General features: G+C 45.2%; 1 protein-coding gene across 3 annotated transcripts; it reads right to left on the bottom strand.

Moving 5' to 3' along the window:
- Window positions 1-10,685: 10,685 nt before the first annotated feature.
- LOC121550993 (phospholipid phosphatase-related protein type 5) lies at window positions 10,686-63,524 on the bottom strand. Of its 3 annotated transcripts, none has more exons than XM_041863485.2 (8): window positions 63,053-63,518; window positions 55,133-55,258; window positions 38,030-38,218; window positions 17,143-17,263; window positions 15,324-15,574; window positions 14,992-15,168; window positions 13,820-13,947; window positions 10,686-13,009 (listed from the first exon to the last, which is right to left on the bottom strand). In XM_041863485.2, exons 2-8 carry the CDS (start codon window positions 55,205-55,207, stop codon window positions 12,901-12,903), a joined length of 1,050 nt encoding a protein of 349 aa, XP_041719419.1. In that variant the 5' UTR covers window positions 55,208-55,258; window positions 63,053-63,518; the 3' UTR covers window positions 10,686-12,900. The 3 variants fall into 3 exon arrangements, with proteins under 3 accessions (XP_041719419.1, XP_041719421.1, XP_041719420.1); XM_041863487.2 differs by having other exon boundaries at window positions 12,885-13,009; window positions 13,804-13,947; window positions 63,053-63,519; XM_041863486.2 differs by lacking the exon at window positions 10,686-13,009 and adding an exon at window positions 13,072-13,245 and having other exon boundaries at window positions 13,804-13,947; window positions 63,053-63,524.
- Between the last annotated feature and the right edge of the window lie 624 nt (window positions 63,525-64,148).

Below are 64,148 nucleotides of genomic sequence, written 5' to 3'. Positions count from 1 at the left end.
AAAAAAATTACAGATGGTCCTGAATTTAAATTCAGGGCAGACTGATCGACATTTCTGTTATAAATTCATGCCCCACCTCGCCTTTGCACTACAACATGGTTATAAAACAGGGATCCCCAATTTCCCCCAGATTTTTCCTTGAGCTGATGATTGGGGTGCCTGAACATAGTTGTAAATTATTTCTACACTGGAAATTGACAGCAAGAATCCAAAACAGATATAGTATTTGACAAAAAATGAATAATTTCAAAACTTGATTACCTTGGGTGGGATAAGATCACAAATGCCTATCTATTTATGTGTGGAAATACTTGGGAACAGATTTTCTAAATTAAAATCACTTTGAGCTGATGTCCTGGTGATTTTACAGTATTTTATGTAAAAAACAAACAAACAAAAAACGACTAAATGCTTTATTTCTTGTCTTTTTGCTCAGAAAACTTGGGGGCCAAATAAAATGCAGGCTGACAGAACATTGTACCCAGATGCTGGGTAGGCTATACTTTAAAACATATACATCAAATTATAGGACTAATAAAGAATATCTAAATATATCTTAATAAATACCTAATAAAGGATAACATACAGAACATACGAGGCTATGATTGGTCTATTCTTGCAATTAGTGCATATGTCTTGCTAGTGCATGCATAGGCCTTGTGGCCTGAGGAACACAGTAGGCTATGTGGTGAGTGACAGTGACATTTCAGAGCTGGGTTGTATCCACTCTAATCTAATCTCACTGGATTTACGGGCATGGCATTTATACACAGACAGCTTCAATAATAGGATCTCTGCTTACCAAATCTTCCCAAACCATCCTCATCCTCTGGGGGATAACACAGGCCTGCACCCTGGATAGCCTGCTCTCTAAGCATCTGGCTATTTCACAGCTCCCCATTGGCCTGTAGATCTGCCATTAAAAAATATAGCAATGGATTTAGTCTGTCAATGAATTGTAATTGTGTATTTGGTCACAATTTATTAGAGATACAAATCAACACTTTAAAAAAAGTTTTGCTATAAAGTATTTCTGAAGTTGAACTGTCAGAGGCTCCAATAAAACTGCCTATACAATGGAAGAAGGCAAAAAGTAAAGGTTTGATTACAAATGTAGTACTGTTGTACCTCTTTTGTGAAGACAATTTCCACTTTTCTTATCTGCTACCCAAGAGACTAAATATGCATAGGCAATGGCATTGTGGTGTGTGCAGCTCCAAACGGCCGGGCGAGGACAGCTGAGTACTGAACAGGAGTCCTGTATGCCTCTAACCGCCCATCCTGTTCTGTTCTGTTCTGTCTCTCCCCCTCTCCCCTCTCTTTCCTCTTTTGCAGTCTCCTCAGATCCCTGTTGGAATGAGCACATTTCTCATTCCTTCTTTCCTTCTCTCCCGCTCCCTCGCTCCCTCCAGATTGCTGCTTTATTAAACAGACTCTCCCTATCTTTCATTTGTCAATCTGCTTTCCATTCCCTCCTCTCTCTCCTTCACTCTATTTTTCTCTTTACTCACGTCCATGCACACACACAGGGCTGGATACATTAGTACAACACATCAGTCATTGCTCCATGTAGTTTCTGCTCTCTCTTTCCTCCATATTCTAGTTCAGAGGGAGAAGAGAGAGAAAGAGAGATAGAGACAAAGAGAGAAAGAGAAAGAGAAAGAGAAAGAGAAAGAGAAAGAGAAAGAGAAAGAGAAAGAGAAAGAGAAAGAGAAAGAGAAAGAGAAAGCAACGAGCAGCAGCCCCACAGAGAGCTCTCTGTCTCTTCCTCTCCACTCCTCTCCTCCTCTCTTCCCTGTGCTCCATCTCTCCCAGAACCGGCCAGGGCAGCTATATTTAGAGCCAGGTTAACTGCTCCTGTCAAAGGTCTGATTTGTATTCCTTGCATGTCTGTCTGACTCGGGGCTGGGAGCAACACAAACAAAAGGGCTAGTTTGAATATGCACTGAGCCACTGGCTTAGAAATCAAAGCCCCTTTTGCCTCATTGCCAGTGGCGCCACCTGCTCTGGGGGGAACTCAAAGTCAAGCCCATTCACTCTGAACACAATCAGCAGAGAGGATTGTACTAAAATCAACACTTCAGTTTGCTCTATCACATAGTCAAATGTAGGATGGTTAGATTGAAGAGGGATAAGGCAGCCTATTGGCACTCTACCATTCCCCTGAAATGTCTTCAGAGAACCCCTACAGGAACATCTTACTTGGAGCATTTCTTGACATTCACCCCCAGCTGAAATGACAGAGGAAATCGAATTGAAAGACATACACACACACAGGGGCAAATACTTGTACTGTTCAGTTGAGAAGGAGGTGTGATGCTCGCTGCTGCTCTCCTCCTCCTCTCTTCCTCTCATTGGCTCTGACTACAACTGTTGAGCAGGCTTCCCCACAGGAGCCTCCTCACTACTCCCAGCCAGACTTGAGCTCCAGCCCCTGGGGAGACAGACCCACTCTGTGCCCACTGCAGGCCAGGCTTCCAACACCACTACTTGGTTCCAGGTGCCCAGAGACTCAAATGGGAGTGGATCCCATAGAGACCCTGACAGTCTGTCTGGTCCGTGATCGGCTGGAGGTACTGCATGAGGTATGCACTCACATTGCAAATCACTTGCTGTCTCTTGACATGGAAATATCAACCAATCCATGTTTATACCCATCCAACTGTATTGGATCAGTGATGACTTCAAGGAAGAGATAAAGGGAGGGAAGGAACTCAGGCCTCTGTCCTGAGTTCACTTCCTGACTGGCTGGTAGCCTGACAAGGGACGTTCCTATGCAGAGCCCCAGCTGGGTCTGTGGTTGGTTGGTTGATGCTTCCTCCTGCATTCAGAGTTCAGACAACAGACAGTGTTTTGTGGCAGAGTCACAAGAGCACCTTTGTTCCCACCTGTCATCCCTCCAAGCACTTTTGCTTTTCACCAAATACATAAGATTAAGGCAGTACCCTGTACTCATTTCTCTTTTCTGTTCTGTAACAGCATTGCATTGATAGTACCAATGTGGTGGGCTTTCACTTTAACAAACTCTAGTCCTTAGTGGATGCATGTGCAGTTTTAGGACATAACTACTCACACCCAGAAGATTCTTCTGACAGCATGTGCTCATGGGCCATTACCTTACTGTGACACTCTGGCTCCGGGACTTTTGTATTTGAGCCAGGGTGTATTCGTTTTGTTGGGTTTGGTTTGGTTATGTGGGGTATTTGGGTGTGCTTGGTTTTGGTTGTTCTTGTTAGTCATATGACTCCCAATCGGAGGTAACGAGTGTCAGCTGTCGGCTCGTTATCTCTGATTGGGAGCCATATTTAATCTGTATGTTTTCCTGTGGGAGTTGTGGGTTTTTGTTCCGTTTCAGTCATAGTCACTGTTGGACTTCACTATCGTCTTTTGTTTTGTATTTACGTGCTTTATCATTAAAGTCATCATGTTCACTCAACGCGCTGCGTATTGGTCTGCTCCTTCGTCAGACGATCGTGACAGAAAAACCCACCACAAAAGGACCAAGCAGCGTACACAGGAACACCCGCAGGAGAGAACGCTGGTGGATGTCCTCCTCGGCTGGGGACATATTACGCAGGAGGAGGCCGTCCGGTACCGGAGGGCGATGAAGGGGGAGAACCTGGGAGGAGAGGAGCAACGGCGTCAGCAGGGCCATCGTCGGATGGACGAGAGGCAACCCCAAAAAGTTTTTTGGGGGGGGCACATGGCTTGGGCGGCTGGGCAGCAGGAGGCTGCCACAGGGAGACGTGGAGAGAAGGCTATCGGATTACGGGAGCCATTGGCGAGTAGAGGAAGGGAAGTTGTTGCGGCACGGCGTGAGAGACTGATGTGTGTTACCAGTCCGGTCCGGCCCGTTCCTGATCCCCAGTTAAAGCCAGTGGTGTGTGTTCCCAGTACGGACCGGCCTGTTCCTACTCCACGCATCAAGCCCACGGTGTGCGTCGCCAGTCCAGCCCGGCCTGTTCCTGCTCCACGCACAGAACCTACGGTGTGCGTCGCCAGCCCAGCCCGGCCTGTTCCTGCTCCACGCACAGAACCTACGGTGTGCGTCGCCAGCCCAGCCCGGCCTGTTCCTGCTCCACGCACAGAACCTACGGGGTGCGTCGCCAGCCCAGCCCGGCCTGTTCCTGCTCCACGCACAGAACCTACGGTGTGCGTCGCCAGCCCAGCCCGGCCTGTTCCTGCCACTGCACCAAACCTACGGTGCGCGTCGCCAGCCCGACCCGGCCTGTTCCTGCCACTCGCACCAAACCTACGGTGCGCGTCGCCAGCCCGGTCCGGCCTGTTCCTGCCACCCGCACCAAGTCTACGGTGCGCGTCGCCAGCCCGACCCGGCCTGTTCCTGCCACTCGCACCAAACCTACGGTGCGCGTCGCCAGCTCGGTCCGGCCTGTTCCTTCTCCCCGCACTAGCCCTGAGATGCGTGTCCTCAGCCCGGTACCTCCAGTTCCGGCACCACGCACCAGGCCTACGGTGCGCCTCAGACGGCCAGAGTCTGCCGTCTGCCCAACGGCGCCTGAACTGCCCGTCTGCCCAACGGCGCTTGAACTGCCCGTCTGCCCAACGGCGCCTGAACTGCCTGTCTGCCCAACGCCGTCTGAACTGTCCGTCTGCCAAGCGCTGCATAAGCCGCCCGTCGGCCATGAGCCTTCAGAGCCGTCCGCCAGACCGGAGCCGCTAGAGCCTTCCGCCAGACAGGATCAGCCAGAGCCTTCCGCCAGACAGGATCAGCCAGAGCCTTCCGCCAGACAGGATCAGCCAGTGCCTTCAGCCAGCCATGAGCAGCCAGATCCGTCAGCCGGCCATGAGCAGCCAGATCCGTCAGCCAGCCATGAGCAGCCAGATCCGTCGGCCAGCCATGAGCAGCCAGATCCGTCGGCCAGCCATGAGCAGCCAGATCCGTCAGCCAGCCATGAGCAGCCAGATCCGTCAGCCAGCCATGAGCAGCCAGATCCTTCAGCCAGCCATGAGCCGTCCAGCCAGGATCCGCCAGAGCCAGCCAGCCAGGATCCGCCATTGAGTCCGGTGCTGTCCCTTAGCCCGGTGCTGCCCCTTATCCTGGTGCTGCCTCTTAGCCCGGTGCCGCCCCTTAATCCAGTGGGGTTTAGTTGGGGGGTGGTCATGTGGAGGAGGCTACGGAAGCGGATAGTGACTAAGGTGGGGTGGGGACCACGACCAGGGCCAGAACCGCCACCGTGGACAGACGCCCACCCAGACCCTCCCCTAGACTGTATGCTGGTGCGCCCGGAGTTCGCACCTTTAGGGGGGGGTACTGTGACACTCTGGCTCCGGGACTTTTGTATTTGAGCCAGGGTGTATTCGTTTTGTTGGGTTTGGTTTGGTTATGTGGGGTATTTGGGTGTGCTTGGTTTTGGTTGTTCTTGTTAGTCATATGACTCCCAATCGGAGGTAACGAGTGTCAGCTGTCGGCTCGTTATCTCTGATTGGGAGCCATATTTAATCTGTATGTTTTCCTGTGGGAGTTGTGGGTTTTTGTTCCGTTTCAGTCATAGTCACTGTTGGACTTCACTATCGTCTTTTGTTTTGTATTTACGTGCTTTATCATTAAAGTCATCATGTTCACTCAACGCGCTGCGTATTGGTCTGCTCCTTCGTCAGACGATCGTGACACTTACTGTGATCTCTCTCTCTCCCTCTGGCTCTCTGTGTGTGTGTGTGTGTGTGTGTGTGTGTGTGTGTGTGTGTGTGTTAAGTGGTGAGGTCCTGATCCTGCCATCAGTCAGATTAACAGCAGGCAGAGAGAGGCATCTCATTCCCTCAGGTCACTCTCTCCCACTGGCTCTGATGGTGGCTCACGCTGATGATGTCATGGTATAGATCAGCAGGGCGTCTGTTGTGGGGTTGGGTGTCAGCGCTGGCTGGAAGAGAGGAGGGAGGGAGAGATGGAGGAGTGGGGGTAGGGACAGCACAGTGCCTCACTGGCTAAGAGGGACTCAAGCCTTTTAGCCAACTTCCAGAGACACTGGGGAAATGTGAGGAGGATGAATCCGCACATTACTTCCAGCTACTGCTCATTCTCATCATGTGTGGGTCAATATGTTTTCAATTATGCTAAAGGTATTCATATTGCCATCTAAAGTGAATGCTCACTGTCGCTGAAGATTTCATTGAGAAACTTAGATTTTCTCCTGACTTTTCAGTGTTGTGTTGTGTTTCCATCACATAGACAGTGAGTGGATTGAAGTGAGTGCAGTATCATGCCCTCCAGGGTGGTGTGGGACACCACATTGACACTGTCTCTAAGGGCTGCTGGGCTCTTGAGTGTAGCTCTGCCTGCTACACAAAACTATTCATCCCTCCTCCTCCTCCTCCTCCTCCTCTTCCTCTTCGCAGTTTCAACTCCACTCTCTGTACCCACTTCCTGGAACCAGCCCATGCAATTGGATTTGGTCTCTGTCCGTCGGTGCGTCTGGCTTGTCTCAACATCCTCTTCACTTTCTATGGCTCTCCATTCCCCCTGCCCTGCCTTTTATCTCTCTCGTAATTGGCCAGTGGTCCATTGCGGTCTGTTACAACATGACTGTGCAACAACAACAGCAGAGATCCGTATGTACTTGTGCTGATGCTGTGTATGGAGCCGTGGCATGAGTGCTGCTGCCTCTAGGAGCCTTTGTGTGATGTTTGATGCATGCTCTGGTGTTACACTGGCTGTTTGTGTTTAGATAGCTAGGAAAGGGTTTGGGGGATGGAGAGATTGACAGTTCATTGTTTACATTTATCGATCGCCAGGGAGCCGCGTTTTCTCTCTCTCTCTCTCTCTCTCTCTCTCTCTCTCTCTCTCTCTCTCTCTCTCTCTCTCTCTCTCTCTCTCTCTCTCTCTCTCTCTCTCTCTCTCTCTCTCTCTCTCTCTCTCTCTCTCTCTCTCTCTCTCTCTCTCTCTCTCTCTCTCTCTCTCTCTCTCTACCAAAACCTCTTTATCAGTACACCCATTACCCTCAGCTTCTGCTCCCCATGTAGCTGCAGGCCAGGGGTTTGGTTAGATCAGGGTAATGGGTGTAGAAACAGGCTAATAACATTACTGACACTGTAAGGAAGGGAGGGGGGGTCAGAGTGGGCTGATGGGAGGAAGTGGTAGGGAGGGGTGCTGGGAAGGGGGGAGGGGAAGGTGCATCACTAATGGCTTTTTAAAAAGGTTACAGCATGTTGCTCCCTCTTTATAATGGGCCCTGGCTGTGCTGGAAATGCAATTTCCGGGAAAGATAATGCGCTAGTGAGAGGGGGGAAGTGTGTACCTTGTGCTTGAGAAGGGGAGGGAGAGAGAGAAAGACATATAGAAAACAATAGAGGGAGAGAGAGAAAGACATATAGAAAACAATAGAGGGAGAGAGAGAAAGACATATAGAAAACAATAGAGGGAGAGAGAGAAAGACACATAGAAAACAATAGAGGGAGAGAGAGAAAGACATATAGAAAACAATAGAGAGAGAGAGAGAAAGACACATAGAAAACAATAGAGGGAGAGAGAGAAAGACATATAGAAAACAATAGAGGGAGAGAGAGAAAGACATATAGAAAACAATAGAGGGAGAGAGAGAAAGACATAGAAAACAATAGAGGGAGAGAGAGAAAGACATATAGAAAACAATAGAGGGAGAGAGAGAAAGACATATAGAAAACAATAGAGGGAGAGAGAGAAAGACATATAGAAAACAATAGAGGGAGAGAGAGAAAGACACATAGAAAACAATAGAGGGAGAGAGAGCGCGTGAGAGATAGAAAGGCGGACGGTGAGTAGAGGTGTAGGGAGTGTATTCTATGTGTGCAGAAGGATCACTGCAGTGTAAAGGGTGGCAGTGTAAATGTAGAAATACTTAATGTGAGCATTATCTGTGGACACTATACTGTTATGTACCTAAACAAACATGATTCCTGAGCTTCCTGCATGGCTGATTCAGCCAAGTACACCAATTAACCTCGCGCCTCCACTGGATAGGAGTTTAAACATAGCCTGATTAAGTGTGCATGCTTTTCCAAGGGTAAATGTAATTGCTAGTCATGTTCTGGAGACAACTTCATTGCACACTGCCTATAATGTTCCTCTTCCAATTTCCTTCTCACTCTCTGCATTTTACATGTAGGTACAGAAATGATGAAGGTTATAATTTCTATTTCATTGTATCAAGAATGGAGAGTCAAAGGCTGTCGTTATGCCAAACTGAACAATTATAATCAATATTGACCATCAGTTGGCGCGTGTATGTGTAGAGAGAGAGAGAGAGAGCACCGAAGAACAAGTCACAGAACATTGCCTGGGTTTCTCTCATCAATCAGCTTCCCTCTATCTCTTTCTATACCTCTATCACCTAATCTATCAACCACGGACCATCCGGGACTGTCTGTCACTATCTCCCCCTTCCTCTCTGTAGAGTGTCATTCTCTCTCTCTCTCTCTCTCTCTCTCTCTCTCTCTCTCTCTCTCTCTCTCTCTCTCTCTCTCTCTCTCTCTCTCTCTCTCTCTCTCTCTCTCTCTCGTGACTCATCCTGCCTGCCTCGTATCCTTCAGTTAATGATGATGACACGTGTAACTTCCTCAATGGAGCGACTCAGCTGATTGCACATAACTCCCTCTTTGACAAGGGAATCTGTTGCTGCCTCAAGTCACTGCACCTGGAGAGACTTTAGGGTTGAGCAGTATGGGTCTGGGGTTGTATTCTGAATGTGTAACATTATGAAACGTAATAAATATTTATCTGACCTGTTTTACAACTTCTATGTATGTCAAGGGACACGAATTTAGAACTGTTTGGAAATAAGAAATATCAATAACAGAATATACACATAGAATGACGCTCTCAACTGATATTCAGAACATCGTTTACACTTTAGAGCACTCAGTTCAGGTTTAAATTATTCTGAATAAACCCCAGAGGAAGTGCAGATGGAGTCAGGCTGTGAGGGGAACATTGCTCCTCATAGGGTCTTTCAACCTCTCTGCATGGAGTCTTTGGTTCTTTATATTAATTTACCCAGGTTTAGAAATTGCAGATGCAATTCTCAAAGGTCTTAAAGCTTCTGCAATCATTGTGAGTCAAAGTTTTTTTTGCAAAGATTTCAATAAAAATCGCAATTTGTAGTAAATGAGGTGAGCCTAAGAGAGCCAATGGTACTGTCATTGGAATACCTTAAAATGTTCACAGCTGTGATATTGGAATGTCACCTAGAAGAAACAGGAATGACAACCTCGTAATCAGTGATGCACTCACTGAGAAGCGCTTACCTTGCATTAACACAGGTACTTTGCCTCCCTGAATGAGACAGTGATCGCGCCGGTGAAAATATTTGATATAGGTCGCCATCTTGTGGCCTTCTACTGTCACTGCATAGTCAATGGACGTAATCAATAAGGCCTAGTCCTGGCTATTACAATCTGTAGGGTCTTTGCTATTACTGTCACATGCTAGCTAGCACATATTACATATATTCTACATTTTCTCCCAACATTTTTATGAACATTTACCACTTGTGGAACCGTTAGGCTAAGAACATGAAATACAGTGGTTCAATGTTCAGTAACTTGCATGTCTGCTAGTTTTTAGACATTACTGGGAGTAATTAACAACATTGTACTGAGGTAATAAGGACATTTTAAACAACTTTTATATTCACAGAAGTTAGAGAGTTATCAGCTCAGATGTTGCAGCTCTGCATTGACTAATGAAAAAAATCATTTACATGTAATGCGTATCCCTCACCAGCAGGAAGCAGTAACCCTCATATTATGTTCTTCTCATGCATTTAGAGGTTGTTGTAAGGAAGAAGTGCATCATCTGTCCAATAGAGAAAAAAAAATATGACATTGATTAAAAAGTATAAGACATTCCTATTGGCTATTGTCGTATATGATGAATGGTGGCAATTATTTTTATTAAGATCACGAGTTTACAGCATAGGTACAGACTCGCGATGTCCGGAGAACGGCTCCCCAGATTGCTATGGCCGTTCTGCCGTCTTCCTCGCCTCACCCCCTTATTTATAAACAATGAAACTGACCTCTTCTGACCAATCCCCAGTCTCCAAGACACTTCCTGTCTGTCATATGTGACGTCACGCTAAAACCTTCCCTCTTAATACCAAAAATCAACATTCTTTCAGTTCCATTTAAAAACATTTAACACCATCATATTGTCAATACACTACACTATGATCAACACCCTGGGCCATGTTTGAGCAACAATCAGCATTGTGATTGGTCAAAGGATGAAATCAATGACAGTAAAACAGAATGTGTCCTGCCCTCATAAAAGGCAAGAGCTAACACTCAGCATCCTTTTTATTGCAATATCCATTTATTGTTCTCATCAGACAAATCTTTACAAAACAGAGGGTACGGTGTAACAAGATGAAATGAAGTGTTAAAACTCAGAACACCTCCAAAGAACACCTTTTTTCCCTTTTTTTTTTTTTTTACATGTTACTGCATTGTTCATCGTCTTATTTTTAAAAATCTTTTGGCCAATAAAATATAACTAAATCAAACTACAGATGTATTGTCTGTGTTCCAAGGAATACACATTCGGACCCAAACATAATCAAGCCATCTGTGTAGTTTTTTGTAGCTCCTGTTAGTTTTGGCCTAGCAGTTAAGAGCGTTGTGCCAGTAGCCGAAAGGTCGCTGGTTTGAATCCCCGAGACGACGAGGTGAAAAATCTGTCGATGTGCCCTAGAGCAAGACACTTAACCTTAATTGGTCCTGTAAGTCGCTCTGGATAAGAGCATCTGCTAAATGACTTAAATGTAAAAGCAACAGACCCCCTCAATACTGTGACAGACCCCCTCAATACTGTGATAGTATACAGTGCACTTCCTCCTAGTTTACTGACTGTGGTGTATACAGTATGGGCTGGCAGGTGAACTATTACAAGAGAAACTAAACCATGGGGGGATTCTAATGTTAGCATAACACCACGGGCCATCTTCTGTTGACTCCAACCTTGGTCCGGGAGGGCAGCTGGTTTGATGCAGAATGGCTGCCAGTTTGGGATGAGGACAGGTCCGATCCAGGCCTGATTTAGAGTGGACAAGGACCTTTACATACACTCTTGTCTTTAGTAATACAGTTGATACGACGAATGTTCCCATTTCTCCATAACAACTTAATGTAAGGAGTGCAGTGGGGTGTCTGTGTAAAAATCACGTTCTCATTACAAAAAATAACTATTTACAAAACCATACAAACAGGTTTAAGTGTAAGAAAGTGGAAAATATGGGAGGTATAGGATAGAGATTAGGAGAGGTAAGTGAGTGTGTATGTGTGTGTTTGTTTGGTTGGGTGAGTATGTGTATGTTGTATGCACGTCCAAAAGTGTGTGTATTTTGGTAAGTTTGTCAGTATTAAATGTGTGTTTTCGTATGAGCGTTTTCATGTGTGAGTATGTGTGTTGTCCAACAGAGGGAAACATTACACAGCCCAGTGACGGTATAGTCAGGATACAACACAAAGAAGACAACCAAACAGCAGTAGAAAAATATATGCCAGTGGGAGAGAGTGGAGAGTGGAGGGTGAGATATGAGAGGGCTGTGCAAATCAATATCAGCAAAACTGTTTTCTGTGGCAACCACACCATATATACACATATCAAATAAATACATCTATGAATAATCTCCTCATAAATAAATCACATAATCACATGAATAGGCAAAGTCCATTGTAAATAATATCTCTCTACAGCACAGAGACAGGGAATCTTGGTTTTCCAGTGTGGTGTTCCGTTCCATGCCGATGTGATCTGTTCCATTCCAGACAAAAGTGATGTGGGAGTAAACAAATGTTTTGGCGACATCACAATGACAAAGCTTTGGTAACCAAGGTTCCCTGTCCAGATACATTGAGTGCAAAATAAAATATTTTGTACTGTACAAAGCTCATGTCCTGTCACTTGTGATGTATTTCAAAATGCGTCTCATCCGGTCTTACCAAATCTGTATCTATTTCATGCTGACTTGCTGCAGCTGCAACCAGTCGAAAGCGGAGAAAAATAAACTGTCTGCACTTTCATCCTGTTTGTTGTTGTCTTGTCTTCTTCTTCTCAGCGATATGAACAGAATCCTTTGATCTGGGTAATGTCATGCAGAGCTGGAGGTCTGCCAGAGAGCTAATGCTGTGTATGTAGACCTACCAGGATCCTGATCTGTGTGTGTTGTCTCTGTGCTGTATTTTGAAGGTACAGTAGTTAAGTACCAAAGTTGCTACAGAAAGTGATTGGTCCGTAAACATTTGTTCACTTGAGTTTGTTGACTGGTGCAGTTATTTGATGATTGGCTCATTCTAGGATACTGAAAATGAGCCCTACAGCCAGCAGAGAGTGTTCATTGAGCGGTTGTTTAGATTCATCTTAAAAGTGCACAGAGACACAAATGACTGAAGTGTTTCAGGATGACTGGCTGCATTGCCTGGGAGGACATCTTCAACAGACAGTTGAAAACACAAAAGAACACAGTTCTCAAATGAATACAGCTTGATGGATTCTGACAGTTTCGCCTTACAAGCACGTAGAAGATGAAAGATCACCTTGTGATATCAGTGAAATGTGTACTTGTGTACACAATGAAGCACATTAAAAAAAGAAGCCTCTGGAAACAACAAAATGAAAGAGGCATTCCTGTACCTGACACTGTACTGAATGTTCAGCTGGATAGCTGTTAAGTCTTTGTGAGTCTCACTTTGAGAGCTCACCTCTCGGTTCCCCAGGGGTTTGGGCTTGGACAAGGTTAGGGGGAGGTTTGTAGAGGTCTGAGTATGCTGCGTGTGTTGTGTTTGTGTGCGTGTGTGTTTTGAAAGTCTAGACCTGTGTAGAGTAGGATCTGTAGAGGGTGGAGTAGTGGCCTGCCGGGTGGGCGGCGCAGTGGTGTTCGTGTGAGTGTTCATGTTCGTATGGCTGGTCTAGACTTCGCTGGAAATGGAGCGAGACGGAATGAGGACATCTGGGGTGGCGGGGAACCGATACGGCTGATGGTCATGTGATCTCTGTGAAAGGAGATCCCCTCGGAGTCTGCAGGGGAGAGAGAGGAGTGAAAAAGAGAGAGGGAGGGACAGAAGAGAAGAGAGGGAGGAAGAAGGAGAGAGAGAGGGAATGAAAGAGACAGAGAGAGAAAGATGGGGTGGAACGAGAGATGAAAAAAAGAAAAATGAGTGAGGAGCAAGGAGCGAGAGAAAACGATCAAAAGTTGGTCAGAATGGGTGGTGAACGTAGGGATTGTAGGGAGGGCAGGAGGAGAGTGCAGGATGCTGGTGACACAGATAGAAGGATAGAGATCAAGTGAGGGATAAGGGAAAAGAGCGAGGTGGGAGACAGGGGAGGGAGGAGGTCAGGTGAGGGTTAGTGTAGGTGACAGACAAGAGGAGACACAAGCCATCTCAAAGCTGCTCCCTTGAATCACACTTTCAACAGGTTGTCCTTCCCTAGTGCCCTCTGCTCTCCCTTATCTAAAGAGCTCACAGTGCATTTCTCATTCACTTCAAAGAGCTAAGAGGCCTTCAAAGCTTAAACCACTGAGGGATGGTGAATGAATACTGAGGAATAGACTACTGCAACCGGCTCTCTCTAAACTCTAAGAAGTCCACACATTTTCTGAGTAAAGGATTACTGGCTCAAAGACGAGGTTTGGATGTACTTGTGCTTTGGTCGGGGTTGAGGGTTAGGGGGTGGTGCTGGGGCTGGGGCATGCGCTGTGAGGGGACATCTACTTTTGGGATCGGGGGGACGACAGAAGGGGGAGAGAAGGGGTGCATGTCTGCCCCCCCCTGTGTGTGCAGCCCTGCCGCTCACCCACCCCCACCCCTTACCTGAGTTCCACTTAACTTTTCGAGTGGACTCTCCACACAGGGCAGAGCCACCATGGGCATGCCTAGCACTGACTCAGGGCGCTGGGGCCGCGGGGGAGGGTGAGGGGGCCTCGTCTGCTGGAAGTTGTTGATCACACACGTCACCTGGAGAGAGAGAAGTGAGAGTGAGAAAGAGAGAGAAAGGGAACGAGACGGGGAAGAACTGGGTGTATAAGAAAATAAAAGGCAATGACAGTACTGACACTACCAAAAGTATTGGGACAGTGACATTTTTTGTTGTTTTGGCTCTGTACTCCAGAACTTTGGATTTGAAATGATACAATGACTATGAGGGTAAGGTGCAGACTGTCAGCTTTTATTTGAGGGTATTTTCATCAATATCGGCTGAACCATTTAGAAATTACAGCACTTTATGTATATAGTCCCCCCATTTTAGGGGACCAAAAGTATTGGGACAAATTCATTTATCAAATAAAATCAAATTGTATTGGTCACATGTGCCGAATACAACAGGTGTAGACTTTACAGTGAAATGCTTACTTATGAGCCTATTCCCAACAGTGCAGAGTTAAAAAGTAAGACAAATATTTGCTAAAAGAAAATACAAAAAAAAGGAAATAAACAAAAATAATAACGAGGCTTTATACAAGGAGTACCAGTACTGAGTCAATGTGCAGGGTACCAGGTAGTTGAGGTAATTGATGTAATACAGTATGTACATGTAGGTAGGAGTAAAAGTGACTAGGCAATCAGGATATATAATAAACAGAGTAGCAGCAGCATATGTAAAGTGTGTCTATGTGTGAGTGTGTGGCGTCAATATGCATGTGTGTGTGTGTGTGCGTGTTGGAGTGTCAGTGTAGTATGTGTGTGGGTATAGTCCAGTGAGTAGCATTTTGGGGGGGGGGTTTGAAATGTATGCGTCTAAATTTCTCACTCCTCATTATTCACAATTCATTCAGGATTATACTTTTGGAGCTCACTGTAAGTGAAATGGGTGTAACATTTCTCATCCCATGGTGAGAAAATCCAGTGCGTCATCAATATACATCACTGTTACATTCTCTCACCCTCATCTCATCTCCCAGAATAATGACATCCCTAACCACCCTCTTCTCCCTCACCATTCCCTCAGCAGCTCCCTCCATCCATCCTTCCCTCCCCTCCCCTCCCCTCCCTCCCTCTCACTAGAAACACAGCGATGGCTCCTCCAGTGAAGAAGCCGGCCAGGACATCGGCCCAGTGGTTGCGGTACTCTGCCACCTTGACCACTCCCACCAGCATGGCCAGGCATAGCAGGGTCAGGCTGACCGTAGGCTTGGTCAGCCGAGTGCCTTTGGTCCGGAACACTAGCGTCACATACATCTGGGACAGACAGAGATAGGGGAGGAGACCAGGAGGACTGTCAGGCATTGTAATACTATAGGCTGGGTATCAACTCTATACTATAGGGTGGTATACCATAACATGTGTATCAAACCGTCCAAACTCCTACTCCTACTCCCCAAACCAGAACCTACCACAGTGTAGACTGCAGAGTAGACACTGAGGGCTGCGTCCTTGGAGGGGAAGGATTTGCGTGCGGACGCCACTACCAGGGGGTTGCCAGTGCAGGCGCGGGGCTGGGTGATGTACTGCATGTTGGATATGCACCCCAGGGCCGTGTAGTTAGGCCGGCAGGCAGATAGGAAGTGAGGCGTCTGGTTTCCTGTCACCACCTGACCCGCGTTTGCAAAGATGGTGGTGGTGAACAGGCCGAAGGAGAACACTCCTGAGGGAGAGAGAGAAAGAGAGAAAGAGCGAGAGAGAGCAATGACAGCCAACTAAAAGAGGAGGTGTTTAGTTATCCCCAGCCTACCTGGGAGCCGCTGTTATCAGCTGAGGTGTGAAATTGGAAAAGCCTTCATGATCACTTGAAGTGATGAACATGCTAATCGGTCTGAAATTCTTCACACCAGTTTTAGCCTCCATCATCACAAACCACTGAGGCATGTCTCTTGCTGTTTCATTGTTGTGTTACTTGCGTTCTCGTGTTTCTTCAAATGTAGTTTACGAAAGTTCAATCAGGAAGGCTGGTCTGAATGCTCGTTTAACTTAATCAAGCCGCATATCATAATTCACTCTGTTTCCTATTATACGGGCATAGTGGGAATGAATAAAAAACTTTTCATCATCAGCATAGCGTCTAGTTCTTCTCCTCTATCCTATTAGCCATGTGCAGAATGTCATTCACCTATTTACTTTAGCCTATAAGCACGGCACAATAATGCACATTTGCTGTTTAACCTATCACTTTCCTCTCTTTCAACCAATTGGTGTAAATCTTGGGATCTATTTACATGTCATCTTACCCATGTTCTCTCACTTGCTGTTTTTCAGCAGCAGTTTCAGCAGCAGTTTTTGACAACCATCCACCTCCCCACCACCAGCAGCTACAATAACCTTAAGGCCTGTCATTGGAACTCCATTCCGCTAGCGGGGGGGTTCGATGCCAGCTGCCCAGCAAAGGGTTACCTGTCATCAGCATCTGGCTCCGAGGAGCAGTCCTTGGAGACGAGGCCATAACCCAAATTATTTAATAAAATTCCATATTGCATTCGGTCTCTGTTGTTCATTCAGTTATGCCTGTACTCAAACTTATATCGTACTTCTTGTGTGTTTTTTTTCTCCATTTTCTATTATTATCTATGTTATTGTTATTATCACTGCATTGTTGGGAAAGAGCTCTCACTGTACTGTTCTATACCGGTTATATCCTGTGCACAGTGGCAAATACAATCAACATTGTCAAGACTTCCTCCGAAGCTGCCTCCTCTCCTTGTTCAGGCAGGCTTCGGTGTTTGTCGTCACCGGCCTTCTAGCCACTGCCGCTCCTCATCATTCCATTTGTTTTATCTTGTTTATTACACACACCTGGTTCATATCCCCTCATCAGTACCTATAAGAGTTCCTGCTGCCCCCTTGTCTTTGTGTGTGATTGTTTATTGTGGAGAGTAGTGAAGCTCGGTGGAGCTCCTTGTATTTTGTATCGCCGGGATATTTTCCTGTGTGCCTTGTATTTTCCAGTGGAGTGTTTTGACGCGTTCCTGCCTAACTCTGTGGGTGCGGAATAAAGCCTGTTATTCTGTGATTTACCCTCCTGCCCCTAACTCCTTCAACATCACCTCATCACAAACATCTACATTTTCCTCTAAAATACATCAAATTCAGGTACCCTTTTGTAGATATTTCCAATTCCAGGTGTGTTTATATAATCTTGTTAGATACACTAATCATTCAAGACTAGTTCAGGCAGGGCTGTGTGGTGTTGGTCTAGACTCTAGAGGCTGTAGTGGTTACCTAGGAAGCGGACGATGCGTCGCAGCAGGGGGTTGAAGTAGCAGCAGTCTGCTGTCACTATGGTCTTCTCTTGCGTCCCCTCAGCCTTCAGAAAGAATGCCACCAGCTCCCCTACCAGGATCTGTAGAGAGAGAGACATACAGAGAGAGACAGAGAGAGAGACAGAGAGAGAGACAGAGAGAGAGACAGAGAGAGACAGAGAGACAGAGAGACAGAGTGAGAGACAGAGAGAGTTTTGAAACTTCTGAGTGTAATGTTTACTGTTAATATTTATTGTTTATTTCACTTTTGTTTACTATCTACTTCACTTGCTTTGGCAATGTTAACACACGTTTCTCATGCCAATAAAGCCCTTAAATTGAAATTGAAATTGAGAGAGCGAGAGAGAGAGAGAGAGAGAGAGAGAGAGAGAGAGAGAGAGAGAGAGAGAGAGAGAGAGAGAGAGAGGGAGGCAGAGAGAGATCCAGTTAGCTTTATTGAGGGCCCCGAACTGAGCGAGAGAGCGCATGTCTTGAAAACGACAAGGTATTTTATTTCATTTAGGCTATGCACAAGTTCTCGGAAAGCCACTTGCGCACACAGACCTCAACTCTCTCACACAACACGCAGCCTAATGTCAGCGCGTGGCTAGAGATCTCCATGTTCACACCCACACAGTTTCATTTGAAACCCTCATCATCTACTTGACATTCGCAGGTGTCCAGCCATTCATTTGTGTTACAAAAAACCCCACCATTGGAGTGAGGAACGAGCCAGGCTTGTGACAGACACAGAAACCAGATAACTGTAGCTACATTTCACACCCACTGAGTGCATGTGCTGTCATGATTGCTTTATTGAGGGCCCTGAACTGTGAAACTCATCACTCTTTTATGCATGGTGCTCAGACTATTTCCTATTTCCCAAATGACTTGCCTCAAAACATTTGCTTGTCCTTCTGTATTAGAAAACCATGTGTTTATTATTCCAACAGCAAGGACTTAAGCTAATAGCCACCCAAACACTAAAGCATAACTGAATCCAACTTATGTTCTCATGAAATATAAATGTAAAATGCACTGGGGATCGATCCAAACAGTGCAAAGGACACAATACAGAGGAATAGCAGGGAATAACATATTACCTTCCCTTATTTATAGAAATGAGAGAGAAAGAAAAGTTTCAGGTCTAAGAATAATTAAGACTGGACAGTTTGAATGAGCTAACAGCCTCTGGAGCAGATACTCTGTGTTCCTATGTGCGTGCCCAATAGCACTCCCCCTCCATTAGGGAAACATACGTCATAGGGACTAATGGTTCCATAGCAACACTAAACTAATTCTAATATGAACCATGACATCAAATTGGAAGGAGATGATCAACATAAACTAGAGGTTGCCAAGGGCACCGTCATACTAGAGGCTGACTGACAAACATATGTCCACACAGTAAATCTGTTAGCATGTGTTGGGGAAGTGAGGTATTGGGCTTCATCCCATCCCACTCCTACATGGATCAGTACTCTGAAACACTGAGTCTCAGTCTGCTAAAAGCTGTTCAGCAGTGGGTGGTGATCCTGTTCGGAAGCATATCACATAGTCAATACTGTACAACCATCCCTCTTCATGCAATTCACCACTGTTAATAGCTACTTGCCTCCAGAATTGGAGCGTATGAATACACTTTGGAGATACAATCAGTACAGAGAGGGAGATAGAAGCGCGTGTTGAGATGGAGAAGGAGAGCGTGAAGGGAGAGGGATACAGAAAGAGAGGGAAGAGGGAAAGAGAGAGAGCAAACTGTAACAATGAATTATTCACAGATGCGCCTGGACCCTGTCTGCATGGTGAATCATGTTGCACATTATTTCAACTGACGTCTTTTAAATTATCCCCCTCCATCACGCTAGAGCTTGCTCTGCTACGTGGCTCTAGTCTTACTGCTCTCTTAAGGAGTCAAGGTAACATGGCTGCAGGTTTTGTGTTGTAGATAGGAAATTGGCTGTTGTACCTAACTTCCTTGACATTAAACACAATAATGTAACATTTCTGGTTCTATACAGCACAAGTTGACTGATATGAACCAGAAGGGTACTCTACAGTAAGTGTCCTGTTCCCAGTGCTATTAGACCCACACCACCACACCTCTGGGGAGGAAAGGAGAGAGAGAGTGGAAAACACAGGGGGTTGGGGTCAATTCCATTTAAATTCAGGAAACTTTCCTAATTGAAAAGATAATTGGAATTAGAATTTCAGTATACTTCCTGAATTGACTGGAATAAATTTTTTTTTACCCCAACCCTGGCAGACAGGCAGTAGCCCCTCAACAGACTAAGAATAGTATCTGACCAATCACGTGCCTGGGCCGTGACATCAGTCCAATCTGCGTTGCGTGGAGACAGAGAGCAGAAAGGAGAAGAGAAAAGAGAATGTCCTGCACTTCACCCTCGTCTGCCGCTGAATCAGAGAGCGGCTCTGACAACTGGGATGAACTGGACCCTGACCCTGTTGGGGTGTGTGTTGTATGTGTGTGTGCGTGTGTGTGTGTGTGTGTGTGTGTGTGTGTGTGTGTGTGTGTGTGTGTGTGTGTATGTGTGTGTGTATGTGTGTGCAAACATTCCTGTCAGTGAGAGCAAGTTGGAGGAGTCAGTTTGTGATCGTGTGTAAGCAACTGGATAAATATCTTAGAATCAGTTCTAATCACGTGGGAAAGAGGGGGAAGGAGATAGGAAGACAGGGAGAAGAGGCAGGGAGATAACAGCCCTAGATAATCATCTGAGGCTAATTCCAAGAAGCCTGTTAGAACCCCAGATAAACTCAGATAGGTCTTATTAACACACACTTGTAAAAACACACACACACACACACACACACACACACACACTGGGCTACGGATGCTCAGCGAACCGACACACACCGCTCTGGTCCAACAGCTGACTTTGTTAAGATGAGTGTCTGGGGAAATGGAAGGCTGATGATTCCAATCCCATAAACAGATGCATTATGGTCCATGGTATACCACCTCTACTGCTATTGTGTTTGTTTTGCTCCCATCCCTTACTGTTGTATAGATAATGATAAAACATCATCATCATTATCCAAAACATCCCATCTTATTAGTCCCAGTGATGTCCATAGGACATGATGGGATAATTTAGCCATGTGTAAAGTCATGGAAGCTGGACCTGTCACCAGCATCCCATTATCTGTCATCACCTACAGTGGAATCTGACCTGAATCACTTCAACATACTCTAAGCTAATGGATCTAGATAGGTCTACCATGTAGGGTAAACGTCACAGTGGATTGAGTTTATTATCCTCTGGTGGTGATAGAATAAGCTACAGCCTACAACACTATGAATGGTACATAAAGGAAGTCTTAAGGGCCTTGGCGACTTGGAGTTAGTGCCCATTTAGTACATACAGTATTGGCTGGGATTGTATAGTGTAGTATTTATGTTGCTCTCATCCAGTATCATGTTAATACGAAGAGGATCCATGTATATACCACATCTCCACAGAGGGTTTGAACAGCTGGCCAGGCTGGGGTTTGTTAAAACCATTTGTTCAACATGAACCGTTACAAGAGAGAACAAGCACTATCGCGGTTGAATCAAATCTGTAAACGCGCGCACGCACACACACACGCTAATTAACTAATGTATGAATGCACTTCATGGACATTGATAGCTCTATGATTTGAAGAGAAAATAACTGTTTTGAATGCACTTATTTCATTGTAAACAACTGAACATTTGCTGCTTCTATGGTTAACATGGTGTATCATTCTGGTTGTTTTCGGTTTACTATGCTTAATCTTGTGTTATATCACTCCTGTATTACCCCCTCCTTCCTCCCTCATGTCTTTTCTATGTCAATCAGCCTTTGTAGATTTTTCTCCCAGACCCCAACAGGGAAAGTAGGTTAGGATTTCTCTCTTTGTCCTTCCCCTCCATTCTTGTCCTCTTTCATTTCATGCTCTCTTTTCCCAAAATCTCTTTCTGTTAAATCCCTCTAAATTCCCTGTTGGCAGCCAAACAGCTAAGCCACAGCTGCAGGTGAGGAACAGAGCCTGTCTTTAGTGTGAAAAGCACAGAGAGGCAGGAAGAGAGGAGTGAAATGAAGAGGGAGGAACCGAGAGAGAAGGAGAGCAGAAGCTGAAGAGAGTGAGAATAACTGAGATCAAGAGTGAGTAAAATGTCCCTCTTTGAGGACCACTGAGGTGCCTCTGCTTTCTGCCTGAGCGTAAAGGGATCAGTCATCCGTGCTGTGGAGCTGTGACTGACGAGTTCACACTAATCACATTACACAAGCGGGTGTATGTCTTCAGCTGTCACATACAGTACAACTAGATACTGGAACATAGTCTAAATATATTATATGCATATGTACATTATACACACATACAGTATTACTTTACATGCAGGTATATGTAGGCTCAATGACCAATCAAGTCATTAAAGAAAACCAGGCTAATGCTACATGGAGCTGATAGAGGCACAGCTCAGGCATAAACTATACCATAAACTAAACCATAAACTATACTATAAACTATGGTATAAACTATACCCACTCTCAGAGAGAAAGCAACACAAATAAAGAGCTGAGAGAGAGAGAACCAGATCAGAATAGAGATAGAAAGAAGTGATAAAGGGATGGAGTGAATCATTTGATGGTGGGATCAGTGTATCGGCTCTGATTGAGTTCAGTAAAGTGATTATCATTGCGGTCAGTCAGATAATTGTTGTGATTGTGTTGAAGCTGAGCAGGACTGTGAAGCTGCCTGTAAATTGGTCTGCTGCAAGGATACCAAACAGATATAGCACCACTCTGAAAGCTGGGTATTACCATGGTAACCACTTCACAGTGGTTAAACTAGACACAGTCATTCTCCTTACAATAATAGGTGACAACCTCTCTTTTTCTTAATGTTGTGTACTATGTACCTTCACAGTTGTTTCAACCCCTCTCTACGAGATCTATTTTGTTTTTCTCTTAGGGCGGTAAAGGAAACTCCTACTCTCCCACCATCTCTTTCTGTGCCTCTACACTCAATCTTTCTCTATCCACTCCCTGTATTTCATCATCTGCTACTCTTCTCACCTTTCTCCATTTGTCGTTTCACCCTCGTCACTCCTCCCTTACCCCCTCCACCTCCCCCTCGTCACTCCTCCCTTACCCCCTCCACCTCCCCCTCGTCACTCCTCCCTTACCCCCTCCATCTCCCCCTCGTCACTCCTCCCTTACCCCCTCCACCTCCCCCTCGTCACTCCTCCCTTACCCCCTCCACCTCCCCCTTGGCACCCCTCCCTTGCCCCCTCCTCCTACTCCTCTGCACCCCTCCCTTACCTCCTCCTCCTCTTCCTCTGCACCCCTCCCTCAACCCCTCCTCCCCGTCGGCACCCCTCCTTCACCCCGTCCTTCCCTGAAGCAGTCCACAGCGGCCCAGCGACAACAGTGACTCTTTCTAGACACATATGGTCCCATGGCAGAGAAGAGACACAGCCAACATGTCCCCCTGGAGCCCACCCTGCCATCTGCATCTGTGTGTGTGTGTGTGTGGTGTGTGTGAGTGTGTGTGTGTGTGGTGTGTGTGTGTGTGTGTGTGTGTGTGTGCTCATTTGCACTCCTGCTGTCCTTCATCATATCCTTCCTTCCATCTTACTTCTGGACCCAAAATTCACATTTCAGTATGTATCACTATGATTAAAAGATAGTCATACAGACCATCATATAATTGGCATATACATTACTCTTATAGAATTTCCACGTGGGCGAGGATATTGGAAATGTAATCAAAGCCTATTGGGTGACACCTTGTTTTTAACCAGGACAGAAGAATATCTAACTGACTTTTTCCGACATAATATAGGTACAGCAGATCCCCTTATTGTATGGGACACTTTTAAATGTGCATTTAGAAGGCATGCAATTCAATACTCATCTTTAAAACAAAAGCGATTTAGGTCAAAATAACTCATATTAACAAAGGAAATAGAGGGACTAACAGTACAGATAGATAGCAATAAAACTGTACCAAAGAGGCACAGAATACGTTAGAGTAAAAACAAAAAGAAATGGAGGAACTTATTCAAGAAAGTGTACTATATTATAAAAATAAAGCGAACTGGATGGAATATGGTGAAAAATGCACCACATTATTTTTTAATCTTCAACACAGAAAAGCTACCAAAAATAATTTCTTGAAACTTGTTACGAATGACGGAGTCACCCATGATTCACCAAACATTATTTTGAAAGAGGGAGCAAAGTACTCGTTTCAGTCTCCTCCATCTCCACTAACCGAAGTTAATTGAAAGGATTTTTATTCCTATTAATAATATAAAATTAACAGCCGTACAGAAAGACTCATGTGAAGGCCAAATTACAGAGGAGGAACTTCCTGGTGCAATTAAAGCCTTTAAAAATCCAGGGCTGGATGGCATACCAGTCGAGGTATACCTCATCCTAATTTTGACATGGATAACACATTGGAGATAATATAAGACAAGTACTGGAAACAATAGAACACTATGAAAAATCTGGGAAACCAGGCCTGGTATTCATAGCTGACTTTGAAAAGGCTTTTGATAAAGTACGACTGGAATTTATATATAAATGCCTGGAATATTTACATTTTGGAGAATCTCTTATACAATGGGTTAAAGTTATGTATAGTAACCCTAGGTGTAAAATAGTCAATAATGGCTACTTTTCAGAAAGTATTAAACTGTCAATATGAGTAAAAAAAGGTTGTACACTATTGGCATATATATGTATTATGGCCATCGAAATGTTAGCCATTAAAATCAGATCCAACAATAATTTCAAGGGCCTAGAAAATCCAAGGCTTAAAAACCAAGGTGTCATTGTACGCTGATGATTCATGTTTTCTTTTAAATCCACAACTAGAATCCCTCCACAGCTTCATAGAGGATCTAGATAATGTTTCTAACCTCTCTGGATTACAACCAAATGATGATAAATGTACCATATTATGTATTGGATCACTAAAAAATGCAACTTTTACATTACCGTGTAGTTTACCAATAAAATGGTCTAAAAGTTGACATACTCTGTATTCATATCCCGACAAAAATAAATGATCTCACTCCAATACATTTTTATAGAAAGTTAGCAAAAATAGATAAGATCTTGCTACCATGGAAAGGAAAATACCTGTCTATTTGTGGAAAAATCACCCTGATCAACTCTTTAGTCATATCCCAGTTTACCTATTTGCTTATTGCCTTGCCTACACCTAGCCACTTGTTTTTCAATTATATGAGCAAAAAAGATTCCATTTTATTTGGAAGGGCAAGCCAGATAAAATTAAACAGGCCTATTTATATAATAAATATGAATTTGGCGGGCAGAAATGATTAAATATTAAAGCATTAGACCTCTCACTAAAGGCTTCAGTCATACAAAAGTTATACTTAAATCTGAACTGGTTCTCTAGCAGATTAGTAAGAATGTCTCACCTCATGTTCAAGAATGGCCTTTTTCCCTTCATTCAGATTACAACCTCTCACTTTCGGTTATTTGAAAATGAAATAATCTCCAAAATATCGCTATTTTTAAAACAAGCCATAGAAAGTTGGTTGCATTTTGAGTTTAATCCACCAGAACAGACAGAACAAATATTACAACAAATATTATGGTTAAACTCAAATATACTAACTGATAAAAAAACAAAAACATTATTGGATAAAAAAAAGAAAAAACAGTATAATTTTTGTAAATTATATCATAAATAGGACTGGTGGAGTTATGTCACACTTGTTGCTAACAAAAATATATGGAAATGTCTGCTCTACTCAAAATTACAACCAACTAATTGCAGCATTACAGCAAAAATAGAAGAGGTACAGTGAGGGAAAAAAGTATTTGATCCCCTGCTGATTTTATACGTTTGCCCACTGACAAAGAAATGATCAGTCTATAATTTTAATGGTAGGTTTATTTGAACAGTGAGAGACAGAATAACAACAACAAAATCCAGAAAAACGCATATCAAAAATGTTATGAATTGATTTGCATTTTAATGAGGGAAATAAGTATTTGACCCCTTCTCAATCAGAAAGATTTCTGGCTCCCATGTGTCTTTTATACAGGTAACGAGCTGAGATTAGGAGCACACTCTTAAAGGGAGTGCTCCTAATCTCAGCTTGTTACCTGTATAAAAGACACCTGTCCACAGAAGCAATCAATCAATCAGATTCCAAACTCTCCACCATGGCCAAGACCAAAGAGCTCTCCAAGGATGTCAAGGACAAGATTGTAGACCTACACAAGGCTGGAATGGGCTACAAGACCATCGCCAAGCAGCTTGGTGAGAAGGTGACAACAGTTGGTGTGATTATTCGCAAATGGAAGAAACACAAAAGAACTGTCAATCTCCCTCGGCCTGGGGCTGCATGCAAGATCTCACCTCATGGAGTTGCAATGATCATGAGAACGGTGAGGAATCAGCCCAGAACTACACGGGAGGATCTTGTCAATGATCTCAAGGCAGCTGGGACCATAGTCACCAAGAAAACAATTGGTAACACACTACGCCGTGAAGGACTGAAATCCTGCAGCGCCCGCAAGGTCCCCCTGCTCAAGAAAGCACATATACATGCCCGTCTGAAGTTTGCCAATGAACATCTGAATGATTCAGAGGAGAACTGGGTGAAAGTGTTGTGGTCAGATGAGACCAAAATGGAGCTCTTTGGCATCAACTCAACTCGCCGTGTTTGGAGGAGGAGGATTGCTGCCTATGACCCCAAGAACAACATCCCCACCGTCAAACATGGAGGTAGAAACATTATGCTTTGGGGGTGTTTTTCTGCTAAGGGGACAGGACAACTTCACCGCATCAAAGGGACAATGGACGGGGCCATGTACCGTCAAATCTTGGGTGAGAACCTTCCCTCAGCCAGGGCATTGAAAATGGGTCGTGGATGGGTATTCCAGGATGACAATGACCCAAAACACATGGCCAAGGCAACAAAAGAGTGGCTCAAGAAGAAGCACATTAAGGTCCTGGAGTGGCCTAGCCAGTCTCCAGACCTTAATCCCATAGAAAATCTGTGGAGGGAGCTGCAAACACGCCGAAACCTTAATGACTTGGAGAAGATCTGCAAAGGGGAGTGGAACAAAATCCCTCCTGAGATGTGTGCAAACCTGGTGAGCAACTACAAGAAACGTCTGACATCTGTGATTGCCAACAAGGGTTTTGCCACCAAGTACTAGGTCATGTTTTGCAGAGGGGTCAAATACTTATTTCCCTCATTAAAATGCAAATCAATTTATAACATTTTTGACATGCGTTTTCTGGATGTTTTTGTTGTTATTCTGTCTCTCACTGTTCAAATAAACCTACCATTAAAATTATAGACTGATCATGTCTTTGTCAGTGGGCAAACGTACAAAATCAGCAGGGGATCAAATACTTTTTTCCCTCACTGTAAGTGGAAGGAGGTCCCCTGTAGCTCAGTTGGTAGAGCATGGTGCTTGCAACGCCAGGGTTGTGGGTTCGTTTCCCACGGGGGGCCAGTATGAAAATGTATGCACTCACTAACTGTAAGTCGCTCTGGATAAGAGCGTCTGCTAAAATGACCAAAAAAAAGGAGAAAGTAAGGAACTTGTCTGTCGGCCCTGCATTAAAGACCAAAGTTGGTTAAAGAAAATTGTGATAAATAAAAAAGTTTTATTTAAGGACCAAAATTTTTACAGCTGTGCCATATAGATTGCAAAATAGTTGGGAAAAGATTTTTGATGTACCGATTCCATGGCACATGGTTTATGAACTGAGACACAAAACAACACTGGATTCAAAACTTAGAGTTTTTCCATTTAAATTATTATACAAAATTCTTGCAACCAATAGAATGTAACCATCCCAGCTCTGCAGATTTTGCTGCGAAGAGACAGAATCATTAGATCATTTGTTTTGGTACTGTGCATATGTAGCTTGTTTTTGGTCGCAGGCTCAGGAATGGCTGATGAATTGCAACATTTACCTGGAGCCAACTCTGCAAATAGCACTGCTGGGTGATTTAAAAAGTCATAGTCAATCGATCAATAATATAATAATACTCTTAGCAAATTTTTTTATCTTTAATTCCCTATCTGTAGAAACTATGAGAATAGAAAGTTTCAGAACTTTTGTGAAACATCACAGCACATTTATATATATATTATATATACAGTACCAGTCAAAAGTTCGGACACACCTACTCATTCAAGGGTTTTTCTTTATTTGTACTATTTTTTACATTGTAGAATAATAGTGAAGACATCAAAACTATGAAATAACACATATGGAATCATGTAGTAACCAAAAATCTATATATTTTATATTTGAGATTCTTCAAAGTAGCCACCCTTTGCCTTGATGACAGCTTTGCACACTCTTGGCATTCTCTCAACCAGCTTCACCTGGAATGCTTTGCCAACAGTCTTGAAGGAGTTCCCACATATGCTGAGCACTTGTTGGCTGCTTTTCCTTCACTCTGCGGTCCAACCCATCCCAAACCATCTCAATTGGGTTGAGGTTGGGGGATTGTGGAGGCCAGGTCATCTGATGCAGCACTCCATCACGCTCCTTCTTGGTCAAATAGCCCTTACAAAGCCTGGAGGTGTGTTGGGTCATTGTCCTGTTGAAAAACAAATGATAGCCCCACTAAGTCCCGTGTAGCTCAGTTGGTAGAGCATGGCGCTTGCAACGCCAGGGTTGTGGGTTCGATTCCCACGGGGGGCCAGTATGAAACAAATAAATAATGTAAGTCGCTCTGGATAAGAGCGTCTGCTAAATGACTAAAATGTAAGCGCAAGCCAGATGGGATGGCATATCGCTGCAGAATGCTGTGGTAGCCATGCTGGTTAAGTGTGCCTTGAATTCTTCACCAGCGAAGCACCATCACACCTCCTCCTCCATGCTTCCCGGTGGGAACCACACATGTGGAGATCATCCGTTCACCTACTCTGCGTCTCACGAAGACACGGTGATTGGAACCAAAAATCTCAAATTTGGACTCATCAGACCAAAGTACAGATTTCCACCGGTCTAATGTCCATTGCTCGTGTTTCTTGGCCCAAGCAAGTCTCTTCTTCTTATTGGTGTCCTTTAGTAGTGGTTTCTTTGATGCAATTCGACCATGAAGGCCTGATTCACGCAGTCTCCTCTGAACAGTTGATGTTGAGATGTGTCTGTGTCTTGAACTCTGTGAAGCATTTATTTGAGCTGCAATCTGAGGTGCAGTTAACTCTAATGAACTTATGGTCTCTGGGTCTTTCTTTCCTGTCTCTGGGTCTTCCTTTCCTGTGGCGGTCCTCATGAGAGCCAGTTTCATCATAGCGCTTGATAGTTTTTGCGACTGCACTTGAAGAAACTTTCAAAGTTCTTGACATTTTCCGTATTGACTGACCTTCATGTCTTAAAGTAATGATGGACTGTAATTTCTCTTTGCTTATTTGAGCTTTTCTTGCCATAATATGGACTTGGTCTTTTACCAAATAGGGCTATCTTCTGTATACCACCCCTACCTTGTCACAACACAACCGATTGGCTCAAACGCATTAAGAAGGAAAGAAATTCCACAAATTAACTTTTAACAAGGCACACCTGTTAATTGAAATGCATTCCAGATGACTACCTCATGAAGCTGGTTGAGAGAATGCCAAGAGTGTGCAAAGCTGTCATCAAGGCAAAGGGTGGCTACTTTGAAGAATCTCAAATATAAAATATATTTTGATTTGTTTAACACTTTTCTGGTTACTACGTGATTCCATATGTGTTATTTCATAGTTTTGATGTCTTCACTATTATTCTACAATGTAGAAAATAGTAAAACATTTAGAAAAAGCCTGGAATGAGTAGGTGTGTCCAAACTTTTAACTGGTACTGTATATTTACAAAAAATATATATGGGGGATTGGAAATGATGCAGACAAATACACTGATGGAAGCCACAATCTATCTGCAATATTAAAGCTGATCTACCCCCTATAAAACCAAAAAAAGTTGTCATATGAGTCTAAAGGACTAAAAGCTATTTTGGGTTGAACTAGACTTCCTCTGGCCCCTTGTGGGTAGGACACTCGAGTGTTTCCATGTCAACAAGCTGATCATGACGCTCACTGGATCTCTGTATAGATGTAATGTGTGTCCATATGAGAGGTTGCCACGTTGGCAAGATTCAAACTCCATTGAGATACTTCATGGTCCTCAGTGAGCAGAAATGGACACATCTGGTCTGGGTCAACTTTGACTGGGCTACATCTGGCACATCACCTTACATCTCATTAGATATCCGCTTGTTACTCTACATATGCAACCAAATCACGCCATGTGAACTAAGCCATGATGGAAAGGTTCATTATGGTGACTAATACATTAAAATCTGAAAGATAGTAAACAGTCGAACCTTTAGTTAGTTTCATACACCGTAGAGAGTTCAGACGACCCTTCCCTCAGATTCAGCACAGCCTCTGAGCAGCAGGGAGATTCAGGAGAGAAAACACCTTGTCTGGGTTTAATTCCCATCATCTGTGTGGTAATTAGAATACTAGCTAACGAGCAAAGACTCTCCGTCAGCTCTGAGACGAGAGGTGTTAATTGGTAGGCGAGACATAGAGGGTGAGGAGGGGTGAGGAAGGGTGAGGAGAGCAAAGTCATCTGACAGAGTATGGGACACCTCCTAAAAACTTGTCTGTCTGCCAGTTGGATCATGTGCATGAGATCTCACTTCGGCTTGGCCTGATGGAACTGTACTGAACAAGCAGTTCTAGAGCTCACCCATAGAGCTAGCATCCATCCCCATTTCTACAGGCTTATTGTTTAGAGACATTAATCTTAGATGACATCTTACTTTCTTAAGTAAGATCACTTATTACTTTTATGTCACTAAAGTAATGGAATAGATATGAAATTACATGGTAATGGTAACAGGTAACTCTAGTCCAGGGTTCCCCAATTGGCGGCCCATGGGTTGAATTTGGCCCGCTCTCCCTCGCCCTCCATTTATTTGGCCCCCAAAGTTTTCTGAGAAAGAAAAATATTTGTTATTTTAGTTGGACATAAAAGACTGTACAAACACCAGGAAATCAGCTCCAAGTGATTTTAATTTAGGAAATCTGTTCCAAGGATTCCCACTCATAATAGAGAGGCATGTGATCATATACAAATGTAAGCAATGTTTGAAATTATCATGTTTTAGTCAAATATTACATATGTTTGGGCTTTATGCAGTCAATTTGCAGTCTACAAATTATTTGTAATTATGTTCCGGCCCCCCGACCATCCACTCAAGAAAAAAAAGCGGCCCGCGGCTGAATCTAGTTGACGAGTCCCAAAACTCTTGTGTTTCTCTTCCATCAGGGCTACCTGTCATCCCATTACCCTTTCCTGATATGAACAGACTGGACGGGCAGGCGTGCTATGGTATGAGCCTATTTGCTAGTAAAACATAGGACTGTTAGTGTGAATTCCTCAGGTTCCTGTTAGATTCAGCCTCTCCACAATGAGACACACAAATGGGCTCTAACCAGACTCTTTCCATCTGTCCTGTCCTCTCAGATCACTGAGGATGGAGGAGAGGTGGATGATTTGCCACGGTAGAGTATTGTGATTCACCCCTGCTTCAGTATTTCTCTCATAGGCCTATAATAAAGTATATGCCAGAAAAGTTTTCTCTGGTGAGCAGGTTTGGTAGGGTACTGTCCATTAAGACTGAAGAGAGAGCACAGGTTAAGCAGAGGATCCATCTCTTTATCCAGGCAGAGATTTTGATGGGGGGAATTAATAAAGGACTCTTGGGGATGATGCATCAGATCTCACTATTTCTCTGCATGACAATGTAGTCACACACACACATCCCAATAATGGCGCCGGAAGGGATGGCTGCCGTTTTACGGGCTCCTAACCAACTGTGCTATTTTGTTAGTTTTTTTCGCATTGTTTGTAACTTATTTCGTACATAATGTTGCTGCTACCGTCTCTTATGACCGAAAAGAGCTTCTGGACAGCGATTACTCACCTCAAACTGGACAAAGATGTTTTCTTTAATGAGTCCGACGCAAAGGATATACTGCTTTCCCGAGACCAGGCCCAAATCCCCGTAATTCGCGTGAAGAAAAGACGGAAATACAGGGGGCGGAGGTCGGGGTGCCTTGTGAGAATTCGTTGGCGAGTGGGTAAACTGTCACTACAATCCGTCCTATTGGCCAACGTACAATCATTGGAAAATAAACTGGATGATCTACGATCAACACTATCCTACCAACGGGACATTAAAAACGGTAATATCTTATGTTTCACTGAGTCGTGGCTGAACGACGACACGGATAATATAGAGCTGGCTGGGTTTTCCGTGTATCGGCAGGACAGAGCAGCTACGTCTGGGGGTGTGTGTCTATTTGTCAATAACAGCTGGTGCTCGATGTCTAATATTAAAGAAGTGTCGAGGTATTGCTCGCCTGAGTTAGAGTACCTCATGATAAGCTGTAGACCACACTATCTACCAAGAGAGTTCTCATCTATATTATTCGTAGCCGTCTATTTACCACCACAAACCGATGCTGGCACTAAGACCGCACTCAACGAGCTGTATAAGGCCATAAGCAAACAAGAAAATGCTCATCCAGAAGCGGCGCTCCTAGTGGCCGGGGACTTTAATGCAGGCAAACTAAAATCTGTTTTACCTCATTTCTACCAGCATGTCACATATGCAACCAGAGGAAATAAAACTCTAGACCACCTTTACTCCACACACAGAGACGCATACAAAGCTCTCCCTCGCCCTCCATTTGGTAAATCTGACCATAATTCTATCCTCCTGATTCCTGCTTACAAGCAAAAACTAAAGCAGGGAGTACCAGTGACTCGCTCAATACGGAAGTGGTCAGATGACGCGAATGCTATGCTACAGGACTGTTTTGCTAGCACAGACTGGAATATGTTCCGGGATTCATCCAATGGCATTGAGAAGTATACCACCTCAGTCACCGGCTTCATCAATAAGTGCATCGACGACGTCGTCCCCACAGTGACCGTACGTACATTTCCCAACCAGAAGCCATGGATTACAGGCAACATCCGTACCGAGCTAAAGGGTAGAGCTGCCGCTTTCAAGGAGCTGGACACTAATCCGGACGCTTATAAGAAATCCCGCTTTGCCCTCAGACGAACCATCAAAGAGGCAAAGCGTCAATACAGGACTAAGATTCCTACTAATCATACTACACCGGCTCTGACGCTCCTTCGGATGTGCCAGGGCTTGCAAACTATTACGGACTACAAAGGGAAACCCAGTCACGAGCTGCCCAGTGACGCAAGCCTACCAGATGAGCTAAATGCCTTTTATGCTCGCTTCGAGGCAAGCAACAGCTAAGCATGCATGAGAGCACCAGCTGTTCTGGACGACTGTGTGATCACGCTTATAAGAAATCCCGCTTTGCCCTCAGACGAACCATCAAAGAGGCAAAGCGTCAATACAGGACTAAGATTGAATCCTACTACACCGGCTCTGATGCTCGTCGGATGTGCCAGGGCTCGCAAACCATTACGGACTACAAAGGGAAACCCAGTCACGAGCTGCCCAGTGACGCAAGCCTACCAGATGAGCTAAATGCCATTTATGCTCGTTTCGAGGCAAGCAACAGCGAAGCATGCATGAGAGCACCAGCTGTTCCGGACAACTGTGTAATCACACTCTCCGTAGCCGATGTGAGCAAGACCTTTAAACAGGTCAACATTCACAAGGCTGTGGGGCCAGACGGATTACCCGGACGTGTACTCAGAGCATGCACAGACAAACTGGCAAGTGTCTTCACTGACATTTTCAACCTCTCCCTGACCGAGTCTGTAATACCTACATGTTTCAAGCAGACCACCATAGTCCCTGTGCCCAAGAAAGTGAAGGTAACCTGCCTAAATGACTACCGCCCCGTAGCACTCACGTCGGTAGCCATGAAGTGCTTTGAAAGGCTAGTCATGGCTCACATCAACACCATCATCCCGGAAACCCTAGACCCACTCCAATTCGCATACCACCCCAACAGATCCACAGATGATGCAATCTCTATTGCTCTCCACACTGCCCTTTCCCACCTGGACAAAAGGTACACCTATGTGAGAATGCTGTTCATTGACTACAGCTCAGCGTTCAACACCATAGTGCCCACAAAGCTCATCACTAAGCTAAGGACCCTGAGACTAAACACCTCCCTCTGCAACTGGATCCTGGACTTCCTGACGGGCCACCCCCAGGTGGTAAGGGTAGGCAACAACACATCTGCCACGCTGATCCTCAACACTGGAGCCCCTCAGGGGTGCGTGCTTAGTCCCCTCCTGTACTCTTTGTTCACCCACGACTGCGTGGCCAAGCACGACTCCAACACCATCATTAAGTTTGCTGACGACACAACAGTCATAGGCCTGATCACCGACAACGATGAGACAGCCAATAGGGAGGAGGTCAGAGACCTGGCAGTGTGGTGCCAGGACAACAACCTCTCCCTCAATGTAAGCAAGATAAAGGAGCTGATCGTGGACTACAGGAAAAGGAGGGCCGAACAGGCCCCCATTAACATCGACGGGGCTGTAGTGGAGCGGGTCGAGAGTTTCAAGTTCCTTGGTGTCCACATCACAAACGAACTATCATGGTCCAAACACACCAAGACAGTTGTGAAGAGGGCACGACAACACCTTTCTCCCTCAGGAGATTGAAAAGATTTGACATGGGTCCCCAGATCCTCAAAAGGTTCTACAGCTGCACCATCGAGAGCATCCTGACCGGTTGCATCACCGCCTGGTATGGCAACTGCTCAGCATCCGACCGTAAGGTGCTACAGAGGGTAGTGCGTACCGCCCAGTACATCACTGGGGCCAAGCTTCCTGCCATCCAGGACCTATATACTAGGCGGTGTCAGAGGAAGGCCCAAAAAATTGTCAAAGACTCCAGTCACCCAAGTCATAGACTGTTCTCTCTGCTACCGCACAGCAAGTGGTACTGGAGTGCCAAGTATAGGTCCAAATGGCTCCTTAACAGCTTCTACCCCCAAGCCATAAGACTGCTGAACAATTAATCAAATGGCCACCTGGACTATTTACATTGATCCCCCCCCCCCCCTTGTTCTTACACTGCTGCTACTCGCGGTTTATTATCCACGCATAGTCACTTTACCCCTACCTACATGTACAAATTACCTCGACTAACCTGTGTCCCCCACACATTGACTCAGTACAGGTGCCCCTGTATATAGCCTCGTTATTGTTATTTTATTGTGTTGCTTTTTATTTTATTCTTTACTTTAGTTTATTTAGTAAATATTTTCTTAACTCTATTTCTTGAACTGCATTGTTGGTTAAGGGCTTGTAAGTAAGCATTTCACGGTAAGGTCTACACCTGTTGTATTCGGCGCATGTGACAAATACAATTTGATTTGATTTGATTTACTAATCAACTGTCAGATAGAATCTACTCTAAGACAAGTTCTCTCAGGTCACCCCGCTCCTCCGCACACTCCACTGGCTTCCAGTCGAAGCTCACATCCACTACAAGACCATGGTGCTTACCTACGGAACAGCAAGAGGATCTGCCCCTCCCTACCTTCAGGCTATGCTCAAACCCTACACCCCAACCCGAGCACTCCGTTCTGCCACCTCAGGTCTCTTGGCCCTCCCACCCTTACGGGAGGGCAGCTCCTGCTCAGCCCAGTCCAATCTCTTCTCTGTCCTGGCACAGCAGAGTCCCTGCCCATCTTCCGAAAACATCGGAAACCCTACCTCTTCAAAAAGTATCTTAAATAATCCTCCTCCTCACCTCGACCCCCCAAAATGTTTTAATAAATTAATACAAAACTTAACCAGTATTTGCACTTGACCCTGCCTTCTAGCTCTGACTCTACTGATAGCTACGTTATTGAGGAAAAATGTACCTTCTATGCCTGTGATGTGGTTGTCCCACCTAGCTATCTTAAGATGAATGCACTAACTGTAAGTCGCTCTGGATAGGAGTGTCTGCTAAATGACTAAAATGTTAAATGTAATTAACCATCAGACCTACTTCTAAGATGCCCTACAAATGAACCAAACTCAAGTGTGTGCACATGCTTGCTAGCATGTGTGACAATCTGCGTGTGGAGCGGGGGCCACAGTAACTGCAAATGCAGCAACAGCCTTGGGGTAAAAGCCCACAGTATCCTACTGGATGGAATGCATAAATATATAAATAAATGCAGCTGGCTTTTTAAAGTTCACTTGTTTTTCTGGAATAATTCAGTTGACACACACACACACACAACAAAAGCAGTGTTTTTGAGATAACATTGAATCAAAAGCCAGCGTCAGAATAACGTCACTCCAGCTGAATGTAAACTCCATGGGGTCTGGCTCCCTGCAGGGATTCAGCTCTGCTTCCGTGTAAAGCAGAGTTTCCCAACCCTGGTCCTCCAGTACCCCCTACAGTACATTTTATTGTAACCCTGGACAAGCACACCTGATTCAACTTGTCAACTAATCATCAGGCCCTCAATGAGTTGAATGAGGTTTGTTTTTACAGGGCTACAGCAAAAATGTGTCCTGTTGGAGTTGGGAAACCCTGGTGAAGAGGATCCTGTCATTACCTCAGCATGACAACAACTACAGCCCATTCATCATCCACCCTCACACTTCTTTTTCACACTTTTTCCTAGATCACTCACAACACCTTTCCAGTGGAGCCCACTGGATGCTGACACTACATCTTCACAAAGTGTCCTGTTTTAATGTATTAATTATTTTTTTCGCCTCAATTTCGATCTTGTCTCATCGCTGCAACTCCCCAAAGGGCTCGGGAGGCGAAGGTCGAGTCGTGCGTCCTCCAAAACGTGACCCGCCTAACCGCGCTTCTTAACATCCGCCCGCTTAACCTGGAAGCCAGCCGCACCAATGTGTCAGAGGTCAGCCTGCAGGCGCCCTGCCCACCACAAGGAGTCGCTAGAGCTCAATGAGCCAAGTAAAGCCCCCCCGACCAAACCCTCCCCTAACATGGACGATGCTGGGCCAATTGTGCACCGCTCTATGGGACTCCAGATCCCGGCCGGTTGTGATACAGCCCGGGATCGAACACGGGTCTGTAGTGACGCCTCAAGCACTGCAATGTAGTGCCTTAGACCGCTACGCCACTCGGGAGGCCCTACAATGTGTCATTTCTACATATACTAGGTCTAACCACTGGACTGGTGACCACCACAGACACTTGGGACAAAGTTCCAACACTTGACCTCAAAGCGTTGTACATAAAACAGCCATGAGATCTGTGACCTTATCACTGTACTGTCCCTAAATGCTGCTACCACAGCAGAGACCCACAGGACTATCACACAGTACATCATACATAATGCAGCATTCTGGGAAAAGGGGTCAATTATCAACAAGCACCAACTGAAAATTCACGAGGCGTGAGTGGCCAAACAAAGTTCCCTATTTGGTCTGTGTTGATACTGTTGGCCTCTAAGCGGGGGATCGGTAGCTAATGCAGAGCTGAGACTTCAAGGGATGACTGACTACTTTAATTAGGAAAGAGGGGACCCCTGGGGGGACGAGTGAGGAGGATAGTGCCATCTACTGGCCCTGGAGGACTGGCACTGACCCAAATACACTGGCCAACAAGCAAAGCTAAAGGACTGACTGGTGCACTCTAGCTGTTGGGAAAAGGGATCAAATGCCTCTAGACTAGAGTCAACAACAAAATCACAGAGGTACCATAGGTGGGAGGTGTCATGAATATGCTTGCCCACTGGTTATGTGTTTGGCCCCTGTCAGTTAAGGTTAGGTCAGGTTTTGGCTGTGCTCTGATGCAGTGTAATGAGGCTTGACCCAGTTCAAATCTTGATTAAAGTACATTACAGCTGTTTTATTGTGTAGACTGAGATGGTTTTCAGCTAAGTCCGGTATTATCTGTTGTCTGAAACAAGGAAGCAGGTTTGGCCTGTGTTGTTCAGTGCCAGGTGCTCCATGTTTTACGCTCACTGAATCTCTCACACTGACAGCTCCACAACATTGCTACCCTTCCATCCACATTACCATCTCTTTTCTATCTACCATCTCTGTGGTTCTTTGTCTCTCTTTATTGTCTCTCATCTTCCCCCATCTCCATTCAATGGACCTTTCTGTCTATTTCTCTGTCTCTTTCAAATAAAACCCACTGACCTTATAACCCTCACAGCCTCTAAAACTTTTCTGTTTCCATGTTCTGTTTTATCACTCTCTCGCTGTCGTTCCCCCGACTCTGTCTGTTTCCATTACATCTTTACATGGTGTGACTATCTTCACTCAATCTCTATTTATGTCTGTCCATACACAGCTCTCTCCACAGGCCTGAGCTCTCCTCCCTGGCTTACCACACACACACACACTTTTCTGGGAAAGGCTCTGAAATGGAGGGAGGGGGCTCCACGCGGCTCACCAATCTGTTCACCCTGTCTGTCATAAAGCAGAGACACACTGGAGATGCTTTGACTCACCAAATGACAGACAGGATCCAACATTCAGACAAATGACAAATGGTAATATACAGAACCATAGCCCCTCCCCTCTGAGACACAAACAAACAAATAGGATTGGGTAAACATACAAAACACATCCAGCTACTCAAACACAGCCCCTTGGAATACCACACATACAAAACACATCCAGCTACTCAAACACAGCCCCTTGGAATACCACACATACAAAACACATCCAGCTACTCAAACACAGCCCCTTGGAACACCACACATACAAAACACATCCAGCTACTCAAACACACCCCCTTGGAACACCACACATGCATGCACCCATGCTCTCACGCCCACACTGACAAGTTGTCTTCATCGACCAAAGCCCCCCCCACCCCCCCACCCCCCACCCCCACAGGATTAACCACATGGTCTTACCGTGAAGCAGGGGATGCCTGTAACCAGGGAGTAGACCAGCAGTGGGGGTATCTTGCTGGTTTCATCCGGGCCGGGGTAGGGCTTGGAGAACGTCTTGTCGTAGCAGAAGAAGCCCTGGATGTGAACGGGGAACGTGTCTGTGTACTCAAAGTAGTACGCCAGGAGAACCGTCCCTGCCATGATCACCAGCTGGAAATAGAACATGATCCCCGCGTTAGGCAAGAAGAGGAGGAGGATGTGGAGGAGGAGAGGAAGGAGGGAGAGTCAAGTCCCGGTTCCCCTCATCCACGGAGAGAGGCATAGGAGTGATGGGAGCGAGAGAGAGGTCCGGTGAAGAGATCAATAGAGGGAGAGAGCACCTACTGAAGCCTGACCAGTGCAGCATGAGACAGAGAGAGAGTGGAGTGAGAGAGCGAGAGAGTGAGAGAGCGAGAGAGCGAGAGAGCGAGAGAGCGAGAGAGAGAGAGAGAGAGAGAGAGAGAGAGAGAGAGAGAGAGAGAGAGAGAGAGAGAAAGCTGGAGGAAGAGAGCGAGAGAAGGGAGCATCTACAGGAGAGAGGAGAAAGATGGAATAAAGACAGAAAAAAATAGATTTCTACTGCAACATGAAGAGAGAAAACAAAGAATGTCAGAGAGCGAAAGAGAGACGGAGTGAGGAGGGTGAAAAGAGTGTGAGATAGAGGGAGAGGGGGAACTGCTTGCATTGGTATCGGTGCAAGCGCGCCTGAGTCTACTACGGAGGAGCAGTGGGTGTATTTTTGGATGCTGTGTGTGAAGAGTAGTGTGAATGTGATCATAAGCATCCTCCAAACCAGTTATATGAGCTGACATCCCTTGTGACATGTTCAAAGTCTGATTCCAGGGTTTTTCTTATCTAGGCAGATCCATGGATCAGAGATAATAATATACTACTGAGATATCAACTCAATTGCGAATCGTCCTACAGTAAAAAATAAATAATGAAAATGGTGTCTACATGTAATATTTTCCCCCATCTTGAATAGACCAAAATATAATTTTCCATGACTTTTTGTATCACATGGAATATACATTGTACAGTAGTATGGTGGAATGGATCTGCATCTGACTTTGTAACTCAAATCCACACAACAAATCCTAGCTGTATGGCCTTGTTAATCAGGGAAGTGAAGGGTTATTAATAACCCCTTCCCTTCCACATCCCCTGAGAGGGAGACTTAGCTAGGGACATGGTGCTGGGTTAGAGGACATGTTTCAGCTTCACTCTCCCTTAGGATGTTATCTGTGCTCCAACTCCCTCTGACCATAGACACTGCAGACATCTGCGATACACACACACACACACACACAGCTACAGCTAACCTTGTGGGGACACACAATTCAGTCCCATTCAAAATCCTATTTTCCCTAACCCTAACCCGTACTCTTACCCTTACCCTAACCTTAACCCCAACCCAAAAACCTAACCTTAACCCTAACCCTAAACCTAAACCTAACCCTAGCTCCTAACCCTAAAACTAACCCTAGCTCCTAACCCTAACCCTTAGCGTAATTCTAACCCTAACACTAATTCTAACCTTAACCCTAAACCCCCTAGAAATAGCATTTGACCTCGTGGGGACTAAGAAAATGTCCCCAGTTGGTCAAATGTTTGTTTGGTAAACACGTCCACACACACACAAACACACACACACACAGACACACACACACACACACACACCAGGGTACTCAGATATTTATAAACACAATGCCCGTTTTTTTTTTTTCAGAATCGTCTCTACCCTCCCTTGAGAGAGAGACATGTTATGCCATGTGCGGTTGTCATGGTGAAGAATATAACGGTAGAGATGAGTTCACAATATTGTGCAATTTATTTCCTCTCAGCAGGATTTATGATTGCATAAAGTATGGAGGTATAGTATATTTAGGTTAGCGTGACCTTGTCCTCATTCAGAATGATTAAAGGGAGACCATTGTAAGAGTATTGAAGAACTAATGATGACCAGCAGCAACACTGAAAGATACATAATAGCTAAACATAACCTCATATACTTTATAATTGGCGTTATATTAACTTATACTGTTAATTAACTGTATGTTATATCCTGACAATGAGTATGTAGAGTAGGCTTTTGTTTAAGTAACACATCTGCAATAATGTAGGCTATTCCAGATACATCATTATCTTATCAACAATAATTCCCAAAGCCCCCGACTTATCACTTTCCAAGCCAATGTTATTCCCTCACTGTGTATCTTTATCCCCAACAGCCTGGAGAGAAACAGAGATATTTTGAAGTAGGAGTGAGTCATGTCATTTTCCCGTACCATTATATTACATATGATCTGGAAGGGATCTGGGTTGGATTTGAATCATTACATTCTGAGAACCGTCCGTCTCACAGTAATACATTTTAAAGGCATATGAGAAAATGTATGGCATTGTGTCATTAGCAGTACACAGCTCAATAAGACACAGTACAGTGCAGTAGTGAGGACATTTTGCACATTCAGGTGCCCTCTTGTCCAAATCCAGTTGTGGGTTTGTTGTTTTTTGTGGCAGTCTCAATTTCATCTGACTCGATGGACCGGTGATGTTCAGACACATTATTTACACCCTGACACCTCTGCTGCTCTCTCTCTCTTCCTCTTTATCTGTCTCTCTCTTCCTCCCTCTCTCACACTCAATCACTGTCTACAGTATCTCTCTCTCACACACACCAATGTGCTTGTATCTGACTGGTGCAGCTGTGCTGCTGTCAGAACTCCTGTCAACCAATCCCTGGTCAGTCATAATTCCTCACCTGTGATTGGATGGTCACAATGTGAAACATGGCAGTACTGTTTACAATGTGGACAGGTCCCTTTTACTATCAGCCAGTATGAAGAGAAACCTTTGAAAGGGCAGTACAGTTAAAAAACTCAATTTTCCAGTTTTTTAAATGATATTTCCACACTATGAGGTTGAAATAACAATCTGAAATTGTGAAAATGATGATAATGCACTTATTGTGTAAGAGCTGTTTGAAAACAAAAAATGCTTGGAATTTCAGCCTGTTCAGGTGGGATGGAGTTTTTTAGAAGAAGAACTTGCCCACTGCAGAGTGACAGGCGCCTCTTCTCCTCTATTCTAAGCTCATTAAGTGTTAATTGATGTGGAGCTAGCTGAGGACCACCCACAGAGCGCAGCGCCCAACACCTACCCAACAAGAAAGCTCTTCCTCTATTCTTAGTCACACACTTCTGGGTGATGATGAATGTTAAAATGGTGTCCTCTTCCTTTATTAAGCATGTTTCATAAGGCTGAATAGTTTAAAAGCTCTACATTTGAAACTATTCTGTTTCCTGAGTCTGAGCAAGTGGACATTTGCTCAGGTATCTTGACTGTGGTTATCCAGTTATAGAACTATGTTTTTCCTGATCAGGTGTTTTGCAGGGAGCTATTGTGCTAGCTAGTCCCACTTTGGTGTTGTTCTAGCACTGTTATGTGTCATATGTGGTGGAATCGTTTCAAAATTACCTGCATCCCTCGCAGAGGGATACTTTTCTTGCTTGGGATCTTGCTTTGTTAGGACTCAAACACAGGGGGACATGATCCCCATTACCTTCAATGACCACAGTTTGAGTAGCAGTTACCCTGCCGTTCACCTTTGCAACAAAGGCTGGCATGTCATACACATCCTCACAGCACCAGTATTCAAGAAGACACAGACAGGAAGCTATTCTGCCCTTTTCTGAAATTACTGTTCCACCTCCTTGCTTATGTATGAAGTTAGGAATTTCACATTGTGTGTATATATTTTCCTTTCAACATGTCCCTTTTAATGTCCTGTCTTTCTTCATCATCCTCAAATCTTAACCTTTACTTTCCCCTCTCTCAACCCCCTGGTTCCCTCCTAAAACGCTCTTTCTCCCCTCAGTCTCCCCTCAGGGTTTATTGTTCTCTCATCCTCTCGTATTTTCCCAGCTGTTCTCTAACATAGAATGTTTTAACTCTGGTGAATATTTCATAGCTGTACATCTGTGTTTACAAGTTCAGGACAGACCAGAAAGACATAAAGTACTTGAAGAAACCATTTAGACTACGCCACTAAACTCAGGGAATACTCTATCAGTCTCACACTAAGCTTCCAGATAAAAACATTGATCATAATCCTAACTCCACATCCTAATCCTAATCCTTGGGTGTAATCCTATGTTCATTTTTTTTTCTTTTTTTTTCTTTCCTTAAATGTTTGAAATCCATGTTCCCTATAACAATGATACAAGAACTCTGAGATCTCAGATCAAGACGTTTAATGGGTTGGTAAGGGTGCACTGTTGACACTGAGTGTACAAACATTAGGAACAACTTCCTAATACTGAGTTGCACCTCCTTTTTCCCTCAGAACAGCCTTGATTCGTCGGGGCATGGACTCTACAAGGTGGTGGACCATTCTTGATACACACGGGAAACTGTTGAGCATGAAAAACCCAGCAGCGTTGCAGTTCTTGACACACTCAAACGGGTGCGACTCCGGGTGCGACTCCGTTCAAAGGCCCTTAAATATTTTATTTTGCCCCTTCAACATCTGAATGGCACACATACACAATCCATGTCTCAACTGTCTCAAGGCTTAAAAAAGCCTGTGCATAATCACTTTAATAACTTTACCTACATGTACATATTACCTCAATTACCTCGACTAACCGGTGCCCCCGCACATTGACTCGGTACCGGTACCCCCTGTACATAGCCTCGCTATTGTTATTTTTACTGCTGCTCTTTAATTATTTTTTACTTTTATTTCATATGGTGTTATATTGTATTTTTTTGTGATTTTTTAGGGTATTGTTTCTTAAAACTGCATTGTTGGTTAAGGGCTTGTAAGTAAGCATTTCACTGTAAGGTCTACACCTGTTGTATTCGGCGCATGTGACAAACACAATTTGATTTTATTTGATTTGATTTCCTGCTGTGCAGGAACATTCTCAGCAACAAAAGAGTGATGAAATTAAGATCCTACATCTGTAGAGATTCAGGTTGCTTTTCAGAGTGCTTTTCTCTGCCTCCATGTATCATGCATTCTCTCCCTCCATCTTACAGTACATGGTCTAACCTTGCTCCATCACTCCAAGCTCTGCTGACAGACCTCACCCCCCACTGAGAGGACAACTTTGCAGATGGACTCCCATGCTGAGTGGACAAGATGGCAGGGGAAATCCTCATACTGTGTAGTATGATGCTCTACCACTGACCACCACACTCTAACACAGGGTCCTCCTCACTCCAATATACAAGGCAGGCAAATGAAAGTCAGCTGAAATATTTGTACATAGTTTTGTCTCAACGTACAGTATGTTATTCTCAGGAGGAACAGCCATGTCCCTTGGTGCTGCCAAAGCAGTGTACTCTGAAAGAGCAGTTTTGTGTTTTGCTGGGAGGGGTGGGCGGGTTCAGATGGAGAGCTGGGCACAGGGGCCCACGTCAAACACATGCTGTCCATTAGGAGCCCCCAACAGCCTTCCACTCTACTGCCATCACACACGCTACGTTGAACCGCCCAGACATGACAGGAGACCTGGGGAGAGAGGAGGGGGAATGCAGGGAACAGGTGCAGGGCTGGGGGTGGTGGTGGTAGCAGCAGAAGCCCCCTCTCTCACCCTCTCCACCCTCCACAGTCACAAAAATAATATTCACTGAGACCAGCTCCAACAGTGTGGGTACAGGGCACAATAACAGATGAGGGCAAAATACAATTTTATTTTCTGATTCACTTAGAGTGTAGATGAAAGAAAATTCACTTCAACTTGCTTACCTTACCCTACGCATACAAGTGTGTGTTGTGTGTGTGTTTGTGTATGTGGTGTGTGTGTGTGTGTGTGTGTGTGTGTGTGTGTGTGTGTGTGTGTGTGTGTGTGTGTGTGTGTGTGTGTGTGTGTGTGTGTGTGTGTGTGTGTGTGCGCGCTGAATCGCATGCTGGGCTGGGAGGCTCCTCTGTAACTGACTGTAAAGTGGGCTGGGAGGGGGGCTCAAATGGATGTTGTGTAACCTTTAAAAACACACACCCCTCTCCAGGGTACTGACCAATGCATGTGGAGAAGAGAGATCACTCCTGCCCTCCACACTATAAGACATGATGCAACAACACACAGACTGTTGTCTCTGGCATCCTCAGGTCTAAGGAGTTGGTGTTGCCCTCATCATATACAACTTGCTATACTCTTATTGTGTGTCAACAACCAAATCTCTCCTAGGTAGATGTTGCCATCCATGTAGCTGACAGCAGGTCAGTGTTAATTATAGCTCAGTCTACAGACTACAGTTGGAGTTGGCAGGGCTGTGGTCTAATCCTGATATCAGGCCTGTGCCAGTCAAACATGTGAGCTGAATGGGAGTTTAGTGAAGCTGGAAATATGGAGATAGATTGATTAGAGAAAATTATTCCATCCTTCTCTCTCTTTCTCTTCATTTCTTTCACAAGCTCCATCTCAACATCTATCAGACTCACATGATGAATAGCTAGCTACATTAGAGATAATATTTGTTGTTCATTCTGTCAGCCAGAAGCTGATCATGTGAGTAATTGACAGAGCAGAAAACAGTCAATAGAAACGTGTGTGTGTGTGTTTGTGAGTGAGAGAGAGAGACAGAGAGACAGAGAGAGAGAGAGACAGAGACAGCGAGAGAGACAGAGAGACAAAGAGACAGAGAGAGAGACAGAGACAGAGAGACAGAGACAGAGACAGAGAGAGAGAGAGACAGCGAGAGAGACAGAGACAGAGACAGAGCGAGAGAGAGAGAGAGAGAGAGAGAGAGAGCATGAAAGCATGAGATAGTAAAATAACGGAGACGGAGGAAGAAAAATACATGGATGAGGAGAGATGGGAGATTAAATGAACAAGAAGTATGTCTCACTGTGCATTGTTGGGGCTGTACAGATCCCAGTGGTGGGAGGAAGAAAGGAAAGCAGAGGAAGAGGAGGTGTACAAGGATGGAGGGAGGAAAGAGGACGGGATGGCGGGGGAGTGGAGGGGACAGGAAAAGAGAAAGGTTGAGAGGAGGTGAGGGAAGAGAGATGGAGGAGAGTGAAACTGGCATACGAGAGGTACTGTAGCATGGAGAGGTTGGTAGTTTGGCATGCTTTCAGGGCTGTGTGTGTGTGAGACAAAGAGAGAGGGAGAGAAAGATATAGAGGGAGAGAGAGTAAGATGGAGAGAGAGGAAGAGAGAGAAAGAGGAAGAGAGCGAAAGAGAGTGATGACCGATCTGTGTGAGAGAGTAGAGGGGCAGAGTAGAATGGGTACAAGAGAGAGAGATGTGAGCTGAGCTTTGATCGTCCTCCAGAAAACATCTCTAGGGCTCCTTCTTTAAATATCTCTTTCTCTCTGTTTCTGCTTTTCAATCTTCACTTGCTCTCCCAACCACTCTTTCTTTTCCATGTAACTCTTATCTTAGCCTCTGATTTCCCCCTCTCGTCATCAAATCCCTCTCGCCCTATTTCAGTATAGTTCCTCCATTGTCCCAGTGATGTCTCTGTCTTACACTAAGTGAGGATGGGTGGGGCTGTAAACTGGGTTATAATGGCTGGTAAACAGACCCATAGACCAACACACAGGGGGGTCTGGATCACTGGGTGTAAATGTGCAGTCAGATCCACACCCCTGCGGACCAGGGAGGAGACCCTGTACCCACATTACACAGATTACACTGTAAAAACACATACACTATCAGTCAAAAGTTTGGATACACCTACTCATTCAAGGGTTTTTCTTTATTTGTACTATTTCTTACATTGTAGAATATTAGTGAAGACATCAAAACTATGAAATAACACATATGGAATCATGTAGTAACCAAAAAAGTGTTAAACAAATCAAAATATATTTTATATTTGAGATTCTACAAATAGCCACCCTTTGCTTTGATGACAGCTTTGCACACTCTTGGCATTCTCCCAACCAGCTTCATGAGATAGTCACCTGGAATGCATTTAAATTAACAGGTGTGCATTCTTAAAAGTTAATTTGTGGAATTTCTTTCCTTCTTAATGCGTTTGAGATGATCAGTTGTGCTGTGACAAGGTAGGGGTGGTATACTGAAGATAGCCCTATTTGGTAAAAGACCAAGTCCATATTATGGCAAGAACAGCTCAAATAAGCAAAGATAAATGACAGTCCATAATTACTTTAAGACATGAAGGTCAGTCAATATGGAATATTTCAAGAACGTTGAAAGTTTCTTCTAGTGCAGTCACTAAAACCATCAAGCGCTATGATAAAACTGGCTCTCATGAGGACCTCCACAAGAATGTGAGACCCAGAGTTACCTCTGCTGCTGTCACGATCGTTGAGAGACGGGTCAGACCAAGGTGCAGCGTGATATGCGTACATATTTATTAAGACGAGTAAACACAAAATAACAAAACAGGTCAGGGCGTGACAGTACTCCCCCCCAAAGGTGCGTACTCCGGCCGCACCAACCTGATTCATTAGGGGAGGGTCCGGGTGGGCATTCAGCCTCGGAGGCGGCTCCGGCTCCGGGCGTGACGACCTCTCCCTCTCTGCCTCCCCGTTGCGCCCCTGGTCTGGTCTGGACCTCGGCGCGATGCTTCCCCTCTCCTTCCTCCCACGATGCACCAAGCCCTGTCTGGACCCTGGTGTGGGAGACCCCGAACCTGGAGAGGGTCTGACGTCTGGGCCTGGATCGGCAATCCTCCCGCGATGCACCAAGCCCTGTCTGGACCCTGGTGTGGGAGGCCCCGACCCTGGAGAGGGGCTGACTTCTGGGTCTGGAGTGGAGCCACTGACCGGAGCTGGACTGGGCACCGGTGGAGCGGACTGCTCTGGCTCCGGAGTGGATCCGCTGACCGGAGCTGGACTGGGCACCGGTGGAGCGGACTGCTCTGGCTCTGGAGTGGATCCGCTGACCAGAGCTGGACTAGGCACCGGTGGAGCGGACTGCTCTGGCTCCGGAGTAGATCCGCTGACCGGAGCTAGACTGGGCACCGGTAGAGCGGACTACTCTGGCTCCGGAGTGGAACCGCTGACCGGAGCTGGACTTGGCACCGGTGGAGCTGACTGCACGACCCGTGCCGGACTGGAGACACGCACCGCTGGTCTGGTGCGAGTTGCAGGCACGGGCCGTGCCGGACTGGATACACGCACCACTGGTTTGGTGTGGGGAGCAGGTATGGGCCATACTGGACTGGATACGCGCACCACTGGTTTGGTGCGGGGAGCAGGTACGGGGCGTCCCGGGCTGGCGACACGCACCACTGGTTTGGTGCGGAGAGCAGGTACGGGGCTTACCGGGCTGGCGACAGGCACCACTGGTTTGGTGCGAGGAGCTGGCACAGGCCGTACCGGGCTGTGGAGGCGCACTGGAGGTCTGGAGCTTAGAGCTGGCACAACCTGTCCTGGCTGGATGCCCACTTTCGCACGGCACGTGCGGGGCGCTGGCACAGGACGCACTGGGCTGTGAATGCGCACTGGCGACACAGTGCGTAGGACTGGCGCAGGATATACTGGACCGTGGAGGCACACTGGAGACCAGGAGCGTTGAGCCGGCACAACCCGTCCTGGCTGGATGCCCACTTTCGCATGGCACATGCGGGGCGCTGGCACAGGACGCACTGGGCTGTGAATGGCGACACAGTGCGTATCTCCGCATACCTAGGTTCCTCAATGAACACACGCTCCTTTTGTTGCCTGACCAGATCCTCTCTCCGTGCCTCCACTACTTCCTTCTCCCTACGGGCCTCCTGCAGCGCCCTGTGTGCCCCCCCACTACATTTTCTTGGGGCTGCTTCTCGGGCTTTCTTCGTGACCGAGTCCTTTTAAGTCGCCGTTTCTCTTCTCCTACCCGGACTTCCTCCTTCGCCCAGGATCCTTTATCGGCTACACTCTCCTTCATCGCCTCCCGATAACGGACGGCCTCCTCCTCAGTAATCCTCCCCCAACCGAGGAGGACATCTACTAAGGTTACCTTCTGTTGAGTCCCAGGCGTTTGCTCCTTCTGGGCACGCTACTTGGTCTTTTTATGGTGGGATCTTCTGTCACGATCATTGAGAGACAGGTCAGACCAAGGTGCAGCGTGATATGCGTACATATTTATTAAGACGAGTAAACACTTGACAAAATAACAAAACTGTGACGTCCTATGGGCTATACACACAACAAGCCTAACAGGAACACAAACAAGATCCCACAACTAAGGTAGGCAACCAGGCTACTTAAGTATGATCCCCAATCAGAGACAACGAGCGACAGCTGCCTCTGATTGGGAATCACACCCGGCCAAACATAGAAATACAAATACTAGATCCAACATAGAAATACAATAACATAGATCTCAAACTGAACTCACACCCTGACCCAACCAACAATAGTTCTCTAGGTCAGGGCGTGACAGCTGCAGAGGATAAGTTCATTAGAGTTAACAGCCTCAGAAATTGCATCCCAAATAAATGCTTCACAGAGTTCAAGTCATAGACACATCTCAACATCAACTGTTCAGAGGGGACTGTGTGAATCAGACCTTCATGGTCGAATTGCTGCAAAGAAACCACTACTAAAGGACACCAATGAGAAGAAGAGACCTGCTTGGGCCAAGAAACACGAGCAATGGACATTAGACTGGTGGAAATTTGTCCTTTGGTCTGGAGTCCAAATTTGAGATTTTTGGTTCCAACCGCCGTGGCTTTGTGAGACGCGGTGTGGGTGAACGGATGATCTCCGCATGTGTAGTTCCCACCGTAAAACATGGAGGAAGAGGTATTATTGTGTGGAGGTGCTTTGCTGGTGACACTGTCTTTGATTTATTTATAATTCAAGGCACACTTAACCAGTATGGCTACCACAGCATTCTGCAGCGATCCGCCATCCCATCTGGTTTGGGCTTAGTGAGACTATCATTTGTTTTTCAACAGGATAATGACCCAACACACCTCCAGGCTGTGTAAGGGCTATTTTACCAAGAAGGAGAGTGATGGAGTGCTGCATCAGATGACCTGGCCTCCACAATCCCCCGACATCAACCCAATTGAGATGGTTTGGGATGAGTCGGACCAAAGAGTGAAGGAAAAGCAGCCAACAAGTGCTCAGCATATGTGGGAACTCCTACAAGACTTGTTGGAAAAGCATTCCAGGTGAAGCTGGTTGAGAGAATGCCAATAGTGTGTAAATCTGTCATCAAGGCAAAGGGTGGCTATTTGAAGAATCTCAAATATTAAATGATCTCATGTATCCTATGGAGAGAGGTAAAGAGCTATTACTGTAGGACAACACTTATGCATTCAGCTGCTTAAGGTGTTTCCATATATTCTATGTTTTGAAACACATTTAATCACAAATGAGGTATTATAAATGAAAGCCTAAAAGGATGGGGAACTTTGACGAAGTGATACTAAGAGACCACATTCACAGAATATTGATTGACAGCTGGCTACAGAGACAGCAATCACCCACTTCCTGAATGCAAAATGGTAGAATGCTCCAATCAGGAATGGCTTAGAGCCTCTTTGATGACACAAACTAGGTCCAGGAGAGATACTTTTGTAGGGTAAAGAGACGGATCTAGATTCTAATCAAATACAATTTCATTCGTCACATACTTCGTAAACAACAGGTGCAGACTAACAGTGAAATGCTTACTTACGGGCCCTTACCAACAACGCAGAGAGAAATAAAATAGAGAAATAATAGAAAAGTAAAACACGTAATAATAAAAGTAATAGTAAATTCACAATGAGTAACAATAACTTGGCTACATACAGTTGAAGTCGGATGTTTACATACACCTTAGCCAAATACATTTAAACTTAGTTTTTCACAATTCCTGACATTTAATCCTAGTAAAAAATCCCTGTTTTTGGTCAGTTAGAATCACCACTTTATTTTAAGAATGTGAAAGTAATAGTAGAGAGAATGTTTTATTTCAGCTTTTATTTCTTTCATCACATTCCCAGTGGGTCAGAAGTTTACATACACTCAATTAGTATTTGGTAGCATTGCCTTTAAACTGTTTAACTTGGGTCAAACGTTTTGGGTAGCCTTCCACAAGCTTCCCACAATAGGTTGGGTGAATTTTGGCCCATTCCTCCTGACAGAGCTGGTGTAATTGAGTCAGGTTTGTAGGCTTCCTTGCTCGTACACGCTCTTTCAGTTCTGCCCACACATTTTCTATAGGATTGAGGTCAGGGCTTTGTGATGGCCACTCCAATACCTTGACTTTGTTGTCCTTAAGCCATTTTGCCACAGCTTTGGAAGTATGCTTGGGGTCATTGTCCATTTGGAAGACCCATTTGCGACCAAGCTTTAACTTCCTGACTGATGTCTTGAGATGTTGCTTCAATATATCCACATCATTTTCCTTCCTCATGATGCCATCTATTTTGTGAAGTGCACCAGTCCCTCCTGCAGCAAAGCACCCCCACAGCATGATGCTGCCACCCCCGTGCTTCACGGTTGAGATGGTGTTCTTCGGCTCGCAAGCCGCCTCTTTTTTCCTCCAAACATAATGATGGTCATTATGGCCAAACAGTTCTATTTTTGTTTCATCAGACCAGAGGACATTTCTCCAAAAAGTACGATCTTTGTCCCCACGTGCAGTTGCAAACTGTTTTTTATGGCGGTTTTGGAGCAGTGGCTTCTTCCTTGCTGAGCGGCCTTTCAGGTTATGTCGATATAGGACTTGTTTTACTGTAGATATAGATACTTTTGTACCTGTTTCATCCAGCATCTTCACAAGGTCTTTTGCTGTTGTTCTGGGATTGATTTGCACTTTTCGCACCAAAGTACGTTCATCTCTAGGAGACAGAACGCGTCTCCTTCCTGAGCGGTATGATGGCTGCGTGGTCCCATGGTGTTTATAATTGCGTACTATTGTTTGTACAGATGAACGTGGTACCTTCAGGCGTTTGGAAATTGCTCCCAAGGATGAACCAGACTTGTGTAGGTTTACAATGTTTTTTCTGAGGTCTTGGCTGATTTCTTTTAATTTTCCCATGATGTCAAGAAAAGAGGCACTGAGTTTGAAGGTAGGCCTTAAAATACATCCACAGGTACACCTCCAATTGACTCAAATGATGTCAATTAGCCTATCAGAAGCTTCTAAAGCCATGACATCATTTACTGGAATTTTCCAAGCTGTTTAAAGGCACATTCAACTAGATTCTAATCAAATACAATTTTACTCGTCACATACTTCGTAAACAACAGGTGCAAACTAAAAGTGAAATGCTTACGTATTTATTAATATTTATTTGGACAGTGAAGCTAGAACGTTTAATTTGGCTCTATGCTCCAGCATTTTGGATTTTAAATAAAATGTTTAATACGAGGCGACAGTACAGAATGTCACTTTTTTTGGGGGGTATTTCCATACATATATGTTTTACCGTTTAGAAATAAAAGCACTTTATGTATCTAGTCCCCCCATTTGAAGGTGTCATAAGTATCTGGACAATTCACTTATAGTGTATTAAAGTAGTCAAAAGTTGAGTATTTGGTCCCATATTCCTAACAAGCAATGATTACAACAAGCTTGTGACTATACATTTGTTGGATGCATTTGCTGTTAGTTTTGGTTGTGTTTCAAATTATTTTGTGCACAATAGAAATTAATGGTAAATAATGTATTGTGTCATTTTGGAATCACTTTTATTGTAAATAAGAATATAATATGTTTCTGAACACTTCTACATTAATGTGGATGCTACCATGATTACGGATAATCATAAATGAATCGTGAATAATGATAAGTGATAAAGTTACAGAGGCACAAAGATCACACCCCCAAGACATACTATTTGGAGGGTATGATATTTATGCCTCTGTACCTTTCTCACTCATCATTATTCATAATTAATTCCATGAACCATTCATTTCTATTGGGCACAACATAATCTAAAACAAAAGCAAAACAAATAATTCACCAGTCATTCATGCTTCTCTCATTATTTTACTTGAACAACTACTTTCCCTTCCACAGTGCAGAGCTGCTGAAAACACTGTGCTGTAGCTACCTCAAGCTGGGCTGGCTGGCTGGCGGAGTGCTGAGTGCATTCTCCCTGGAACCAAAGGAAAAGTCCGTTTTTCTTTGTGTCTTAGCGCTCCAGCTGATCACAGCACTCTCAAGAAATGTGTGTGTGTGTGTTTGTGTGCTCTTAGTGCACTTCACTTAAAAGACTCTCTCCGACAGGTGTGATCACACAAGTGTTACCCACCATCACACACTGGGGTTATTTTTAGAGACGGAGGAAGCAAAAGAAAAGGAAAGGTGTTCTTTCTCCTATTTCAAGTGTTAATGAGGCTGTGTGTGTGTGTGTGTGTGTGTGTGTGTGTGTGTGTGTGTGTGTGTGTGTGTGTGTGTGTGTGTGTGTGTGTGCGCGCGTGTGCGTTCTTCTGAACATGAATTTAAATTATATGAAAATCAAGGCAACTCCTTTTCAAATTGACAGATGTGAAATGTTCATTACAGTAAATTGTCATCATTACCATTCCTTCTCCTTACTGTGAATAAATAAACACAACAAAACTAAGCTTCATTGGCTAAATACAACATTAGCAGAATATAAAGACAAATGGACTCTGGTCAGACACCCAAAACCGCAGCAAACAGTGTAACTGAGCTTCCAAAAGCAGCTCTGAAAGCCTTAACAGTACATCAACAGTGCCCTCTGGTGGGTATAGAGTCCTTGCATGGAACGCCGAGGGGAATGATCCATCACACCGCATGTGGTGAGAGATAGATGATGCCCACACACTAACACAATTATGAGTACTGCTCATGCCAAAGACATAAACACCTCTGCAGTCACAGAAATCTCCAACGTCACAATGATTCTGACTCATAACCATTCAGTCCATAACTGTGGCTGTGAAAAGTGGGACATTATCGATAAGAGGGGAAAGAACATAATGTATAACAGAATGGGTCATTTTCACATGTCAGAATAAAACATTTGAAACATTGAGAGTAAATCAGTTATCGTTGCTTTTAGATGTTAAAATAGAGTGTGTGTAGAGCACATTATTTCACAATTTTTTTATGGTTAAAGTTTTTGTTCATTGAAGGGGATGTTTTCAACCATTAGGATAGGTTATTCCCGCTTCCATATTACAGCTGCAGCCATTATACAAAACACATTCCCACACTTCATAAATTGAATCTGTAACAACCCATACATTAACAACCACCTATGGTCCTGTATCTACTAGACACATCAATATTAGGTCACACGACGCACCACACACCCCAATCACATGACACCGGCTCTCCAATAGCAGCACATCCAAAGCTATCAGAGGGGCATGGAGGGGGACTTTGTATTTCCTCCTCCATTGGTCTGGATAACTATTTATGTTAATCAGTGGCCTTTACAACCCCAAAGCTGTGTTCTCTGCTACACCTGAGTACTGAGACACAGAGTGGATTATTTCCTAAAAGCTTGTCTGTGGTCTGACAATGGCACTTCCATGCATCTTTTGTATCAACCCAGTGCTGAGCGAAACTGAGCCGTATAAGCGCTATTGATGTTGAAATTCACATTCAGATAGAAGAGATGGAAGGAGAAACAAATATCTATGACTTTCAGGAAGAGAGAGAGAGAGAGAGAGAGAGAGAGAGAGAGAGAGAGAGAGAGAGAGATAGAGAGAGAGATAGATAGAGAGAGAGAGATAGCGAGAGAGAGAGAGAGAGAGAGAGAGAGAGAGAGAGAGAGAGAGAGAGAGAGAGAGAGAGAGAGAGAGAGAGAGGTTTATGTGAAAAAGAGAGAATGTGAAAGAGAGAGGCTGTAGCCTGCATAAGAGGATGAAAGGAGGCAGAAGAGAGAGTGATAGAGAGAAAATGAATCCAGCTGATTGGTTTCCATTGGAACGGGCTGATGAGGTGTGAGTCTAAATAAAAGAGCAGGTGTAAATCACTGTCTGTGACACACCGCTGGGGAGGGGGATGGGGAGAGGGACAGGGGAGAGGGACAGGGGAGCAAAAATGGTTGGGTCTCAGTCAGACCACACTGTCACATCTTCTGCACTCACTCACTGCTACCTTACATATTGCACATTATGATTCCACAAATCCCACATATCACTACTACTGAACCGAATACCACAAGGTCTTACATCCAATATAATATATGACTTCATTCCCCATACAATACTTTTCACCTGACATATTATTTCATGTCATACATCACACATTACACCTCACATATAGACCTCCATATTTCACATGACACAGAACACCTTGTACCTCAAATATCACCTATTCCACCTCACATGAAATATGTGGGAGGGATGGCACAGTGGACTAAGGGAGTGATTTTATTGTGCACCATAATCTAGCAGCATCATAGAGACCTTCAATATCCTCTGAGTCATGTAGCTCCCACAGCAATACGGGACACGCCTACGTGAGGGACCCTGTCGTGTGTGTGTGTGTGTGTGTGGGTGTGTGTGTGTGTGGGGGTGTGGGTGTGTGTGTGTGTGTGTGTGTGTGCGTGTGTGTGTGTGTGTGTGTCTGTAGTCTGTATGTGAGTCTGTGTGTGCAGAGCATACAGTACCTATTCAAAACACAGTTAGCTGTGATATCACTAAATACTTCAATGGATCAGATGCTATGTGCAAGACTGTCATATAAACAGGAAGCAGAGATCACATACTACAGCAGTGTGAAAGACAGGAAGCTCCATCTGAACAACTATTTTATACCCACTTTATCCACTTTATCCACTATATCCACGTTACTCAGTCTCAGCCATGGCAGAGAGACAGAGGTACAGAGAGACAGTGGTAGTGTGGTGGATGTGTGTTGAGCTGTGCTGACAGGAGGTGTGAAATATTTACCACATTTACCACTGAAGCTCAAGATGAGGAGGTGTTCCTTGGCTGCTGGACAGCAGACAACAGTCAATTGAGGTAAAGTAGTAGAATGAATGGAGCTCATTGAGCTCTGAGAGGAGTGGAGGGGGGTGAGAAACTGAATACGGGGAAGTCTAAGGGACACGGAAATTCCCCATAAAGATATATCATCAGCCAGCATGAAGAGACCCTAGTGGACGCCCTGAGGAGCCAGAGGGTATCTCATCAGCTCCTCCCACTAGTGTAATTTTAGCCAATCAGAAAAGGAAGTCATGGCAACTCACCTCAACAAACAAGAAGCAGGGAACGATGGAGCTGCTGCTCTTCAAACCCGGCTTCTCCTCCTCCGCCGCCATCATTCTCTCGTTCTCTCTCTCCTGCCCTCTCTCCAGCTCTATCTCTCCTCACACCTGCGAAGGAAAGAGAATCCCAGGTCAGTAAGAATTGTCTTGATCTAAAGGCAGCTTGAGGCCAAGTTCAAAGTATAAGATTAAGTTTCATCCTATGACAAGAAAGTAGCGTTGGATGGATCAATGGGTCTTGATGTTCTTATACAGAATAACAATGTTGTTTACATGTTACCTCTGTGGCCATGATACAAAGTGCAAAGACCCCCCCACCCGACACAGACAAAGAAAAAACTAAATAGTATAAAATAAGCCAATCAGTGTTCAGTATTGACCCTCTCCCTCAGTCCTGATGCGTCAGTGTCTTTAACACTGAATACAACTATACTGAATGGAACCTTTATGAGCTGGAATAAACATACAGTGAGGGAAAAAAGTATTTGATCCCCTGCTGATTTTGTATGTTTGCCCACTGACAAAGAAATGATCAGTCTATAATTTTAATGGTAGGTTTATTTGAACAGTGAGAGACAGAATAACAACAAAGCAATCCAGAAAAACGCATGTCAAAAATGTTATAAATTGATTTGCATTTTAATGAGGGAAATAAGTGTTTGACCCCCTCTCAATCAGAAAGATTTCTGGCTCCCAGGTGTCTTTTATACGGGTAACGAGCTGAGATTAGGAGCACACTCTTAAAGGGAGTGCTCCTAATCTCAGTTTGTTACCTATATAAAAGACACCTGTCCACAGAAGCAATCAATCAATCAGATTCCAAACTTTCCACCATGGACCAAAGAGCTCTCCAAGGATGTCAGGGACAAGATTGTAGACCTACACAAGGCTGGAATGGGCTACAAGACCATCGCCAAGCAGCTTGGTGAGAAGGTGACAACAGTTGGTGTGATTATTTGCAAATGGAAGAAACACAAAAGGACTGTCAATCTCCCTCGGCCTGGGGCTCCATGCAAGATCTCACCTCGTGGAGTTGCAATGATCATGAGAACGGTGAGGAATCAGGCCAGAACTACACGGGAGGATCTTGTCAATGATCTCAAGGCAGCTGGGACCATAGTCACCAAGAAAACAATTGGTAACACACTACGCCGTGAAGAACTGAAATCCTGCAGCGCCCGCAAGGTCCCCCTGCTCAAGAAAGCACATATATACATGCCCGTCTGAAGTTTGCCAATGAACATCTGAATGATTCAGAGGAAAACTGGGTGAACGTGTTGTGGTCAGATGAGACCAAAATCGAGCTCTTTGGCATCAACTCAACTCCCCGTGTTTGGAGGAGGAGGAATGCTGCCTATGACCCCAAGAACACCTCCCCACTATCAAACATGGAGGTGGAAACATTATGCTTTGGGGGTGTTTTTCTGCTAAGGGGACAGGACAACTTCACCGCATCAAAGGGACGATGGACGGGGCCATGTACTGTCAAATCTTGGGTGAGAACCTCCTTCCCTCAGCCAGGGCATTGAAAATGGGTCGTGGATGGGTATTCCAGCATGACAATGACCCAAAACACACGGCCAAGGCAACATAGGAGTGGCTCAAGAAGAAGCACATTAAGGTCCTGGAGTGGCCTAGCCAGTCTCCAGACCTTAATCCCATAGAAAATCTGTGGAGGGAGTTGAAGGTTCGAGTTGCCAAACGTCAGGCTCAAAACCTTAATGACTTGGAGAAGATCTGCAAAGAGGAGTGGGACAAAATCCCTGCTGAGATGTGTGCAAACCTGGTGGCCAACTACAAGAAACGTCTGACCTCTGTGATTGCCAACAAGGTTTTTGCCACCAAGTACTAAGTCATGTTTTGCAGAGGGGTCAAATACTTATTTCCCTCATTAAAATGCAAATCAATTTATAACATTTTTGACATGCATTTTTCTGGATTTTTTTGTTGTTATTCTGTCTCTCACTGTTCAAATAAACCTACCATAAAAATTATAGACTGATAATTTCTTTGTCAGTGGGCAAACGTACAAAATCAGCAGGGGATCAAATACCTTTTTCCCTCACTGTAAATCCAGCCAATATACAACACAAGATGGAAGTAACATATCTTAACAATGCATGCTACAAAGTAGTCTTAGATTAGAAATATGCTCTTGACATTTTCATAATCACATTTATGTTGGTATCTATACTGTATTAGATTATATTCCAACCAAGGCACAACTCTCTGTCTGCATGTCACGATCGTCTAAGAAGGAGGATCAATGCGCAGCGTTGAAGGTGAACATATTTATTAGAGTATGATCACACGATCAAAACAACAGACGAAAACGTGATGTCTCTGGTTACATAAACAAACCAAATAAGAACAAGAAACCACAAATAATGCATGCCTAACGGCTACCTAAGTATGACTCCCAATCAGAGACAACGAGCTACAGCCGTCTCTGATTGGGAGCCACCCTGGCCAACATAGAATTACAACAACTAGAACATAAACAAATGAAAACTCACACCCTGGCTCAACATACTAGAGTCCCCAGAGCCAGGGCGTGACAGTACCCCCCCCTAAAGGCGCGGACTCCGACCGCGCCAACCAAATACAACAGGGGAGGGACCGGGTGGGCACTCCGCCTCGGCGGCGGATCCGGCTCCGGACATGACCCCCACTCCTTCTCTAACCCCCCAAAGTACCCCTGGTCCGGTCTGGCCCTGCTGACCAGAGCTGAACTGAACACTGGTGGAGCGGATTGCTCTAGCTCCGGCGTGACGCAGCACCTGACCGGTGCCGGACCCGCCACCGGTGGAACAGGCACGGGCCGTGCCGGACTGACGACGCACACCACTGGCTTGGTGTGGGGAGTAGGAGCGGACCGAGCCGGGCTGACAAACGCACCACTGACTTGGTGCGGGGAGCAGGAGCGGGCCGGACCGGCTGACGAAGCGCACCACTGACTTGGTGCGGGGAGCTTGGATGGGCCGGACTGGGCTGGCGACGCGCACCACAGACTTGGTGCGGAGAGCAGGAACGGGCCGGACAGGGCTGACGAAACGCACCACAGACTTGGTGCGGGGAGCAGGAATGGGCCGGACTGGGCTGGCGACGCGCACCACAGACTTGGTGCGGAGAGCAGGAACGGGCCGGACAGGGCTGGCGACGCGCACCACAGACTTGGTGCGGAGAGCAGGAACAGGCCGGACAGGGCTGACGAAACGCACCACTGACTTGGTGCGGGGAGCAGGAATGGGCCGGGCCGAGCTGGCGATGCGCACCGTAGACTTGGTGCGAGTGGCAGGAACAGGCCGGACCGTACTGGGAACACACACCACTGGCCCTACGTGGGGATCAGGAACAGGCCGGACCGGACTGGCAACACACGCCAGTACCTCTCGCCGTGCCTCTACATCTTCCACCCCCTCTTCGACCAGTGGCCCCCGTAACCTGGTGGCCTCCTCTGGCAACCCGCTGGGCCGCTCTATCGCGGCCTCCTGCTGGTCCGACGTCGTGAGCCCCCCCCTAAAAATTTTCTGGGAGTCTCTCTTCCCCGTGGGCCAGGCCTCGATAATTCTCGCCCAACTCTCGCTCTTCTGCTTCCAATCTCCGCCATTCAGCTCCTCATTCGGCTTGACCCAGTCGAAGCTCTTCCTCCACTGTTGCCAAGTCCACCCACTCTGCTCCTCACTAGGCTGCTTGGTCCAGTTCTGGTGGTTTCTTCTGTCACGATCGTCTAAGGAGGAGGACCAATGCGCAGCGTTGAAGGTGAACATATTTATATTTATTAGAGTATGATCACACGATCAAAACAACAGACGAAAACGTGATGTCTCTGGTTACATAAACAAACCAAATAATGCATGCCTAACGGCTACCTAAGTATGACTCCCAATCAGAGACAACGAGCTACAGCCGTCTCTGATTGGGAGCCACCCTGGCCAACATAGAATTACAACAACTAGAACATAAACAAATGAAAACTCACACCCTGGCTCAACATACTAGAGTCCCCAGAGCCAGGGCGTGACACTGCATGTCTTATTCAATGTCATGTCTACACGTTTTACACTGTATCCCCAGCAGAATTAGCTTGAGGGGAAGAACACAACAATCTAGCCTTATCGCTTCAAGGCAAGGCTAAGGGACAGACAGGAACAATGCAAACTGGACATGGTGCCCAGTCTCAGCTAGTGAGGAGTCTCCTGAGCTGGAACCTGAGGTTTTCCCTCACTACAGGAAAGAATCCAGGCCCTAGTCATAGGCTATTGCTAGTCAGGTGGTCAGGTAAAACTCAGGGCCCTTCTTACGGCCAGGTATCCATCCAACCTCTGAAGCGGAACAGAACTCATCCTGAAGAGATCATATAACTTGGATCTTATCTGTGAGAGTTCACATTCCCTCAGCGTTGTCAGATTGACCTCCATTCTGGGGAAATTAGTGTTGTGTGCTGGAAAGCTTTTCTGTTTCCCCCCACACTGACAGTCAGTCAGGCAGGACGTCAGAGAATAGGCTGTGAGGATGAATAAGGCATGAGACGGGGCTCATGAGACTTAGCAGCAGAGAGAACAACGCGAAGCAGGGCTGCTTTTAGAATGCGCTCTCTCTCTCTGAGTGGCCGGCCAGGAAACATCTTGTAGCTGTCACTGTGAACAAGCTGAGGCCCCAGGTAAGGGAAAATCACCCAGTGTTTTTTGGTGATCCTGCTCTACTGATCCCAGCAGCAGATGGACAGTGTAATGCAGCCTGAGTGGACGACTGGGTATCTAACGTCCCTAGGATCAGGATGTCAGGAGGAGGGATGAGAGCAGGTCAGAACACAGGTGTTGCTGTTTGAGATGGGACAGTGTCTGTCAAAGAGAAAGCCTTTGTGTTCATATGTGCTACATACCGAATAGACAAGATGTAGTATTTTGTAGAAACCTTATGGGTGGGCAGGGAGAGGGAGGAGAGGGAGATTTGTTGAGGAATCTAAAAGTAGGACACCAGGGGCAATTTTACCCAGAGATAGGAGAGAGTGTTGTTTGTTAGCATATGCCTGCCTGCGCATGCGTGTGTGCGTGTGTGTGTGTGTGCGAGTGTGAGTGTGAGTATGTGTGTGTGTTTGCATGTGCTGTGTGTGTGTCCAGCTGGATTTGATCTGATTAGGGAGGCAGGAGTCCTGATCTTATTGGCTTGCCATCCATCAGAGAGCCCAGCCAGCCTGTCATCACTGAGACACTGCAGCCCACAGACACACACACAACAGAGAGAGAAATTGATGGAAGAGAGGGAGGAGGCAAAAATATTGTTGGAAAACAGTGGAATGTACCCAATAAACAGAATGAGAGATGGGGGTTAGGAAGAAAAGACATGTGAATTGAATGAAAGAGGATGAAGTTGGTAATATGAATAGACAAGTGAGTTGGGCAGCAGAGGATAAAGTTAGCTGACACATAGGAGGAGGAGGAGAACTATACAATCTCCTGCTGCTCTGAATCCACAGTCATAGGAGAGGAGCCCAGGAAACCATATGTCCACTCTCCTCCCTCAGACACACACATGAACAGGCACATGTACAGACACACACACCGCCCGGGGACACAAAGGCTAATTGGACACAACAATCTGGATCAAGGCTGCCTTCACGTCCAGCTATTTCTACCACATACTGAGACATACTACAACTGCACAGATATATATTTAATCTACACAGATGTGTATTGTAATATTCTATATGAACATAAAAGAGCAAAGTTTAATATACAGTGCCTTCAGAAAGTATTCATACCCCTTGACTTATTCCACATTTTGTTGTGTTACAGCCTGAATTTAAAATTGATTATTTATTTATTTTTCTTATCCATCTACACACAATACCCCATAATGATAAAGTGAAAACATTTTAGCAAATGTACTGAAAATGAAATACAGAAATATCTCATTTACATAAGTATTCACACCCCTGGGTCAATACATGTTAGAATCGCCTTTGGCAGTGATTATTGCTGTGAGGCTTTCTGGGTAAGTCTCTAAGAGCTTTGCACACCTGGATTGCACAATATTTTCACACTATTCTTTTTTAAATTCTAAGTTCTGTCAAGTTGGTTGTTGATCATTGCTAGACAGCCATTTTCAAGTCTTGCCATAGACTTTCAAGCCAATTTAAGTCAAACTGTAACCAGGCCACTCAGGTACATTCAATGTCGTCTTGGTAAGCAACTCCAGTGTATATTTGGCCTTGTGTTTTATGTTATTGTCCAGCTGAAAGGTGAATTTGTCTCTGGGATCTATTACATTACTTAAAAAACTCTCTAGTCCTTGCCAATGACAAGCATACCCATAACATGATGCAGCCACCACCATGCTTGAAAATATGAAGAGTGGTACTCAGTGATCTTTTGTGTTGGATTTGCCCCAAGCGTAACGCTTTGTATTCTCAACATAATGAATGTTACATAATTTTTGCAGTTTTACTTTAGTGCCTTATTACAAACATGATGCATGTTTTGGAATATTTGTATTCTGTACAGGCTTGCTTCTTTTAACTCTGTCATTTAGGTTAGTATTGTGGAGTAGCTACAATCTTGTTGATCCATCCTCAGTTTACTCCTATCACAGCCTTTAAACTCTGTAACTGTTTTAAAGTCACCATTGGCCTCATGGTGAAATCCCTGAGCGGTTTCCCTCCACTCCAGCAACTGAGTTAGGAAGGACGCCTGTATCTTTGTAGTGACTGGGTGTATTGATACACCATCCAAAGTGTAACTAATAATTTCACGGTGCTCAAAGGGATATTCAATGTCTGCTTTTTTGTTTTGTTTTATCCATCTACCAATAGGTGCCCTTCTTTGTGAGGCATTAGAAAACCTCCCTGGTCTTTGTGGTTGAATCTGTGTTTTAAATTCACTGCTCGACTGAGGGACCTTACAGATACTTGTATATGTGGGGTACAGAGATGAGGTATTTCTAAAAACATATTTCCACTTCGACATTATGGGGTATTGTGTGTAGGCCAGTGACAAAAAAATCTAAATGTAATCCATTTTAAATTCAGGCTGTAACACAACAAAATGTGGAGAATGTCAAGGGGTGTGAATACTTTCTGAAGGCACTGTATATGGCAGTCTGGTTGATCCTTTCATCCTTGAATGTAGCCATCCCCCTGACACAGTACTACTCAGAGAGTTTCTAGGTAGTATATTCAATGTGTTTGTACCAGAGCATTGCAGCATTTACATGGCACTGTCTGCTTCTTTCTTTCACCCTGTGTGTGGCTATCCTGTGCTGCTGAATACTCTCCTATAACCAATCACGTTCAAAGAGATCAGTCCAAGTCCCTATAATCACTGTACTGTTGTCTTGGTGCATTTCCAAGCTGTGTGTAGTAAGCATGTAGGATGGTAGTATGTTGAGTGTGTGTGCCTTGCTCTTGACAGACATGTTTCACTCAAACCAGACAACATGCTGAATCAAGGCTGCAGACATCAGTGTGCAGAATGCATAAACACACACACACACACACACACACACACACACACACATATTTACACCCCAGGCACACACACTTCTTTACTCACATGCGGTAATAAAAATACACCCCACCCCCGTGCCGGAGAGACAATCCCACTTCACGCTATTAATAGGGCGGTGAAGGGGTGTAGGTAGGGAGGGGGAAAACCCTAATAGGATTTCAGAACGCTAGGTTATTAGAGCTTCCCATTGGGGAATACCACGGTGAAACACTCTCCTCACCTCCACATAAACACCAAATACACTCTCACTGCCTCTCTGCATCAGACCACAATCTGAACCACAGACATACAAAGCAATGCTAACATGCTAATGCTCCTCATACTGCAACCCAAGCAGACGGAGGAGAGGAAAACAGACGGAGGAGAGGAAAACCCATCACCCCCTCCCTCTTACCTTAGACACCTTGTTGCTGCTTAGCTCCTCTGTTGCCGTGGCACCAGATTCCTATGCGGAGGCCATGTCAGATGAGGGAAAGTGCTGTGAAAATCTACCCACCCAGCTGCCTCTCTATCTCTTCTCTTCTTCTTCTCTCCTCCGTCCTTACTCACTCTGTCCTCTCCTCCTCCTGCTCCAGAGTGAAGCGTGGTACCGAAGCTCCTCAGACACACTCACACACACAGAGATAAAGCACGCCAGCAACTCCCCAGCCCTCCTCATACACTTGACACACTCCCTCTCTAATTAGCCACTTCAAATAAGCAGCCTGGGCTAATCAATTAAGTGGTGGGAATTACCGCATGTGCTGCGCTGTCTTCCAATACAGATCATGAGGGAGTGTGTGTGGAAGATTGTGTATCCATGTGTGAGTAAGAGAGAGAGAGGGGATGTGTGGTATCTGTGCCACTAGAGAGAAGCTCATTTGTATTCAAAGCTTGTTTCCTTCCCTCCCTCTCTCTCTCTGTCCTCCCTCTCTCTCTGTCCTCCCTCTCTCTCTCTGTCCTCCCTCTCTCTCGCAGTGAATGAGGGAAGGAGGGGATGTAAAACCCAAACAGAGTGGTGTGTGTGAGAGAGAGAGAGGGAGGGATGGAGGGAAGGAGAGAGCTCAGGTGTGCCTCTGTGCATCGGGCTGCAGCCTGAGGGCACACAATCCAATGAATACATGGCTATTGATCTAGTGCTGGTGCAGGTTTAATACTGCAGGTCAGGACTGATAAGAGATAGGGGCTGGCTTCCTGCCACTGTTAAACAGGACAGGGTCAACAGGGGGGCAAGGCTTATCACATTAATTATATCTAGTCTCAAAACCCCAGCTTCTCACTCTGTCTTCTCACACATGCTCAGTAGCGCTTTGATACACATTTTAAATAACATTTCACACTGCATATTTAAACATCTTTGATCGGACGGTAGTGAGGAGCATTGAATGCCTTGTGGCCAGAAAAGCTCATGAGTTTTAGTTCAAATCAAATCAAATGTTATTTGTCACATAAACGTGTTTAGCAGATGTTATTGCGGGTGTAGCGAAATGCTTGTGCGTCTATCTCCGACA

This window comes from Coregonus clupeaformis, unplaced genomic scaffold, assembly GCF_020615455.1.
Source record: "Coregonus clupeaformis isolate EN_2021a unplaced genomic scaffold, ASM2061545v1 scaf0010, whole genome shotgun sequence".
In the NCBI taxonomy this organism is placed as follows: Eukaryota; Metazoa; Chordata; class Actinopteri; order Salmoniformes; family Salmonidae; genus Coregonus; species Coregonus clupeaformis.
Note: the sequence above shows the minus strand (reverse complement) of the source record. Positions and strands in the feature narration are given on the sequence as shown.

Coding starts and splice junctions, on each gene's coding strand:
- LOC121550993 (XM_041863485.2), bottom strand. CDS start 55,207: ATGATGGCGGCGGAGGAGGAGAAGCCGGGTTTGAAGAGCAGCAGCTCC. Junction 17,264..38,029: donor CAGGCATCCCCTGCTTCACG/GTAAGACCATGT, acceptor CTCTCTCTACAG/ATCCTGGTAGGGGAGCTGGT. Junction 15,169..15,323: donor ACTCTGCAGTCTACACTGTG/GTAGGTTCTGGT, acceptor TGTCTGTCCCAG/ATGTATGTGACGCTAGTGTT.